The 72089-nt window shown below is 36.5% G+C and overlaps 2 pseudogenes across 2 annotated transcripts; both read right to left on the bottom strand.

The window, feature by feature from the left end:
- Positions 1-55140: 55140 nt before the first annotated feature.
- LOC308513693 (proteasome subunit alpha type-2-like) lies at positions 55141-55821 on the bottom strand (annotated as a pseudogene). The gene has a single exon. The product of its transcript is annotated as a proteasome subunit alpha type-2-like (transcript).
- A 10936-nt stretch (positions 55822-66757) lies between these two features.
- On the bottom strand, positions 66758-67056 carry LOC308535762 (non-histone chromosomal protein HMG-14-like; annotated as a pseudogene). The gene has a single exon. The product of its transcript is annotated as a non-histone chromosomal protein HMG-14-like (transcript).
- Between the last annotated feature and the right edge of the window lie 5033 nt (positions 67057-72089).

The raw sequence follows: 72089 nt of genomic DNA, 5'->3' as shown, positions 1-72089 counted from the left end.
GACTGATATGTTAGACAGAAACATTAGTTTACAACATATTAGTCAACTTTCATCTAGATAAAAATGGAGAATGACAAACCCTAAAAAGCTCTACAGACTTGCAGTAAAATTATCTATGAGCTACAGTATTTATAATTGTGGAAGGCAACATTTCTAACTTATGAAAAGGGATTTTGGGAAATGAGTTTATTTGTGTATTTCAAAGTAAAATGTATTATTAATTCTATTACATACGTAGATTAATTTGCTTGGAGGATAAATTTCCTCTCTTTGAATTACATTATCTTTTAATTTACCCTTAGGGGAAAACATTAAAAACAATTATACTTGTAAATATATATTAAAACTTATTCAGAACACATTAAGTGTAGAAGTTAAGTATCTTTATATTTACTTTAGTCACGAAAAAGTATTGCATTAAGAAGGAAATTTTCTTTTGACAAAATAAATCATGAATATGTTAATATTGAGTTTGTTTGAACTAGATTTTGTTTCTATTTTTAAATGCCTTTACTAGGAAATAATTTTTTTCACTGAAACACATTAATATTATATTTGCTTTTCATGATTAATTTGAAGATTAGTCATATACAACGTGTACCAAAAATGTATACATATGTTAATAGCTATCAGCTCAATTTTGAAAATGAAATGTATTTTAATAAACACTGCCTTTAACCTTATTAAAAGTATGTGTATACAGTTTTGGGGACACCCTGTATTTTATGATTTTTTTTTTATTTACCTTATGTTCACTGGTCCCTAGTTTTGGAGAGACCAGAAACAATTATTTACAAATTAACATGTGTGTCTGTTCTAAGTACTCTGGATGCTCCATGATGTAAGAAAGCTCTCATTTCTATTTTGCCTAATTGAGAATTCAGGATGGAAGAGTAGCAGGCATTGCTCAGAAATGTTACAGGGGAACTAACAATGCACATATGCCTGAGATAAAAGATTATGGTTACAGCATAAACAGTCAAGGGCCAAGGAAGTAAAGCTGAAGAAGATTATTTGGAAAATTAGGACATTCAAAAGTACCTATCTATACAGAAAAATTTAGAAACACATGTCATGCCCAAGGCAAAAACATGTTCAGAAAAAACTTCATAAAACCCTTAGCTACTATCTCAGCTTGACCCTTAAGTTCTTCACAAGACCAGATAAATTTTAGACTACCTCGAGACTGAGCCAATCTGCAAAAACAGGGAGAGGTATTTGTTTTTGTTATCGTTTTGTTTTTATTTTTGTTTTTAGTTCTAGCTGTCCAAGGAAATCTCATGTCAAAACATGAGCAAAAGAAAGAGAGACTTCAGTGACCACAGACAAGAAGAAAAATAATCTTTACAAAAATAGTTTGAAAAAAATCACTAACCCTTTTATATATGTACTAGAGGCCCCATGCATGAAAATCTGTGCAAGAGTAGGCCTTCCTTCCCCTGACTGCCAGCACTGGCTTCCCCTCCACACCCAGGACTCAGGTTGCCAGCACTGGCTTTCCTCCTGCACCTGGGACCTGGGCTTCCCTTCTCCGGCCACCAACAGGCACCCAGGACTGGGCTGGTTTCCCCCGGGCTGCCTGCAGGCATCCAGGACCCAGGCTGGCTTCCCTCCGGCCCCAGCTTCAGCAGGAAGGATGTCCAGAATGATGTCCAAAAGACGTCCAGTCTAATTAGCATATTACCCTTTTATTATTATAGACTAGTGGCCCGGTGCATGAAAATTTGTACACTCAGGGGAAGGGATCCTCAGCCCAGCCTGCACCCTCTTGCAGTCCAGGAGCCCCCAGTCTGTGGGAGGCAACTGGGCAGGCCAATCAAGGGATGCCCCCACTAGCACGTGGCTTGGCTGGCTTGGTGCCATCTGCTCCCTGGCCTCGCAACCTGCTGACTGGTCATTCCACCGTTCAGTTGATTTGCATATTATGCTTTTATTATATAAGATATCAACAGCAAAACTGGGAGAAAGAAACAATATTATCAGAATTACCAATATAATATTAAAGTGTGCATTTTTCAACAGCAACAAAAATCACAGCATAAAAAGAAAAAAGCATGGCTATTCAAAGGAAAAATATACATTGATATGAACCATCCTTGGGGAAGCCCAGACATTTAACTTATTTGACAAAGACTTTAAAATAACCTTCCTAAATATGTTCAGAGACTTAAAGAAAAATATGAAAAAGGGGACAAAAGAAATCAGCAAAATGATATATGAATAAAATTAAAATAATAATAATAAAATAGAAATTATAAAAAATAACCAAAGAAATTCTGGACCTAAAAAGTACAATAACTAAATTTAAAAATTCTCTAGGGAAGTTTATTGTAAGAGTTGAACAGGCAGAAAATATTAACAACTGTGCAGAAAGGATAAATGAAATGATCATGACTGAAGAGCATAAAGTAAAAAATAGTAAAAAACTGAAATAAAGGTAAAGGGACCTATGGAACACTATCAGATAGAACATGTAGGCATTGTGGGAGTCCTAGGAATAGATGTGGGGTGTGTCAAATGGAGAGAAAAAGAAAAGGAGAGAGAGAAAGGAACAGAGAGAAGATCTGAATCAATAATGGCCCAAAATATTAAATTTAATGATTTATATGAATCTACAAATCCAAGCAATATAATTTAATAAGATAAACTTAAAGGAACCCAAACCAATACACATTATAATTGCATTTTGAAACTAAAAAATGTTTTTATTTTTGTTTTCTTTTTCATTAAATTTATTGGGGTGACATTGGTTAATATGATCATACTAGAGGCCTGATGCACAGAATTGTGCACTGGTAGGGTCCCTCAGCCTGGCCTGCAGGGATCGGGCAGAAACCGGTTTTCTCACATCCCTGAGGGGTCCTGGATTGTGAGAGGGTGCAGGCCAGGCTGAGGGACCCCACCAGTGCATGACTGGGGCTGGGGAGGGACCGTGGGAGGGCTGCAGGGCATGTCCAGCCCATCTTGCTCAGTCCCGATAGGCCGGACCCCAGCAGCAAGCTAACCTACCAGTTGGAGCATCTGCCCCCTGGTGGTCAGTGCACATCATAGTGACTGGTCAAACTGTCAAATGAACAGTTGGACACTTAGCATATTAGGCTTTTATTATATAGGATAGATTTCAGGTGTTTGTTTCTATGTTACAAGATCTGTATGTTACACTGTGTGCCCACCACTCAAAATCAAATATTCTCCTGTGACCATATATTAGGACCCCTTTCTCCTCCACCTCCCTTCCCTCTGGTAACCACCACACTGCTGTTTATGCTGACACGTTTCAGTTTTATATCCCGCATATGAATGAAATCATTTTGAAATTAGCACGAAGACAGAGACTCATCACTTACAAGGAATGCACAATAAGATAAACAAAAGATTTCTCATTTGAAACTATGGAGGACAGAAAACAGTGGAATAACATTCAATAAATAGCAAAGAAAAACAAAACCTTTCAACCAGGTATTTGTAGCTGGAAAATGGTCCTTCAAAAATGAGTAAAATAGTAAGACATTCACAGATAAACATAAGTTGAGGGAAAGTCACTAGACTTTCCCAAAAGATATGCCAAATGAAGTTTTGCAGTTTAAAATTAAAAAAAACAATGAACAATAAATCAAAGTTATATAAAGAAATAACAACCTGGCAGCGGTTCTTAACCTGTGGGTCGCGAACAATGAAAACACATCCTGCATATCAGACATTTACATTATGATTCATAACAGTAGCAATATTACAGTTATGAAGTAGCAACAAAAATAATTTTATGGTTGGGGGTCACCACAACATTAGGAGCTGTATTAAAGGGTCGTGACATTAGGAAGGTTGAGAACCACTCCTACATGGGGAAATGTAAAAGCCTGCATGATTGTGTTTTTGGTTTGTAATTCCATGTTTTATTTCCTACCTGATTTAGACAGGTGCATGAAAATAATTGGAGATCTGTTTGGAGACACATAATGCACAAAGATGTAATTTATAAAACAATAACATAAAAAAGAACAGCATTGTATAAGTAGATCTTTTGTATGCTATTAAAGTCAGGTTCACTTCAATTCAAATTAGATTCTTATTAATTTAGATGTTAAAAATAATACACATGGTAAACTCAAATATCTAAAGAATATATAGAAAGGAAATCAGAAATCAAAGTGATTAAATGCAAAAAAAAACAAAACTAAATACAAATGAAGTCACCAATGGACAACAAAGTGTCAATGAAGCTAACATGCCAACCACAAATAGCAAATCAGCAGAAGTAAGTCCTTCCTCATAAGTACTATTTCATATTTAGAGATTCAACTCTCCAATTTAAAGGTAGATATTGTGGAATGCCTTAAAAACAACAACTATGGTCCAATGATATAATTTATATAAAATATTCACTTAATAAACAAAGATAAAAATAGGTTGAAAGTACCAGTATGGAAAAAGTTATTTCATGCAAATATAATAAAAAAAAGAACTGGGTTGGTATACTAATATCAGACAAAAATAGACTTTAAGTAAAAAGCTATTACAAGAGATCAAGAAGGGCATTCAATATTGATAAAAGTGTCAATTAATCAGAAATATATACCAGTTATAAACATATATGAACTTAGCAATGTGGGGAAGCATGGCACTGGTTGGAAAGTCTGTAAAGATTCTCTGAAAGGTCAGAGGTCTCTGGGAGGCCTTGCCAAAGGCGACAGCCCCTGCCTTGACTTTTCCAAACAAGTCTGAGCCCCCAGGTGTTTTAGTAGAATCTTTATGTTTAGACTTCAAAACATCCTTGAAAGACACTACAGATGCAGGTGTTTTCTCAAGGTTGCTTACCCTGCTGATAGTATCTAATAGTTAATTTGAGTTCAAGCTGTTGTTATAATAAAAGCCTAAGGAGGCAGGCGAACAGGGCTACTTGGTGGCCATAGCCAAGTAGTCCCTTAGTCTCTCTTTCACAGAAACGTGTCAGAGAAATCATTCATCCATTGTTCAGGGTCTGCCGGTCAGTCCCAGCATAACAGCACAGTCCCAAAATATGTAAAGTAAACATTGTAGAATATATATACAAAGCAAATATTGACAGAATTAAAGTGAGAAATAAACAGTTCTACAACAATTAAATGTTTGACCAAATATAGCAGGCTAATTTTTATTTTTATTTTTATTTATTTTTTTTAAATATATTTTATTGATTTTTTTTACAGAGAGGAAGGGAGAGAGATAGAGATTTAGAAACATCAATGAGAGAGAAACATCGATCAGCTGCCTCCTGCACATCTCCTACTGGGGATATGCCCGCAACCCAGGTACATGCCCTTGACCGGAATCGAACCTGGGACCTTTCAGTCCGCAGGCCGACACTCTATCCACTGAGCCAAACCAGTTTCGGCAGCAGGCTAATTTTTAAATGGATAATTTTGAAGGGCCTGAGAATGATGTTATAAATATCCAAATGGCCCTTGGAAGAAAGGCTTAAAATTCTTCATAGTACATTTTTATTTCCAAGTATATTTTTTCCGTACCTAAGTCACTTGTTTGCTGACTCATTTCACCTTCAGTTGTGGATGTCAAGGGAATGAAAACTAATTTAAATATCATCCTAAGCAAATTGTATTAGAATGACAATTCTGCTGTAGAATGCAATTTACATAATAAATTCTAAAATCAAGTATAAATGATTTATGGATTACCTAGTGTTTGCGATTATTTGCGCCAATTTTCTATTAGCACAGAGAAAGATAGTCTTATTTAGCATTTTTATAAATAATCATGAATAGGAAATGTCCATTGAATTTGTGGTGCATGCAGATTATAACAAGTTTCCCTGGATGGTGAAATGCCATGTCCATGGGGACAACCAGCTAAAGGTGCTCACAAATCTTGAGAGGCCACAAAGACAGAATTTTAGAAGATAAGTAATGAACTTTCCTGGTCTGGGACCATTTAAGACAGAGGTGAGTTAATGACATCCTTATTTAATATATTTGTATTCTTTCTGATTGTTGATTTTAAATTTACTTGTTATTCTCAGATTCCTATGTCACTTTTCTTTCCTAATTCTAAGCAATTTTATATCATATACTAGCGGCCCAGTGCACGAAATTCGTGCACGGTAGGGTCCTTAGCAGCTGCCAGCTGCCAGCTGCCAGGGCAGAGGCCTCCCTTCCCCCAGCTGCCTGTCCCCATCGCCCCCTGGTGGTCAGCACACGTCTAACTCCTGGTCAGTTGAACTCCTGTCCGTGGGGACAATTTACTTATTAGCTTTTTATTATATAGGATAAGATTTCTACAATTCATACTGAAAGAAAAGCTGAGATATTATAGTTCTAATTTGTATACCCAATTAGTTTGTTGTTTCCTATCTGTGAGCAGTTTTAAAATACTCATTCATTTGATTTAGTCTTTGTGAATATTGGATTTTCTGGGAGACAACTTGCAAAACAATACACAGAATTAATATTACTGATAGTAGAACATTAAACATAATAAATGATAAAGCTATTTTAACATAAATTAGGACCTAAGAATGTATGTATACAAATAGATATGTAACTTAAAGGCCTATGGTAACAGTAAAAATTTATAAAGCCTACTGTTAAAATATTAAAGGAACAGAAATGTGAAAAATTATAAATTTTCTGTTTAATAAGTGCTATCATAATCTCCAGAGTGGAAAAGCAGTACTTAGTGAAATAGACATGCATGATTCTACCATGCTTTCAATCTTCTGTTATCTTAAATCACAGAATGAATAGAAAAACAAACATTCCTTTTCATTTTAAAAGATTTTCTATATAAACTATTAGTAAACATACAAAACATCTCTTCAGGTGTGATAATCATATACATGATAATTCTTTAATGTGCATTGTGAAAAAATTAAACCATAGTGAATTCCATAGCGATATATTTTATATCACTTTAAGAGCTCCACATCATATGTAAAGGCTATCTGAAGGATACTTTATCAAACTGCAGTAAAATTTATTATGGAAAGCATGTCAACATTTTTGCTAATTAAATTTTTATTAAATACCCATATTTGCAATGCAACATTTTATTCCTTCAATAATTTATTCCATTTATTTAATACCAATAACATGAAAGTATCTTCAAAAAGATATAAATAGTAAGCTCTATTTATAAAGATGTATTGGTTTTAGAAAGTTATATTGATAACTCTTGTTTATTTTCACATTATTTCTAATAGGATGGTAGCTAGACAAACTAAATAAAAATACATAGATGACTGCCATTTGCAACAACATCAATGGATCTTGAGAATATCATGGTAAGTGAAATAAGTCAGACAAAAGTTAAGAACCATATGATTTCACTCATATGTGGGATGAAAACAAACAAAACCTCACAGAAATAGAAAACAGTACTGTGGTTACCAGAGGGAAGGGGATATGTAGGTAGTAAAGGGTAAAGGCGGTCAAATACATGGTGACAGAAGGTGATTTGACTTTGGGTGGTGGATATCAAGGGAATGAATATACCTATGCTATATGCCTATGATGTAGCATAAAATTTTACACTTGAAATCTACATAATCTTATTGACCAATGTCACCTCAATAAATTTCATTAAAATATATAGATGAAAATGGGACTACCAATAATTCACATTTTTCAGCTCTTCAGTTTCTTTACCTAATGTAGTATTTCCCTCATGTGAAAACCAGAAGTAGTGACTACAAGGAGCTAGCTATTTTTTCCCCATCTCAAGAGACCTCAGTGGTAAAATACTTTCTGGGAGCCCAGGAGTAAAATTAGGAAAGGTTATTAAATATCCTTTATTTTAATGACTACTTAATTTTAATGCGCATGGGTGTTTGAGTCAGACTAAACATAGTTTAAGTCTCTGTACTTTCATTATGAACTGTAATCTAGGCAATTTGCCTAAACTCACAAAGCTTCTGTTTATTCACCAAATTGTAAGAAGAAATGTATTCTCTTCATATGATCATTAGCAACAACCAATTCAATTATAAGTCTCAAACACTTAGCTCTGTGCATTCCACACACTAAATGCTAAATTAAAAAAAAAAAAGGACATGTTCCTAATTCTTATATTAACAGGGTATATGTTAATATGGAATGCAGAAGGAAAAACTGAAAATGATAGACTCATGAAAGAAAAGTCAGGCCAACTTAGGGACTACAATAAAACAAAGGCAGTTATATAATGCAATGCAATACACTGACTAACATGTTCATGTTTCCCTTACCCACCAGCCACTGGTAATGATGATTCTGTTCTCTGTGTCTATGAGTTTGGCTATTTTAGAGTTCATGTGTAAATGAGAACATACAGTATTTGTCTATCTTTGTCATATTTCATTTAGCATAATGCCCCCAAGATCCATCCATGTTGTTGCAAATGGAAGAATTTCCTTTCTTTATTATGTCTAAATAATTTTCCATTGTCCTCAGGCATTGCTCAGAACAATATTTTCAGCCACATGTCTCCCAGGGCAAGTGAAATAAAGAAAAAAATAAACAAATGGGAGTACCCCAAACTAAAAAGCAAAATAAACTATTAACAAAATGGAAGGGGAACCCACTATCTGGGAGAACATATTTGCCAATGATAGATCTAATAAGGGGTTAATTTCCAAACTATATAAAGAATTGTGTTGCTGAATGTCTTAAGTGGACTCCTGAGCCTTTCCAGAACTATATTTTGTTGGTAATTCACTGTGGGATTGTGTAATTAACCGTTTTCCAGAAATATTATATACTTATAAGAAAGTACAAAAATCAAAAGTATACATCTAAATCAATTCTACCAAAGTGCATATACCCAGGAAACCAGAAAAAAATGTCAATAAATGGAAAATAACAAGCTTCCAAAAGTTCTCTTACAGCTGCTTTTTCTTAGTACATTACTAGCCAGGAATAACATCTGTAATAGCTTCTAACACAACAGATTAATATTGCTTGCTTATTTATTTATTTATTTATTTATTTATTTATTTATTTATTTATCTATCTATCTAAAGTATTACAAAAAATAGTACATATTTCTCCAATTTCCCCCATTGACCTCCCTCCAGCATTCCCTAACCCCTGGAACATGCCCTCATCCCCCTAGTGTCTATGTCCATTGGTTATACTTATATACATGCATACAAGTCCTTTGGTTGATCTCTTACAACTCCAACCCTTCCTTGTCTTCCCTCTGAGGTTTGATGGTCTGTTCGATGCTTCTTTGTCTCTGTATCTATTTTTGTTCATCAGTTTATTATTTCTTTATATTCCACAAATGAGTGAGATCATGTGATATTTATCTTCCTTTGACTGGCTTATTTTGCTTAGCATAATGCTTTCCAGTTCCATCCATGCTGTTGCAAATGGTAAGAATTCCTTCTTTTTTATCGCAGGGTGGTAGTCCATTGTGTAGATGTACCACAGGTTTTTAATCTGCTCATCTGATGATGGACACTTAGGCTGTTTCCAAATCTTAGCTATGGTGAATTGTGCTGCTATGAACATAGGGGTGCATATATTCTTTCTGATTGGTGTTTCTGTTTTCTTGGGATATAGTCCTAGAAGTGGGATCACTGGGTCAAATGGAAGTTCCATTTTTAATTTTTTGAGGAATGCCATACTTTTGTCCATAGTGGCTGCACCAGTGTGCATTCCCACCAGCAGTGCATGTGGCTTCCTTTTTCTCTACATCCTTGTTGATAGCCATTCTGACAGGTGTGAGCTGGTACCTCATTGTTGTTTCAATTTGCATCTCTCAGATGATTAGTGACTTTGAGCATGTTTACATATGTCTCTTGGCCTTCTGTATGTCCTCTTTCAAAAAGTGTCTATTTAGGTCCTTTGCCCATTTTTTGATTGGATTATTTATCTCCCCTTTGTTAAGTTGTATAAGTTCCCTGTAAATGTTGGAGATTAAACCCTTATTGGAGATAACATTGGCAAATATGTTCTCCCATGCAGTGGGCTTTCTTGCTGTTTTGTTGATGGTTTCTTTTGCTGTGCAGAAGCTTTTCATTTTGATGTAGTCCTATTTGTTTATTTTCTCCTTCGTTTCCATTGTCCTAGGAGCTGTATCAGTAAATATATTGTTACAACAAATGTCTGCTATTTTGCTCCCTATGGCTTCTTCTAGGATTTTTTATGGTTTCCTGTTTTTCATTTAAGTCCTTTATCCATTTTGAGGTTTTTTTTTTGTGTGTATGGTGTAAGTTTGTGTTCTAGTTTCAGTTTTTTTTTGCATGTATCTGTTAAATTTTCCCAACACCATTTATTGAAGAGACTGTCTTGACTCCATTGTATGCTCTTGCCTCCTTTGTCAAATATTAATTAAGCATAATGGCTTGGGTCAATTTCTGGGTTCTCTGTTCTATATGTCTGTTCTTGTGCCAGTACCAGGCAGTTTTGAAACAGTGGCTTTGTAGTATAGCTTGATATTAGGTATTGTGATTCCTCCAACTTTGTTCTTATTTCTTAAGATTGTTGCAGTTATTCAGGGTCTTTTTTTATTCCAGATGAATTTTTGGAGAGTTTGTTCTAGGTTTTTGAAGTATGCCATTGTGCTTGTATAATTTAAATTTATTTTAATGAAATTACATATTTTATACTCTTTAGTGTCTTCCATCTTTCATTCAAAATTATGCTTTTGATGAATCTAAATCAATTACAACTCTGATTTTATCTTCTTATTCGTTTTTCACTTTCTGTCCACAGATTCTGGGCAGTTTTAGTGATTCCTAAATTTCCATATATAAAATTGAGTACACTCTTCATCCTGCCTAGAAAAAAATTCCCCAACTCCCCAACTCTCATATGGTTCTTTTAAACTTCTACTAACATATTCAACAGGATCAGATTTTTAATTGTCTCCCATATTTTCTTCTTCATTTTTACCTTGAATTATTTAGGTGGGACAAGCCATTATTTACATAATGTATTATGGCTCCACTACATAAAGTATTTATTGTCATGATTCCTTTCCCTAAAATATAATATCCTCTTGTTACTGGCAAATGCTTCATCAAGAAACATCTCATGACTACCTTAGAAGACTTTAACCTGTCTCATTAATCCAATTTTCTAAATGGTTTATTCATGCTGCTTTTCACTGGTTTTAAATCTCTGTGCCATCTCTTTTAAATTTAAAATGTTTTTTTGTTTGTTTTTTGTTTGTTTGCAAATTTCTGAGATGAATGTCAAATTATCTTGATTCCATTATATATCAACTTATCTATATATATAAAAGCCTAAGTGACCGTCTGATTGTCTGACCATTTGACTGGTAGCTATCATGTGCACTGACCACCAGGTTGCAGATGCTCAATGCACAGGCATGGAAACATGGAACAGACTGATGAATCTCAGAGGGAAGGGGGGAGGGGGAGGGCAGGAAGAGATTAACCAAAGATCTTATATGCATACTAGGCACGGATTTGTGCACTGGTGGGGTCCCTCCACCAGGCCTGTGGGGATCTGGAGGAAAAAGTGCAGTGCTTGTTACATGTGGCAAACTATGGTACTGCTTTTTACAGTCTCACATCAAAACACCAACAATTCCACAAGGCCTGGTTATGCCATATAAATTTTCATAATAGTCCAGAAATAATGAAACACCTGGATCTAAAGTCTTAATTTTAATAAAAACTTTAAGGACCAAAACCAAAACAGTTCAGAATTGCAGCACATACTGAGGAAATAAAATAGGAGAATGATAACAAGTTGTTACAAGAAATGTCAGGAGCTTAAACTTATTCAGTCAGAAAGATGTCATTGATTGATTGCATCAATGGTCCCAGTTCTCTTTCTTTAACTATTTATTTTTTCACCATGTGACTTCGCAGGCTACTTTTTGAGTCTGAGAAATGAGAATTTAGGTATTTGACTTGTTTTGGCCAATGTTATAAAAGACAATTTCATATAAATAGAGGCTTTTGCTTCTACTTTTGAAGCTGTGTTACTGCCAGATAACATGCCTGGACCCACTGCTAGAAGATGAGAAATAAGTAAAATCATCCTGTCACCCAATCTGACAGCAAACTGATTGCCTGGTAGATAGATGTAAGAGTGAGCCACGCTCAAAGTAAGGAGAACTGCACACCCAAACACAGGCAGAATTTTTATCCTACACCCTTTGAGGATAAAATAAATGCTTTTTGTTTTAAGCCACTGATATTTGAAGTGGTTGGTTATATAGCATAATCATGCTAATAGAAATCTGATACAGAAATCAGTATTTAAAGTGGAATGCTACATATTAAAAATAAAACATAACAAAATATATTATGTTGGTTAGCAGAAGCTTACAAAATGACCATGATGCTCTAAGGATCCAGGAAAACTCATGACCTATCCTATCTAATAAAGAGAGAATATGCTAATTGACCCTAACACCATAGCAAAGATGGCAGCACCCACAGCCAATAAGGAGGAAATATGCTAATTGACTGCCACAACCTCAAAGATGGCTGCTCCCACAGCCACAAGATGGTGGTGCCCAGTCCCCTTAGCCCCACCCGGGTGGCAGGTGTGAGGCAAGGCCTGCCTCTGGAGACCCACAACCCCCTAACCCCCCCAGCCACCCAGGGCTGCTCGAGGCTCAGGTAACCAGGGATGAGCAAGGCTTGCACTGCCGACAGTGGCAGCAGCAGAGGTGTGATGGGGGCGTTGCCTTCCCCAGATTGCCGGGTTGCCTCTTGCCCCTGAGGGTTCCTGGACTGTGAGAGGGGGCAGGCCGGGCTGAAGAACCGCCCCCCCCCTGCCACTCCAGTGCATGATTTTTCATGCACTGGGCCTCTATTTGTGGTATATTAAGAAATATATATTTGATCTTCATCCCATGATTCTGGCATAACAATGTCTAAAAGCCTTGGAATGTCCTAAGTGATAGGTATGAGAAGTACATCTTTTGTTATTTACAATAAGCCTCTTTTAAGCATGCCTGAATTTATGCTAATGTGATGGCACTTGTTGGGCCCCTAGAGAGCTTCAGGATGGAAGTTGGGTGCCTGAGGAATCAATCAGATGATCAGAGGATTGGAACTTGCAGCTTCACCTTCCAACCCAAGGAGAGGGAAGAGAGAGACTAGAAATTGAATTAATCACCAGATGACAATGATTTAACAGAACTTCCATAAAAACTCTGAATGGTGGGATTCAAAGAGCTTCGGGATGGTGAGCACATCTAGGTGCTGGGAGTGTGGCTCAGCTGCAGAGGACCAGGGAGCTCCACACCCCTTCCACATCTCTTTCCCGAGGAAGCTGGTGTCTGGAAGTTGTATCCTTTATAATAAGCCAGAAATATGAGCCAAGTGCTTTCTTGAGTTCTGTGAGCAGTTCTAGCAAATTATCAAACCGGAGATGGGGTTGTGGGGAACTTACAGCCAGTTGATCACAAGTATAGGTGGCCTGACTTGAGATTGTTGCTTGAAGTGAGGGGCAGTTTTGTCAGGTTGAACCCTTAACCTGTCGGGTCTGCACTAACTCCAGGAAGTTAGTAACAGAACTGAATTTACCGGTAGGAGACCCAGTCGGTGTCTGAAGTGTTGAATACTTGGTTGGTGTGAGAAAATAAAAATACACACACATTAGGTATCGGAAGTTCGGTGTTGTAAAAACACAAAGAGAGAAGCAGCTGTACTATGTAGTGATGGACTAGTTCATAAAATTACATTATAAACTTTTGGATTTGGGTAAAAAAGAACTCTCCAGGCTAACTATTGAAAGTGGCAGCTTATACCTTTTAACTGTATATTATAAGATAGTGTACCTTTTAACTGTATATTATAAGATAGTGCAAGAAAGAGATGTGGTCAAAAGAAAAATAAATGAACTACAGTTGCAAAAGGGGCTAGAAGTTCCTAGATTAGAAAAAAAAACATTGATTCTTTCCCTGGGGCAATGTAATACTCTCAAATAAGACATGGCCTCAGACTATAGATCTCACAGTCATGGACTTGTGAAACTCTTCGTCATGACCTTTTAAAAAGTCAGAGCAGTCATTCCCAGACACTTTCAGCTCTCTCAAAAGAATTTCTAGAAAGCTTTAGTTTATAGCACAAAGAAGCCTAGCTTCAAAATAGTAGAAAATAAGTCCAGAGAGGAAGACATAGCAGGAAAACAATTAGGAGTGTGGCTTTTGTTGATTATAATCAGTTGGTAGTAAAACTAACAAGAATTTTCAAGAAATAATAATGAAACAAGTTTCTATAGACTCTCTTAACCTCCAATTTTTCCCTAGGAAACAGGCTGAGAAAATTCTGCAATATTTTCTAATGCCTTTTAAAGCAGTGCCTAAGAAGTTTAATGAAAAAACAAATGAGGTCCAAGGAGGAAAAGATAAGTAAAATGGAGAAAAATGAATTGATGATCCACTCCCATGGAATAAAGTCAATTTCTAGTTAGAAGATACTTCTCAACCCCCAGTAGGCATCTCAGATAACATTAACCCAGCAGGGTTAAACATTGCTATGGATGCTATGGTGGCTTCATGGTTAGAGCATCAGCCCGTGCACCAAAGGTCTCAGGTTTGATTCCTGGTCAAGCTCATATACCTGGGTTGCAGGTTTGACTCCCCGCCCAGGAGGGAGCCCACGTGGTTGGCAACCGATCAATGTGTCTCTCTCACACTGATGTTTCTCTCTCTCCCCCTCCCTTCAACTTTCTCTAAAAATCAATGGAAAAAATATCCTTGGGTGAGGTTTAACAACAGAAATATATTGCATTGGCCAAGCTACTGCTCAGTACCTGCTATTACTCATCTCTATTTAGAATCAAAGTATTTATTGTAATTATTCTGCCTCTTTCTCACCATTACATACTTTTGGTTTGTGGGTGTTGTTTTTTAGTTTATAATTTCCCAGGATTAAGATGAGATTCATTTGGACTTAATGTTGGTAATGAAATCCTATACTTTGAACTTGATCTGATTAAATAGACCTTTGTTGGTCTTGGTAGTGAATGGGTGTTTGTTGTTTTTTTGTTTTGTCTTTAAAAGGGATGTGAATAATTGTGGCCAAAATTAATTGTGGTACATTAATTTTATTGGTGGGTATAATTGTTCATTTCTGTCCCTATGTCCTTCGATATGTTGTGTTACCTCACTAGAGTTGTGCAGTCTAATTCCTCCACTGCTTGATTATGAGTTTGGCTACTTGACTTGTTTAGGTAATGAGATCTCAGCACTAGTGCTCATACAATAGCTTTCACTTATGTTTTTCAACCTCAGATCCTGCCATGAGGGTGTGGTTAGAATATCCTGCCTGGAAGACCAAAGAAATATGGCCCAGTCATCCCTATAAGGTTTAGTTGAAAGCTAGCTTATTAATAAATATGTGACTAATCCAACCAGCTGCGTATAGCATAATTCAGTGAGCTATGGACTCATGAGCTAAATAAATTCCTTTTAAGTCATTGAGTACTGGATGATTTATTATACAACATCTTACAATAGATTACTGAGTTATAAGACCTATATCAGGATATGACATTCTGAGCAGAAATTTGAATGCTTGTAAGAGAACAACCAAAGAGGGCATTCTGGTAAAAGAAGACATTTTCATAAGAAGAGAATGTGATTATTCAGAGGAGGAGGAAAAAAGTTTGTATATCTGCAGGAGAGGGATTAAAGACAACAAGATAAATTAGGCAGGAACCACATCATGTGGGTTTTGTAAACAAGGATAATGTGCTTCTATTTTTCTTAGTATAGTGGACATTTTGGGAACATTTTAAGTAGTGTTTAACATAGTTTAAATTTAAAAAATAAGTTTCTTATCATCAATAATATTTTAATAACTCTGTATGATACCAGGTGGGTACTAGATTTACTGGGAGGATCATTTTGTAAATTATATAAATATCTAACCACTATGCTATACACCTGAAACTAATATAAAATAATGTTGAAGATCAACTGTAATAGAAAAATTTAAGAAAAGAAAACTATGTTTAAAAATATAAAGATGTTTTTGAGTTCCACATGCAGGAAAAATGATTAAAAAAGTTTCCTATGCTTCCCTATGTAGAATGGATTTCATGAGAGCAAGAACAGAAGTAGGAAAACTAGTTATGAATCCAGAACACAAATGATTATAACTTGTGAACTCTTAAAATTGTACACTTTGTAGCATGCTTTTGGGAAAGTAGGAGAAAAAATATCACAAAATAAAGCCTAATAATGTCTCTGGAATATATTAGCTATTGGATTATATTTACTTACATACTCTACCTAAGTAGAAATCATTAGTTGGAAGAATATTTATGATACTGTTTTGATTTTTTGAATTTTAACCAGATCCACAGCCTAAAGTATCACAGACATAATTTCCTGAGTCATTACACTTATCTATTTAATATTATTTATATATATATTTAATAGTATACTTGCTTACATATCTCATATCTATTTATTCTATCTCTTTGTGCCAGAGACACACTTGGATAGAGTCTACAACATTTCTATTTTTATGATTGAACATTGTGTATTTTATAATTTTCCCAATGAGTACATACAAACTAATTTGGACCCTACTTCATGCCTTAAATATAGTCAATAAATTCTAAATTATTGATTACATATGATTTTATTAAATTAGTCTAATGTAAATATTAAATTAGAATAAAAAGATAATGATGCTACTTAAATAACAAGAACATTTTCTTCATGGTATCTTTTGATGTAGTTATGATTCTGACAGCAATATTTAACTGGGGGCTGTTTAATCTTAAATGGTTGCTAAAATGTATGTACTTTGCACATACTAGATCATTCATTATATATGTAAATATTACTGATAATTAAAATTATCTTACTGGGCTCTACTTTAAAAGTTTATTTACTGACATACTTCCATGCAGGGGTGGGGAGACAAAGAGAGATAAATCAAAGAACTTATATACTTATATGCATAGTTCATGGACATGAACAATAGGATAGAGAAGACCTGGGAGTGGGGTGTGTAGGAACTGAGTAGATGGGGTAAAGGGAGGATGGGATACATCTGTAACACTCTCAACAATAAAATAAAAATTTAAAAACATTAATTCATTCATTCTTTCAGCGGGATGATCTTGTCGAAATATAAATTATATAAAATTTCTCTTTCAAGGATTTATTACATTTTGAAAAAATTTCAAACTACCCTTATTGACCAAAAGACTGCTTTCTCTTATTCCTACCTATCTCTCTTTTAAAATTATATATATATATATATATATATATATATATATATATATGTATAATCATTGATTTTAGAGAGGAAAGGAGAGGGAGAGAGACATGGAAACATCAATGATGAGAGAGAATCATTGATTAGCTGCCTCCTGCACACCTCCTCCAGGGGTTGGGCCTGCAATCCAGGCATATGCCCTGACTGGGAATTGAACCAGTGACCCTTTGGTTCCTGGGTCAACACTCAACTGCTGAACCACACCCGGCTGAGCCCTACCTATTTCTTTAATATTACTCCCACTCAGGCTAACTCACTATGAGCCATGATGCCATTTGCATGGTTTTCCTTCTACTCAAAACATTCTTACTTCTTACATTTTTTAAATATGACTTTAGGGAGAGAAGAAGGGAGAGAGAGAGAAACCTTGGTTGGCTGCCTCCTGCATTCATTCCACTGGGGATTGATCTGGAAACCTGGGCATGTGCCCTGACCGGGAATCAAACTTGCAACCTTTTGATGCGTGGAATGACACTCAACCAACTGAGTCACAACAGCCAGTTTACATTCAATATTATTTCGTATTAGTTTTAGGTGTAAGGCATAGTGGTTAAACATTAATATACTTTGGTTCTTTTTAATTGCCATCACCTTAGGGATTATCTTATGTGATACTTCATGTTCTCTGAGAAGCAAAGCCCAAGACAGGATTAGATAGATGTTCAAGGGATTTCTTGGGGAAAAACATTTGTGAGTGAATAAAAGAAAGGGAGGTGGAGCATTGAAGAGATCAGCCAGATTGCAAGGCAGGCTCACTCCTATGAGGAGTAGAGGAAGAATGATGGCAAGAGACAACTGCAATAGATATCCATTGCCTGCCTAAGTCCCACCTTCTTACTTGTACATCATACTGGACTTTTTAATCTCCAGAGCCCCTCTAAATTAAGAGTGGTCCTCCCCTAGTGCAGCTCCCTCAGTCATGTGGTGCCATTGTCATTTTTTGCTTGTCTGAAAAATATTTATTTTTACCTTTACAGTCGATTGTCATTTGGTCAGAGAATATGCTTTCTGTGAAAAGTGGATACACACTTTGTGGCCAAACTTCGAGGCATGCCTCTAAGGACTTCTAGGAGTAACTGAAGCATCCATGATTTTGTTCAACTGGACAATATGTGCAGTACTGTAATAGCCATCAGTATGGACAGGCAATATTGTAGGTATTGTCAAAGCAAAAATTTCATTGGACAAATTTCAACAGGTAAGGAAGACTTTATTAAAGGCTATTGCAATAGGAGAGAGAAACAAAAACTCAGACTGAATTCAACTCCAATGAAATAAGGGGCTGTAGAGATTTTAAAGGCTAGGATAGGATGAAGGACCATGGGCCATCTGGGTTTCCTAACTGGCCTTGCTCAAAGAAAAAGTAAACTTTCTATTATCTTCATGACAGGAGGTCATTTTTCAGTATAAAGCAAGAGCACCTCTGACTTTAGGCACCTGCCCTTCCTCAGAAAATGGGGGGTAAGGTTCTTCCTTGCTTATAATAGTTTAAATGGATGATTCCAAGTTCCTTGAGAAAAACTGTCTTGTGTTGTAAAATTATCAAGAAGCCTTTAAAAAAGGTTTACACCTTAAAGGGGCAGAGGAAGAACTTGAAATTATGTTTTCTAGAGTAAATACTCTAAGAAAAGGAAGGAAGAACCTCTGTGGTTAGGTCATCTAGATTCTGCAAAAGCCCATTTGAGAAGGCTAAGCAAGAATCAGGAAACAGCTTGTCTAAGCTTTAGTCAAGCTGAGGGAAACATTAAGGTCAATATACATTACTTGTATGTGTTCACAGCAAGCTATGAGATAGACATTATTTTCTTTCCAATCTCAGTGATTTTAAGAGATCTGATAAAATCCCGAGGGTTATTTATGGTAAACCCATGAATCGGGCTTAACGGCAAATTATTTTTTCCCCCAACAATAAACTTTTAATATAAAACATTTCTGTCTAAAATATCTTGCTTCTATTTTATATTTTACATGCCATCTAAAGCTAAAATTTAAAAATCAAGGGGAAAACGATATAAAAAGCTGCAGAAGTTCTAAGAGAGATTCAAAAGGTTAGGGATCAAAGGCCTCATGTTTTCAAATTGCACATTATCTATGCCAAATCATTATACTAATGAGATCCCACTGCAGAGTTCACATTTATAAAAAAGGGTTTTCATATTACAAATGTAGAGTCAAATTTTCCTAATGTGTTTCCTTTTCCCTTTGGAAACAGTCTTAACCCATTAAGGCCATAAGGGCACTATTTCCTAAAGCTGCCTCTCTTTAAATTCATGACACACACAAAAAAGTCTGTCAGAAAAGTTTACTGTAATATGAAATGCTCATACTTCAATACATTTTCCACTGTCACATTACATTACCATGGACAATGTGTTGCCCTTGTGCTCTGGATTGTGCCTTTTCCAGGTATATCATGCGGAGGTGACACTGGGCTTTGTAGGCCTTAAATGCTCCTCTCATGCTAATTCATATAAGACTAGTTCTGTTTTACAGAGATTATTAATGGCCTAACCTTTCTTTGAGTGCAGTGTTATGTGTAAAGGTAATATGTAAAGCAAACAAAACCTTAGTATCTCTGTTTGGAGAAGGATTTGGACTCAGAAACCCACATGTCTATGACAAGTGCCTTTCAGTAACCCTGGAGTACATTTGCAAGTATATGAAACTCCATGGAAATTAATCAGAAAATCAGCTCTCTGGTATAGTCTCCACATATTTAGATAATAGTAAACTAGAAGAAAAAAGATAACAACCCACATGTCTTGCATTTTACAATGAGTACAAAATAATGCTTTAACCAATTCAGTCTTGCTTCTGTGGGACTTCCAAGTTTACTACTTTTCATATAATTAGAAATCTATATAGAGGTAAAAGAAAATTTCAACTTTGAAACATTCAAGCACAAAAACTTGTGTGTTCTTTGACTCAAGAATTCAATTAAAAGATCATTTCATTTATTTGATTTTCGCATGCTTATATTTATTATACTATTAATTTTAAAAAGGAAACTTACTACATAAAATTAATAAAGCTAACACGTTTTGCCCTAATTTCTGGTGTGCCAATTCCCCAACTTTCCCCCCCCCCCCCAAATTAGCGTGACTTATCCTTTGGGACCTGATGACTGCAAGAATAAAGGCCCTTATTTGGAAATATAGAATATTATTCTATCAATAAAACTGGTCTCAAAAATAATTGTTCCACTTGTTATTTCTTCCATCAATTAAATTCCAAAATCGTTTAGGGAGATACTGAATCCTCTAACTGCTTCCCCTACATTTGCTGACTCATTAATTTACAAGATCATTGCACCACTCATTCATAATTTTCTCTGTCAAAAAATACGGTAAGCACTGAGATGAATGAGAGGAGCATATGGAGCATAGACATTGCCTTCTAATCTTTCTTTTTTTTAAAATATATTTTATTGATTTTTTACAGAGAGGAAGGGAGAGAGATAGAGAGTTAGAAACATCGATGAGAGAGAAACATCGATCAGCTGCCTCCTGCACATCTCCCACTGGGGATGTGCCCGCAACCCAGGTACATGCCCTTGACCGGAATCGAACCTGGGACCTTTCAGTCTGCAGGCCGACACTCTATCCACTGAGCCAAACCGGTTTCGGTGACATTGCCTTCTAAAATGAACTTTCTATCTATTTGGAGTCTCCTGTAGTTAGACCCTCTTGGGGTGGTCTTGTGGTTCCCTTCTATTTCACAGTTCTCATCTTTACCTGCACACTCCTCACTCAGTCTTTTGTGGGCATATAATATTATCCAAATTGTGATGATAGAAACTCCTTTAATTTTAATGAACAATTAAAATTAGCTGGGGAACGATTTTTGCTCCTCTGAGAATTTAAAAACATACTTCTTTTGCATCTAAACATTTTGAAATTTGTCTTAATAATCATGTCCAAAACAACATTCTTCCAGTAGTTATACAAAACCTCCTAAACTTAATTATTGCTAAAATAAAATACAGTAGGCATTTCATTTCAATGTTCTAAGAATTGTCCGATTAAGTCATGAGAGATATGCAAACTTGGCTAATGGGTCATTTTAATATGTTTAAGTTGTGATTTCCTAAGAATATGAAAAATTGAGGCTTCCTTCAAGCTTGAATTACTTTAGTGTTAGGTAGAAATGCATTTGCATATATTAGGAACAAAAGAGGAAATACAAGCAAGTGATAAGGACTTCTATATAGGCCATGTGCAATAGAATAGAAATCAAATCTCAAAGGAAAGGTGGGGGCGGGTGGGTGGGTGGGTGGGAAGAGATTAACCAAAGGTGGGGGCAGGTGTGGGCTAGAAGGGATCAATGGGGAGAAAAGGGGAATCTCTAATACTTTCAACAATAAAGAGTAAAAAACCAAATCCAATTAAAAATAAATAAAATGATCATCAACTTAAAAAAAAAGAAATATAAACTACCTGGTTTGAAGGGTTAAAAGATCAATACCTTAAAACTATTAATACGATTTGATATGTTTTACCTGTGTTATCAACAAAAAATGTATCCCTATAATAGCTAGATATTCTGTATGCAACTTAGAGTCAATTAATATTGAGTGCAAAATTAATTCTTGGGAAGATTTAGAAAGATGTTTTTCTTTCTCTATCTCTCTTCTCTAAGTAGGATCCAGAAATTTCAAATATGTATTTTTGAGAAACTAAAAATTGTAAATTAAAATTACATATTAAGGAATATGTACATTTTTGTATTCTAATATATATATATATTTAAGATAATTTTACTTAGAGAGTATGTAAGAATTGTGATTTCAAATTTAAATATAAACTCAGTAAGTTAACTTTATGATAATAGCTAAAAATCTAATTTCTAAAATACTAGGGAAACATAATAATTTATAATATATAAGTATTATTTATTGGGCTTATAAATATTATTCGACTATTCAGGAATGCTTTATGTCTATGTTAATTAAAATATAATTATAAGATAAATGTAATTTATTAAGTCTGGCTGGTATAGTTGAGTGTTGACCTCTGAATCAGAAGGTCATGGTCTGATTCCTGATCAGTGAGGGCACATGCCCAGGTTGTGGGCTCAATCCCCAGTGGGGGCATGCAGGAGACTGATTCATGTTTCTCTCTCATCACTGATGTTTCTTTCTCTCTCTCCCTCTCCTTTCCCCTCTGAAAAAAGAAAACAAAACCAAAACTGTAAAAGAAGTTAAAATATTCAAAGTTTAATTAAGTTTGTGAATGCAATTTATTGTGTTTAAAGTACTCTTAAATTAATCTTAATGCTTGCTTTACATATAAATAGAATGGTAGACATTGTATACTGGATTTAAAAGCTTAAGGAATAAGTAATTGTACTTGTAACTTTTAATTAATTGAATATTAATCTTTAAAATATTAATACATTTTTGAATAGCTCTCTTTCAATACACACACACACACACACACACACACACACACGAAAACATATATGTAAGAGAGTCAAGAAAAATTCATCTCTACCATAGTATATAAAATTGAATGTCAGACAAAGTCCCATGGAGAAAAATGAAGTTAAACGTAAATTAACCCAGGCTAAGATAACATGGGGAAAATTAAAAATAAAGTTTGTGGCACACAAAGATTGGTGGAGGATTGATTTAGAAGAAAAAGTACTTAGGGAAATATACCAAAATTATCTGTAAGTTTGGTATTATAAGATAAAATTCTGCCATCTAAAGCTAAAATTTAAAAATCAAGGGGAAAAAATGATATAATAATAGACTCTAAAAAGCAGCAGAAGTTCTAAGAGAGATTCAAAAGGCTAATGTGATAAAGTAAAAAATAAGTGGATGGCCGAAACCGGTTTGGCTCAGTGGATAGAGCGTCGGCCTGCGGACTGAAAGGTCCCAGGTTTGATTCCGGTCAAGGGCATGTACCTGGGTTGCGGGCACATCCCCAGTAGGGGATGTCCGGGAGGCAGTTGATCGATGTTTCTCTCTCATCGATGTTTCTAACTTTCTATCTCTCTCCCTTCCTCTCTGTGAAAAATCAATAAAAAATATATTAAAAAAAAAATAAGTGGATGAAGGTAAAATGAGCTTTGAAGAGTTAAAGAAAGAAACCATAAGTCAAAGAAACAGGACCAAACAACTAATTCAAAATGTATAAATTATAAACAGCATAGATGTAATAACAATTAAATCATTGAGATTGGGGGGTATTCTCAATGACAATGTACTGTGATATTGTACTATATATTCTTTTTATATTGTTTCCAATGATGTATATGAATCTATATTTTTTTATCAAAATAAAAATAAAAGTTTAATTAGGTATATATATTTTAGCAATAATCAAGACCTCCCAAACTTAATCATTGCTAAAATAGAATAAAAAGATTGTACAGTAGAGATTTCAATGTAAAATAATTATAGTCAATCCAGAATAAAGAGATTAAGGTGATTAAATAGATATGTTAATTAATATGCAAATAGACAAGGACATAAACATTCTAATAATTGATACTTCTAGAGAACATCACTAATGGAAAAGCAAAATTCCAATCTATAAAAGAATGTGTTTTGAGATATTTTAAATGAATTCAAACATTCATAGAAAAAAAATGCACATTCGCATAGAAAACACCTAACCTGGCTTAAAATACTGAATTTCAATTGAGTCTATAGATAAACAAGAATAAAAAAAATCACTTAAAATGGGAAAAATTCAGTCTGTATTCTGAAATCTTTATAGCAATTTTCTAACCCAGATAGAATATATTGAGAGAAAAATAATGTATCTTAACAAGGTTATTCTTAACCCAATAGATTTAAAACTATAAAGGCAACAGGGAAAAATCTCAATTTTACAAGGACTAAAGAAATATAATACACATAAGCTTATGTTGAAGAGGATGAACAGTTTAATGACAAAATCCAGGAAACCAATAAATGAAGAAATAATAGACAAGACAAGACATTTGGGTAATTTTAACCTGAAACAAAAACTAAGAAAAAAATTATAGGAAAAACCTTAGTGTAATATTTATTAAATGTTATAAATAAAAATATACATATTTACCAGGTATGGAGAAATGGAAAAATAACTGAGTATATTAATCTCCTTATTTGGGAGAGAGTTAATACACAATATTTTATTGCTATATCAACAACAAAGGTATGCCTATTTTATTTATATAGAGAACTACTATAAAAATAACCACAAAACTATAACTAAAAAACACACAGTTATAGTGGTTCTCCCTTATTTGTAGAGAGTACAATCCAAGACCCACAATTGATGCCTGAAATCAGGTAAAGAAACAAACCTTATATATAATATGCTATTTTCAATACATACATACCTATGGTAAAGTTTACTTTATAAATTAGGCACAGTAAGAGATTAATAACAACAACAATAAAACAGAACCATTATAATAATATATTGTAATATAAGTTTGTGAATCTCTCTCTTTCCAAGTTCCTTATTGTACTGTACATACAGTGTGGATATGCTAGACAAAAGAATAATTCATGTCTTGGGTGGGACAGAGCAAGATGGTGCGAGATTGAATTATGCTACTCAGAATGGTGTGGGATATAAAACTTATGAAATACTGCAGTTGACCATGGTCACCAAAATCACAGAAAGTAAAACCACACTGATAAGGTGGGACTATTGTAATAGCAGCTTTCAAAATTGGAAATGCCATTCATCAAGGAAGCTGCATCACTTACACTAACAGAAGAGGGCACTCTTGAACTAAGAATCTCATAAACTACCCCAAACTGCCAAGTCTAAAATCTAATGGTTTATGTCTATACCAAAAGTTAGCTAACGTCTTTTGTAAATGACTAGATAATAAGTATCTTCAGCTTTGTGGGACATACAATTTATGTCACATCTACTTACGTCTGCTGTTGTAGTGTGAAATTAGCCAGAGATAATACATAAATTATAGACACGACTTTGTTCCAATAGCTTTGTTAACCAAAACAAGTCTAATTTGACTCAATGGCTGCAGTTTGAGGACTCCTAATCTAACCCTATCCATTATAAAAAGAAAATAATCTAAACATTTTAGTAAATTGAAAACCTTCTCCCAAAGGACACTAACAAGAAGGCAAATAAACATAACACTCCAAGATGAAGCAAATATTGGTAGGGAACATGTGTACATAGAACAATTTACCTTCAACAAAAAACACTGAAACAATTGCTACTAAAACTTTCTAGCTCTCATAATTAATAATGGATGGTGATCCCAGGTTTGGACAAGTACAAGATGAGCCTAGAAAATCTTATTGTACCATAGAATAAGAATATATTGAAAAAGATGTGAAACATCCAACCAATAAATGAGACAGAGTTGTCGTTAAATTAAAATAAATACAATTAAAGATTACATATAACCCCCCCAGGATATAACAATTCATGAGTCATCATTGATATAAATGGATACACAAATAAAGATAGTAAAAGATTCTTTAATATAATCTTAAAATACATATAAAAAGAATGATGAAGTTTAAAAGTTGATTTAAAAGTAATCTTTGTAATAATTATTTCATAAAAAATGCTTCAATGCATGGTAAAATCAATGGATAAAATTTTATTGAGCGATATGACACTTACATTGTCTCAAATACCCACTGGCAAATTAGTTATGAATACAATGGGAGAAATTACTTACTCTACAGAGTAAGACCTGTCAGACACTACCTTAATCGTGATCAAAGTAAATATATAAAAAAAGAACAATTAAAAACCATGCACCATTTGTCAAGATGCAAAGAACACATATTCACTTTTTATTTTTGTTTTATTTTGTTTTTCCATAAAGAGTAGTCTGAAATCTAACACTAGGAAATATCAAATTCAAATTGATAAGTATTCCATAACATAACTGATGGCTTAAAATGACATCTCATTGTGGTTTTAACTTGCATTTTTCTATCTATTATTTATGAAATAGACCACATTATTTTTTATGCCTGTTTATGTTTCTTCTCCAAAACAATACCTGCTATTTCATTATTTTATTTTTTAAAATTGACTTTCACGCCTTGTCTATTAAATATTATTTTTGGACAAATACACTGAACACATTTGCCTCAAAAATTTTAAAGTATGTTATTTAATGCAATTTTATTTATTTACGTATTTACCAAGCATAACTTTCAAATCTTGCTTAAAATAGTTTACCCTACTCCAAATGATAAATATATTCTATCTTATTATTTCTTGATGTTTTAAATCTTTGCTTTTCATATCTATGCTTTTAGTTTTCTTTTTGAAATTATTTTTGCATGTGGCAGAAGAAAAAAATGCAATAGAAAATTAATTGTTCCAACACTAGATTATTTTGTATATTGTGGCAATTCATAGTCATCAATGGAATATGACATTTCTAATTCTTTCTTTCAAGCCCTTAGGTTTTAACTACATTTTACTGTCTTCCTGCATTACCTCTAGAATCATTTTTCAATAGAGAATTACATGGGATGGAGTTGGTATATTTTAGTACTCTTGATTTTAAAAAGAATGCTTCTGACATTCTAATATTAAATATGATAATGACACTATATTTGAATTAGGTATTCATTATTCAGTGTAGAGAAGTTTTCTGTTACCCTTGGTTTATTAAGAGCTTTTATGATTAATCAACAATGTGTTTTATTGAATGTACTTTCTTCCTCTAATGAAAAGATTAAATGGTATTTCAACTTAATCTTTTAATACAGTGTTATTCCATAGTAGATTTGCTAGTAGTAAACCAAACTTGTATGCACAGGTTAAAATCAATTATCATTATGTAGCATATTTATAAAAATTATAATCATTTTGGTAATATTGTCTTAAGAATATTTTCACCTATTTTTATGTGTTGGTTTGAACTATAATTTTTCTTTTTATACAGTTCTTGTGTAGTATTCTGTGGTATAGTCAGCAAATTCCAATGAAAAAACAGAAAGCTTGGAATACGACTCAAACATTGAGAAAAACTCTCTGGCAAACTCATTAAAAGTACATGGCAGCATCAGATGAATTTGAAATCTGCAGTACACTGAACACAACCATAGCAAAAATAACAGCAACTAAAATTCAAATTTAACTTGTTCCTCAAGATTAACTCAATTTCCTCACTAATTGACTTAGATGACAATGTCCATTTATAAGTATAAATATTTCTTTCCTAACTTTCTCCTGTTCAACCTGAGATGCATGATATACAATCAAAATTTATGAGACACTAAAAATGTAAGAAAACTCAATTAATTGTTAAGAAACAAAGCAGTCAATGGAACAAAAATTAGAGATTATTTAGATTTTAGAACCCTTCCTTGGACATGGACATTGAAATAATTGTGATTAATTTACTAAAACAGAGTGGGAAAGGTGGACTACTTAAGTGAAAAAGTAGACATTTCAACACAGTGTTAGAATTAAAAGAAAGAGATGAGTACAAATAATATAAAAGAATTATCAAACTCATCACTAGATGTAACACAGATGAGTAAACAATTTGTGAACACAAATTTAGGTCACTGGAAATTATACAAAATGTAAGGAAAAGAGTAAATAATAAGAAAAAAAAGCTGTGGGAACATCTCAAAATCTATGGTATATATATATATATATATATATATATATATATATATATAATCTTTACCCACCAAGACAGCTTTGAAAATTAAAAGCAAAATAAAACATTTAGATAAAAAGAAAACATAACAAAAATAAAAACAGCTGAGGAGATGTATTGCCAGCACATCTGTACTACAATAATGTGAAAGAATTTCTTCAGGTAGAAAAAAAAAATGAATCTTCACAAAGAAATTATGAGCCTTAGAAATGGTAAAGGTAAAGTAAATGATACTGAATACTTATATATATTGGAAGTGTATTGGACGTATACTGTTACAAAGTTCTCACCCTGTATGTGAATGGTATAATATGTCTTGTATATAAGGTACATAAATGCACAAACTATAAAGATTTACATTCTGATTGTGGTGGTTGTCATTTGACTGTATGCATTTGTGAAATCTCACAGAACTAAAGGCAATTTTTCTATATAAATTATACTTAAGATAAATAAATAGAAGAAGAATAATCCAGAGAGAGGGAAGGGAAGGGAAGGGAAGGGGAGGGGAGGGAAGGGGAGGGGAGGGGAGGGGAGGGGAGGGGAAGGAGACAGGCAGACCATGGTTTGTTGAATAAAAAAATGGAAGTTCTAATATATGCTGTTTGACATGTCAGTGATAATTTGTCAATGATCTAAGGACAGTGGGGCATAACAGCATTTTGAATATGGAGAGAAACTGTAGGTTGTAAGATAAGTCCTCATTTATCTAAAAAATTAGTCAATTGATAATTGACATGAAAGCAGTGAATAAAACATTTTTAAATGCAGTATAAATACAATTAGAGGTGTATATGTAATTAACAGAATAACTAAAAGTAGACAAATTTATAAGAAAAGATCCTCAATATTACTAATCATAAAAAACACACATCAAAACCACAATGAGGTTTCACCTCACACCTGATAGCATGGCTATTATAAAAAAGTCAATAGATAACAAGTGTTGGTGAGGATGTGGAGACAAGTGATCCCTTGGGAACTCTTGGTGGGATTGTAAAGTGGTACGGCCACTAAGAAAAATAGTATGGAGATTCCTCCAAAAATTTAAAATAGAATTACTATACAATCCAGCAATTCTACTTCTGGGTATATATCTTTAAAAGAAGAAAACACTAATTTGAAAAGATATAGACACCCCCATATTAATTGCAGCATTATTTACAATAGCCAAGATATAGAAGCAAATTAGGTGTCCATCAATAGATGAGTGACCCCTTTCCCCAGCTGCCGGTAAGGTGCTCGGTTCTTCCGAGGAAGCTAAGGCTGAGTTGGGGTGAGACCCTCGCTTCACCACTCCTGGCAGTGCTCACCCAGCACTCACCCTCACCATGGCCTGTCTTGGAGCTCGCCTGCATCTACTCGGCCCTTATCCTGCACGACGATGAAGTGACGGTGACGGAGGATAAGATCAATACCCTCATTAAAGCAGCTGGTGTATATGTTGAACCTTTCTGGCCAGGCTTGTTTGCAAAGGCTCTGGCCAATGTCAAGATTGGGAGTCTCATCTGCAATGTAGGGGCTGGTGGACCTGCCCCTGCAGCTAGTGCTGCACCAGCAGGAGGTCCTGCCCCCTCCCCCGCTTCTGCCCCAGCTGAGGAGAAGGACACATTTGTAATTCCTTAACTAATAAAGAATTTAAAGATTAAAAAAAAAAAGTGGAAACAAAGAAAGAACAATCTGAGGAGTCTGATGATGACATGGGCTTTGGTTTTTTTGTCTAAACTAGCTCTTTTGTGACACAGTCAATAAAAGCTGACCTCTGTTAAAAAAAAATAGATGAATGGACAAAGAAAATGTGTTATACACACACAATGGAATATTACTCATAAAAAAGTATGGAGTATTACCATTTGTGACAACATGGAAGTGTTAGAGTAGGCAGATAGAAAGCTATGAGAGGCTGGGAGAGGCTGGGAGAGGCAGCTGGGCTTGGAGGAAGTAAATGTGAGACGTGACAAAATGAAAATAGACAATGGAGGTGGCAGGCCTCTATGTGAGCAGGAAAGTTTCAGAGCCCTCCAAAATGTGGTCCAACTGGTGGCATAACACCTGGTGAAGGAGCCTTATAGGTTAAAGATACATTTTTTTTGAGACATTAGGGAGGGGCTGACTTTCTCCTTTCCTGGGGGCATTCAAGCCTAGGGGTATAAAACCTCAAAACTCCCAAATATGGGGGCACTCGGTTCCATTTCAGCCAGCTGAGCTGCCTGTTCAGGGCCTGAGTGTATTTCTTTCCTACAAATAAATCCTCTCTTGCTTTTGCTTCTATTTGCTGTCTCTTGCTTGAATTTATTCCTACAAGCAAACAAGAACTGGGGGCTCAGAGATCGGTCTCTGGCCAGAGGTTATCTCTAGCCAGAGACCGCTTTGACCACCACTGACCGATGGACCTAGAGGTCATTGTGATAAGTGAAATAAGTCAGACAGAGGAAGACAAATACCATCTGATTCCACTTATAAGTAGAATAAAAAAATAAATAAAACAAAGCAAACAAAACAGAAACAGACTCATAGATACAAAGAACAAATTGATTGTTGCCAGAGGGAAGTGAGGAAGGAAGGATAGGTGAAAAAAGTGAAGTACAAATCTCCGGTTATTAAAAAAAAAAAAAAGTAAGTCAGAGGGATGTAATAGGGAAAACAGTCAAACTATTATAATAACTTTATATGGTGAATGATGGTTACTAGACTTATTGTAGTGATCACATAGTAAGTACTATAAATGTTGAATCACAATGTTATACACCTGAAACTAGTATACTATTTAATGTCAAATATAATTTAATAAAAACATTTAGAAAGTTTTATCCACTTGGAAATAAATAGGGTAAAGCAGTTTAATAGAAAGAAGGACTCTAAGGCATGGTAAAATTGCTTTTCTTTTTAAGACTTTTTATTTTATTTGTAGTTTTCAAATAGCATGTATGTAATACTTGGAAAAAATTAGATAAATTGTTGTATTAGAAGAAATGTATGTATTGTGATCCCTGGCTCAAAAAATAAATACAAGGATTGGCAAAAGTAGGTTTATAGGTGTTTGTATGGAAAATAATGCAATAATCCTATATAATAAAAGCCTAACATGCTAACTGTCCACTTGTCCATTCAACCAATCGAAGCATAATATGCTAATGATATGCTAAGGCCGCTCAACTGCTCACTATGATGTGCACTGACCACCAGGGGGTAGATACTTTGACTGGTAGATTAGCTTGCTACTGGGGTCTGGCCAATTGGGACTGAACAAGACTGGCCAGACACACCCTAGAACCCTCTCCAGCTGGCCAACCTCCCTTGTCCCTCCCCAGCCCTGGTCATTCACCAGTAGGGTCACTTGGCCTGGCCTGCACCCTGTTGCAATCCGGGACCTTTTGGGGGATGTCAGAGAGCCAGTTTCAGTCCGATCCTGCAGGCCAGGCCAAGGGACCCCACTGGTGCAGGAATTCATGCACTGGGCCTCTAGTTAATAAATAATAATACAAGAATAAACTCTTTTTCATGTACTTTCAACTATAAACCTACTTTTGCCAAGCTCTCCTGCATGTTGCTCCACTTGCCTTCTCACTTGTGTTGTGTCTAGTGAGAAATCTGCTGTAATTCTGACTTATATTCTTTTGACATTGCATGGCATTTTTATTCTCAGGCTGCTTTAAAATGTCTACTTATCACTGGGCTTGAGAAATTTGAATATGATGCTATTTGTGATGGATAGTTAATGTTTCTTGTGCTTTTATTTTGTTGAGCTATTGAGAGCTGTGGCTTAATAGTTTTAATCAAGTTGGAGATTTGTGAATATTAATTTTTAAAATATTGTTGCTCTTCTTAGACAACTCCTACTATACAGATATTAGGCCACTTAAAATTTGCTATCATTTACTGATACTGTCTTCATTTAACTTTTCTACTCTCTTTGTTTCATTATGAATCATTTTCATTGCTATGTTTTTAGATTTATTATTCTTTTCTTTTCTAATATCTAGTCTTCTGTTAATTCATTTCAGTTTATTTTCCATCTCCACTGCTGAGATTTTAAGCTCTTGGCACTAAATTTGGGTTTTTCTAATAATGTTCACATAGTTATATAACTATTTGAATATATAGGATACAGGTATAATGCCTTTTTTTCCTTTGTTTGATCATTCTAATACCTGTGTCAGTTCTGGATCAGTTTTGATTGATTATTCTCCTTATTAAGAATTGTATTTTTCTGGTTCTTAGCATGCATGATAATATTTGCTTGTAAGTAAGACTTTGTATAATTTACTTTGCTGGGTGCTGGGTATTTTTGTATTCCTATAAATAGTTTTGAACTTTGTCCTGGAGGACAGTTAAACTACCTCACTTCATTTGATTCTCGCAGGTTATGCATTAAGTATTTATTAGTTGGGAACATTATAGCATTTAGTCTAGGTCCAAACGGATCTCACTACTAGGACAAGACCCTCCTGCGTAATCTACCCAGTTCCCCATGAATTAGAAACATGCCTCCCTGGTGGGAATTAGTTATGATTTCCAGCCCTGCATGAACACTAAAGATTGTTGTTTCTTTTGCCAGTTTTGGATATTTTTCTTGACCCACATGTACTAGTCAGTACTGTGATTAATATTCTAGGGGGCCTCTTTGCATATTTCTGGACATTTTGTTGTTCAGCTCTCTCAGTCTGCCATGGTTTACCTAATCTCTTAACATTATCTCTACAGATCAGGGAATTTCTGGGGACTCCATCTTGGTTAGAAAATTGCCTCGAGGCAGTAAGGCGGGACAATTGAATGCTTACCTTCTTGCAGTTAGGAAATTGGTTTTTTTCCCCTTTTTATTGAATTTATTGGGGTTACACTGATTAACAAAATTATACAGGTTTCAGGTGAGCAATTCTACAATACATCAACTGTACACTGTGTTGTGTGTTCACCACCCAAGTCAAATCTCTATTCATCACCATTTATCCACCCTAAACCTCTCCCATTTTACTCAACAACCTCACCTTGTTATTATGTTCATGAATTTTCTGTCTCTCTCCTTTTTTTATTTTCTTATTCCCTCCACTTTGCCCCCAACCAGGCACCACCATTACAATATCTTGATGAGGATATTGAATAGTTTTCTCATTTGTTTAACATTTCTTAAGATTGTTGTCCTTCATTTTTTACTATCCTGTTTCAGAAAACTATCGTTTCATATATTTTTTCCAGTCTGGGGGAGTGATTTCACTAGGAAAAGTAATGTGATCTCTGTTATTCTATCTTGAAAGGTGTGAGGAAGCTATTTTTATGGATATTTTAAGGAAGAGCATTCAGGCAGAAAAACTAGCTTTCGAAGGGATAGCAAGGAAGCCAGTGAGGTTGGAGTAGAGTGAACAAACAGCCTATATTATATTTTTTGAATTACTTCTGGGACAGTGTAATGTTTAGACTTAACTCAAGTTCTAAAGCAATCTCATGTAGGGAACTTTCAATAGTAATTTGTAACAATGTGTTATGGCACAAGGAAACAGAAACAGCACTCTATTCCTACAATTATGTCTTGGGAAACAAAAAATTTGAGTGTTAATAAAAAGTACTGAAATTTATTGTTTCTTGGAGCATGAATAATACCTTATTCTTCTAGCAAATATTTCATTCTTATTTTTATGCAAGTGTCTTAACTGGAAATCCTTATTAATATATTAAAAGGTCAATATAGCTCAATTCATTTAAGTGTTAAAAAGCCTTTGCATTTGCATAAATAGCTATTAAAATGAAAGTGACAGTGTATAGATACCATATTCAGAAGCTGAACTATATCCAATATACACCCAAGGGTCTAATTCATAAATACATCACCATTAATCATTTTCATGAAATGTGTGATAACAGTGAATGATGTGTCTAGCTTTGCCAATATTTCTATTCTCATTTATATAAATTTGATTTTTAACTTTAAAAATGAAAACAATGATTATAACTAATTTTAAGCTGAAGAAAATTTAAATGTTCCCTTTTTGGCTAATAATTTGTTTTAAGAAATTTTAATGGCATAGTTACTCTTAATAAGATCTATATCAACTATGAAGAAACCCAAAGTGAAAAAGCCCAATACAAAAATCAAAAAAAGTCCTTAGCCCCAATTCTTCCACCTTACGCTTTACCTTTGATAGCAATTGTTGTTTCTGAAAAATTGTAAAATTAATTTTCATGTCTTTTCTTATGGACTATTTATCATTAAACATGTTACAATGTGGTAAAAATATCTGCAATTTTTTGTTTGTCTTGAAAACAGGACAGTCTTAAAGGGAAAAAGTCTGATTTCACATAATAAAATTAATTAAAAGTATATATTAAAATTGTGAATATCAAATGCAGATATATTAACAAAGTTTGCAATTAAAGGTGAATATATTATGATATGTGACTATAATACTGTATAATATATTAATTATAGAATGAATTTAAAGTAATTATATTTCAAAATAAATACAAGCTAGATTTAGATGACAATAGCATGTTAAGTTAACCCATTACTTAAAAATAAAACATTTATTTTGTAGATCACATAAATATTCTTTGAACATTAAGTCGATGACTTAGATAAATTTGTATGTAGCACCTATTACATGTCATATACTAGGCTATTTGTTAAAGAAAAACAGTTAACCAAAAATATAGCTGATGTTTAGAGAGTCTAAATATACCAAGGAGGCAGGCAAAAAATGTATATCTTTAAAAAAAATGTGATAACTACTCTGGTAGGAGAAAAGTTTATAGAAATGTATCTAAAGTACATATATTAACATAAGGAAATATAAGCTCTTGGTAGGTATATAGAAGCTGAGGACAGAATAATATGTAAAACTAGCAAGGAGATTCAACATATACAAATGGATAGAAGGACAGATTACATGGCATATTTGGAGATGTAAAAGAAATTTTGAGTAGTGGTTGGAGATGGTGAAGGTTAGAGTTACACAAAGTCTTAGACATGAAGGTCATTGTACAGCAAATACTGAATTTTCCCCAAGGAAAGCCTTGAGAAAAAATTACATAATTAATTTCACTCAAGTGGTTTTGCAAAGCGTGATGTGAAAGAGAGAACAAAGGAAGTCAGGAAGACCAGACAGTTTGTAACAACATTTATTTTAACATGACATTGCTAAGAACTGTAATGATGGCAAGAAATGATAAGAGAAAAATAGATTGGAGAGAATGTTGAGTATGTAAATGTGGTGACTAAAAAATGGAAAATGAGTGGTACAGGAAGAAGAAAACCACAGGGAAGTCTGACTCTCAACCCAGAATTGCACAAATTGTGTCTATAGCTGAGTTAAGAAAATCCAGAGGAAGTATTTCATTCATTTTAAATTATTGTAACTTCATTATAAATAATACTAAAAGTGCTCAATTGGTTACATCCAATGAAAGAATGTATAGATAAATAAGTATAAAGAAATAATTATTTTGTGTTATCATAAACTTCATTTTTTTATTTTTAAAAGAATTAAAAAAATAATTTATGAACACCTTTTCAACACTAAAGTTTCCCTTATGCTGATTTCAGGATTTGATTCCAAGATTCCTAGTGTACACAATGATTATCATCTACAATGACATAACAAGCAAGAAATTTCCAGTTGACTAACAGTCCTATGCATGTCTTTACATAAATGGATTGCTAGGTTCTTTGTGTTTATGTCACTTCTAGAGGCCCAATGCATGAATTCGTACACCAGTGGGGTCCCTTGGCCTGGCCTGTGGGATCGAGCTGAAACCGGCTCTTTGACATTCCCTGAGGGGTCCTAGATTGTGAGAGGGCGCAGGCCAGGTTGAGGGACTGGGGTGGGATGTAGGAGGTTGGCCAGCCAGAGAGGGACCATGGGAGGGCTCCAGGGCATGTTTAGCCCCTCTCACTCAGTCCAGATCTGCCAGACCCCAGCAGAAGCTAACTTACCAGTCAGAGCATCTGCCCCCTGGTGGTCAGTGCACGTCATAGCAACTGCTCGACTATCTGCCCCCTGGTGGTCAGTGCACATCATAGCGAGCAGTTGAGTGGCCTTAGCATATCATTAACATATTATGTTTTGATTGGTTGAATGGCTGAATAGACTACTGGACACAGCATATTAGGATTTTATTATATAGGACTAGTGGCCCGGTGCATGAAATTCGTGCACATCAAAAGGAACTTAATTAGAGGAAATATTTTAATATTGCTATTTGCCCTTTCTCTATAATAGAAGTGTCAGAGATGAAATAAAATTAGTAAAATGTATATGAAAATCTCCCTCTTGTCAGAGTCTGGGGCATGCCAGAGGACCCAGAGTCAAGTCCTCGCCCATCTGTTTATGCCTCAAAATTACGCGAGACCCAGACCTGGCCGGCCCCACCACCATCAAGCCCCACAGGGCGGGGGTGGGGGGTCAGCCTCAGTTCCCTTGTCGAGCTCCACTGGGCTGGGGGTGTGGCCTCAGGTCCCCCGGACCCGGAGCAAGGGCACGAGGGTGCGATGACCATTAGCTCTTTATTATATAGGACTGTTTTTTAAAAGGCCCTTTAAGGATAGAAATTAAAGAAAATAAACCTATGTATTAAGAAATTAAGTTTGAAGTAGTAAACCTCATTCACTAAAGTAATTTAGGAAAGATGTAGATGGCATCCACTTATTAGCACATCTGTGGGCTCCAGGATAACAGTGAATTCCAGCTGAGAGAGTAGCAAGGCAGACTCCTTTACGGAAGAGAAAACTGTAAGTGAGAGTGGGGAAGGACATGTAATGAGAATAGAGCCGCAGTTGTCTAATAATTATTCACCTTACTAACTATAGATAAGAAGTTTTCTTAATAGTCCCTGGGAAACTAGAGGATGAAACAAAGCTGTAGAAAGATAAGATGCCTCAATAGGTCCATGACTCAGAAAAGAGGTACATTTTGAGAACAGACCAAGGACAGGACACACTTTGACTTGGTTGCTGCACCTGGACCCTGACCCCCTCCAGGAGTTTTCTCAGGAACACTCACCATTCTCCAGTCCCAGGAATGGGCTGAGCTGTTTGGAACATCGTAGAAGATTAGCCACCTTGCTATCAGACTTTAAGCTCCTGAAGGCCAGATGGTAGACTCTACCCTCCCCTTTGTATGTTATATTTGTAGCTCACAGCTGCATGTAGCCATCTTCTCCATCGTGTGTAAATAACCAACTAACTGTCAAGGGCGGTCAGAGCAGATTTTTGTGGGTGACCAACCGCTCTCCCACACTGCCAGCATTATTGGAATAAACACTCACATATGATTCAACCCTGTCTCTGCTTAATTGGCTCAAGTGGTGACAGGGAACCCGGATCCTTTGGTTGTCCTGTTACATAAGGACAATAGAGGAATCTGAAGCCTCTAGTAACTACAGCTTTAGCAAAGATTAAGACAGTCTGACTCATCCAGCTGGTGTGGCTCAGTGATTGTGCATCAACCCATGAACCAAGAGGTCACTCATTCAATTCCGGGTCAGGGCACATGCCCGGGCTGCAGACTTAATCTCCAGTAGGGGGTATGCAGGAGGCAGCCAATTGATGAAGTTTCTCTCTCATTGATGTTTCTATTTCTCTATTCTTCTCCCTTCCCCTCTCTCTAAAAGCCATAAAAACATATTAAAAAACAAAACAGTCTGACTCTTAGGTCAATATACCTCTCTAAAGGTTTATTTACCTCAATTCCCATTACCTCATACACCATGCCCAACTTTTAACAAAAATATAAAGCATGCTAGAAGGTTTATTTGTTTACAATCTATAGAAACTGAACAAGCCTAAGAAGCCAGAACTCAGATATGACACAGATTTTGAAATTAGAAGATTGGAAATTTAAAATAACTGATGAGTATATTAAGAGCTCTAGTGAACAGAGTAGACAACATTTAAGAAAAGATGAGTAATGAAAGCAGAGATGGAAATAGAAAGAAAAAAAAACACAAGAAGTAAAAACACTGTGTCGTAAATGAATAAAACCTTTGCTGAGATCTTCAAGAGACTTGATATAGCCGAGGAAAGAAATGATGGGTGTAAAGATATAAGAAAGAAATAGAGATTTTTCTGACAAAATAACAGAGGGAATACATTGTCAGCAGACTTGTCCTGCAAGAAATGTTAAGGTTAGTTCTTTAGTAAGAAGGGAAGTGATAGAGGTCAGTAACTCATATCTACGTAAAGAAGGGAAGAGCATAGGAGAAAGAACAAAAATTCATTGTGGTACAAAGTAAGAATTCATCATCTTTCATTTCAGGGTCCAAGGCCACACAGCATGTGGCAAGCTGACTGCGTAATGCATTTCAGAGTTTGCTAATCATGTAGACAGTGCTATGAAAAACTCAGCTTGAAGTTGTGCAATGCAACAGCCTCATTTTTACTCCAAATATAAGCAGGAAACCATGAATGATTATTAAATGCTTCAAAGGCCTTCCACTTACATAATTAAATAGAAGAAAACAACAATGTCTGACTATGAAATATAAACTTCTTGGAAAACTATGTGTTTTCCCTTGTATTTGTTTCTTGGATTCTAACAGATAATTTCAGAAATAGAAGGTCATTCTTCAACATTAATATGTGCTATGTTTATATTCTCCCTATGATAAAATGGAATACTAAGGGTGGGGTTTCGAATATAACAAATTGCTTTCTAGTATACTCTGCCCTATAAAACCTACCTCTATTGGCAGTTTTGTTTGGTAGGTTGCCATTTAAGGCTCCAATATCCAATTGTCAACTAACATGAATTTAAGAGAAATTTTAATTCCCTTGATTACAATTGATTATGAAAGCTAGCAGGGAAAATATCACCTTGTTTTTTTGTTAAAATTTAGTATGTTTTCCAATGTAAATAGGCCATACTTATATGTAAATGAGTGAGAAGTTACTTTTTTGCCACAATATTAGAGATTTTAAAATCAAGTGGTTCATATGTAGCAAATATATTGTGTAGCTCATGTCACACAGTTTACTTGAATGAAGATCATTCTTTGGCTCATTGTTTTCACTTATTAGCTTAAATAAGTTTTCAATGTTCCTATTGTGGACCTTGTGTTATCCCTATAGAGTTCTGTTCTCTTTTTTTTCAGCAAGTGAATAAATGTATGGTTAATTTCATGTGTAAATTCCAGTACTGCTAATGGAATGAGTAGCAGAGCATTTGTTGGCCATATCTTCTAGCAATGATTAGTGAAACGTTTCATTTGTTCTTCAGATTTCAACACACAGAGCTGAAATGTACTACTTTTCTACTTTAAATGCACAGTTAAATAAATTAGTGTAGCTTATAACAATATCTTTTACCCTCACTAGTGTTGTTTCAAAATTTTTTGAAAAAAAAAACAAAAAACAGTGAATACATGGTATAAAATTTTTGAAGGTTTTTTTTATATGCAAGTCAAAAGAAATAAAAATTATAAAACAATGTTTAAACATTATTCTTACATATTAATCTAGATATGTTTTCTAGTACAAATTTGATTACATCTAAAGCATTATATATCCTTTTACTTAGTTGTGCTCAATGGAGAGCTATGCCTGGAAGTATGATTATTTAAGATATGCTGCACTAAGCCTGTCTTAACACAGAAGATAGGCTTAGTGCAACATGTTGATGACTGTGTATATCCCACCAGCAAGAGTTTTGGCAACCCACAGTCTTACTGCTATAGGTTCATTATTCCCTGCAAGTGCCCCCATTTGGCTCATACTAAAATGAAAGTCTGAAGGAAATATGAGCCTTGGTCCACAGAACCTGCAGGAGACAATACATGCAATGCTAACAGAGGCAACTGAAGAGAGAATCCCATTCAGCTGGAAACTTTGTATCATATGGGACTACTTCATATCTGAAACCGCAGTGGCACTTTGACTCTTAAATTTACAAAACCTCATGTCTGTGTTAAAGTTGGCCTGAAGGTCACAAAGGTGTTTTTATACACAGCAGGTCTTCATAACACTCAGCGGAGATGGATAGGAAATAAGCGGCAGAGAAAGGCGGGGTAGGAATGGCAGAGATGGGAGCGAAGCCCTATTCTTGCAGGAATCTTCCTGCAACGGGCCTTTAGTCTATATATATAAAATGAAGGAATATGCAAATTTGCCCTCAGGGTAAGGACAGCCGGAGCATAAGACCAGCTGGAGAAGGTGGGCGTGGCTGTGTGCAGCAGGAGGTCAGGGGTGGTGAGTCTGTGTCAAATAAAATAAAATGCGTTCACATGCCCTAAAGCACAGGCATCTGATCAGATAACTCAATGCAGGTTACTGTGTAATCGCAATGATTACACAATATTGATTACACAATAAACTTATTGTCACCGAAAAAAAATAACATCTTCACTTAAAGACGCCCCAGTAAGGCTGCGGAGGCTTTCATCTGTCCCCTTCTACACCGAAGACGACAGGATTCAAGGAGGAAGGGCTCCAGTTTCATTTTCTCAGCACCCAGCTAGGAGGCCTCCCTGGGGCGGCTCTCCCCGCCTAGTCCTGCCCAGGATGGGCGATCTGCTCTGACCCGGGAGCCCCGAAGGGAGGCGGAGCGAAGTGCTTTCCTCCGGAGCCCCCTGGGAACCTGGAAATCCGCCTCCCGGGCGACTGTGCAGCAGCCAGGCCTGGTGAACAGGGGAAGGGCGACCTCCCCATACAGATGTGTACATCTGTACGCCGGCGGCGGAGGCCATGCAGCTGCCATAGTTGAAGTCCTCAATGGAGGAGCAGGGTAGCAGAGATTAGAGTTGGCCATGTCGGCAATGGAACCCCAGCTCCCCCCAGAATGACTAGAGCACAGGGACCTCAATGGTCCTGGATCACTTCCTAAGCAGCAGTCATCCCCAACAGGGGATCAACCCCTAAGTAGGTGCCCTGGCAGAATGGAACCCAGACCTTTGCTGTGGCACAGGAGCTCCGGCCCACAGCAGGGGCTGGGGCAGCCAGAGGGGTTTTGTTGAGGGGCCCTGACAGGCAGCGCGCAGCACAGTGGGTTAGAACCTCCTCCGGATACTGCAAGGTTGTGGGTTGGATCCTGGTCAGGGCACAGACAAGAAGCAGCCAAAGAGAGCATAATAAGGGGAACAACACACTGGTGCTTCTCTCGCTCCCTTCCTCTCTCTAAAATAACCAATCAATAAAAATTAAAATAAAAAATAAACCCTCTGGCTTGCAGAGTTGCTAAAATAGAAAGCAAAGTCCCATCCTTTCCCGTTCGTTCAACAAATACTTCATATGCTCCTTCAATAATCACACTGGGGATGGGTGTGTGTGTGTGTGTGTGTGTGTGTGTGTGTGTGTGTTTGTTTTGGTTAATCTTCACCTGAGGACATTTTTGCATTGATTTTGCTTTCTTTACAGAGAGTGGAAGGGAGGGAGAAAGACAGAAACTAATGTGAGAGACATCAATTGGTTGCCTCTTGCTGAATCCCCGACCAGGGCCCGGGATTGAGCCGGCAACCCAGGTATGTGCCCTTGATCAGAATCCAACCCGGTACCCTTCAGTCTGCCTGCAGAAGCACTATCCACTGAACCAAACCAGCATTTTTTTTCTTTTTAAGTCCTCCTCTAAGGATATGTATTTTTATTGATTCTAGAGAGAGAGGAAGGGAGACAGAAAGAGAAAGAGAAACATCGATCAGTTGCCCAAGCAATCCGACAGGGATGGAACCCACAACCTGTGTATGTGCCCTCACCTGGAATCGAACCCATGACCCTTTTGTGCGTGGGAGGACACTCTAACTACTGATCCACACTGACCAGGGCCTGGAATTACATTTAAATTTTTTTTTCAGATCTGCCTTGGCCAGGTGGCTCAATTGGTTGGAGTCTCAACCTGTACACCAAAGGATTTCCTGTTGGATTCTAGGTTAGGGCACATACTAGGTTTAGGTTAGATCCTGGTGAGTCAGCAGGTGCAGAGGCAGCCTACTGGTATTTCTCTGTCACATGGATGTTTCTGTCTCTAAAAATCAATTTTAAAGACATCTTCAAGTGAGAATTAAAAAAATATATATTAAAAAATTTTCAGCTCTAAAATTTTATTTGGTTCTTTCTTAAATTTTATTTTTTATTTACAGTTCACATTCAATATCCTGTCTTATATAATAAAACCCTAATATGCAAATCAACCAAACAGTGGAATGACTGTTCGCTATGAACTGACCACCAGGGGGCAGACGCTCAACATAGGAGCTGCCCCCTGATGGTGAGTGTGCTCCCACAGGGGAAGCGCTGCTCAGCCAGAAGCCAGGCTAGTGGCTGGTGAGTGCAGCGGCAGTGGCGGGAGCCTTCGTGGCAGCATTAAGGAGCAGCAAGCAGGCAGGCGGTAAGGAGCAAAGGCTCCCAGACTGCAAGGGGCACAGGCTGGGCTGAGGCCTCCCCACCTCCCCACCCCCAGTGCATGAATTTTGTGCACTGGGCCTCTAGTCTACACTAATAAAAGACAAACATGCAAATTGACCATACCTTTGCTACACCTTAAGACATGCCCACCAGCCAATCAGAGCAACTATATGCAAAATAACCCAACCAAGATGGCTGCCGGCAGCCATGGAGGTGGAGCAAGTAGGAGGCTTGGTTGCCCCAATGATGGAGGAAGCCAAGCTTCCCAGCTGCTGCAGCCGGCTCTGAGCTCCACTCAAAGCAACAAGGTTTCAATTATAGATAGAAAATAAACCCCAGATACCTGCGTTCAGCCGGCCGTGGCCACGGAGCTGGAGCAAGCAGCAGTGGGTTGCCCCTGGCGATGGAGGAAGCCAAGCTTTCCTCCCACCCACCCTGGCTGGCTCTGAGCTCCTCTCAAGGCTATAAAGTTTCAATTATAGAAGGTAAATAAATCCCAGAATTAAAAAAGAAAAAAGAAGGAGAGGCTGGAAGCTTCCGTTGCTGGGGGGGGGCGTGGCCAGCCTGAAAATGGCCCTCAACTCCTCACCCAGACTGGCCAGGCATCCCAGTGGGGACCCCTCCACCCTGAAGGGGGTGTGACCAGCCTGCAAACACCCATCAGCTCCTCACCCAGGCTGGCCAGGCACCCCAGCATGACCCCCACCCTGATCTGGGACACCCTTCAGGGCAAACCAGCTGGCCCCCACCTGTGCACCTGGCCTATATCCTATATAATAAAAGGGTAATATGCAAATTGACCCTAACAGCAGAACGACTGGGAATGACTGGTCACTATGACACACACTCACCACCAGGGGGCAGACGCTTAATGCAGGAGCTGCCTGCTGGTGGTCTGTGCACTCTCACAGGGGGAGCTCTTCTCAGCCACAAGCCAGGCTGATGGCTGCCAGTACAGCGGTGGTGGTGGGAGCCTCTCCCGCCTCCTCAGCAGCGCTAAGGATGTCCAACTGCAGCTTAGGCCTGTTCCCTGCTGGCAAGTAGATATCCCCCGAGGGCTGCCGGGCTGCCAGAGGGATGTCTGACTGCCAGCTTGGGCCCAGTTCCCCAGGGAGGGGGCCTAAGCCAGCAGGTGGACATCCTCTGAGGGGTCTCAGACTGCAAGAGGGCATAGGCCGGGCTGAGGGCCTCCCCCCCCGCCCGAGTGCACAAATTTTTGTGCACCAGGCCTCTAGTTATTATATAATCTAGGATTAAAATTCTTCAGCAGAATGCAACAAAAATTTAAGTTAAAGAAAACCCATCATTATTATGTTATGGCATTGCTCTTCTTTTTCTTCTAGGACAGAGGGAAAATTCAACATGGCCACATATTTCTACCTTGGTTGATATCTTTCAGGTGATTGAGAGCCAACTTTTGTCAGCTTTACACACAAGGTCATTTGTTTCTATAGATAAGGTTATATAACACATGCTCCTTGTATCAGTGATTCTCCAGGAAAAGTACCCCTATTTCACATATTGTTTATGAACTGAGAAATAATCATATATATGATTTAGACTATGACTTCTCTGCTGATTTGAAAGCAACATACTGTGTTAGAAGGTGAGTTTTATCCATCAGTGACAGGTTATCTGTGACCCAGACTCCCAAGCCATCTCATATGTGCCATCTCAGGATAAGATGAAATTTCAACATCAGAGCCAGGTCTGGCCAATCTATATTTTGAAGTCTCTTAAAAAAACACACAAAACTTCCTAATATATTTCTGAAACACACACACATATATACATTTATTTAGGTAAAATGATGTATGGATTGATGATAAGCACATTATTTCCCATTATTCCATTCTCTTCATGAACATACTATTCAAAAGGTAAAATAAGATGAATTATTTGTAGTGTCCTCCATATTTGACCTTTCTTTTCCAGTTATTATTAACTTTCTGTTTAGTTTCATTTTATTTGCCTTATATTTAGTTTTATTTTATTTGAATCCGTTTTCTCTACCTTCTGATTCTCTCTTTTGATTCTGTTACTTTTGAATGTTATATTTGATTACTCTTACAATGATTTTAATTTTCTTTTGTACACTTTTTAACAAGCCCTAGTAGATTTATTAAAAATGTTTTAATTTGGTAATAATAGTAAATTTTCACTGAGTATTTGCATCATTGATTCAAGTCCTGTTTTATAGTAGCTCTCATTAACTTTTTAAAATAAATTATCAGTTTGTTCATAATTTTCATTTGTTCTCTTAAGTTTTATTAATTGTCATCAGTTACTTCCTCTTCTTTCCTTTTGCTTCCTTTTATTATTTGTAAGATTTTTATTACAATTTAATTTTTGATATTATCATTATTATTATTGTTATTTACCTTTGAATTAGGCTTTTTATGGATCAGGTATTTCTTATAGTAGTGAGGTACAGCTTTGCTTCAGACCAGTGATATGGAATTTTTGGACTGGAATCCAGAATCTTTGCTGGAATCGAAGAATGAATCCACAAACAGAAAGTGGTATAGCAATGGTGGAGATTTATTGAAGAACAAGTACAGACTCCCACATGGGGAGAGAGGAAGAGCCCCACAGAATGGACTCCCAAGTAGGGAAGGGGAAACGGGTTCCTTTTCCCTATGGCTTATAAAGGCTGCAGATCCTGGTGCCTTGATATCCCCTCTGATTGGTCACTATTCCCTTAGACTGGCTACTATAGTAACTCCTGGCTTATTGTTTTCCTATTCCCTTTGGGCTTTCTTCTCCTTCTGGATGAAGGGCTTCCTTCCCTTTATTTTGTAAATATAGGCTTTTTGCTGTTCCCAGCCCCTCATTCTATGGAAATGTACCTGTTGTAGCTTTCCAGCTCCCCCATTCTATGGAAATATACTTTCTGCTGCTCTGCAGCCCTGTGCTTCCTCCATGGTCCCCCTAATTTCCAAAGTTTCTAATATTTCCTAAACCTGTTATATTTTACCCCCCAAATTCCTGTTTCACCAGCACACATTCTTTTTCCTTCACAGTGGATTTCCTTTTGTCACACATATGTATATCATTCTGTCTTTTTTCTTACATTTTTCTTAGATGTATGATATCAGTGGATTCTAGAATATTCATGTTGCATTTTTCCTTTCTAATCTCTCTTATAAAAAACTCCAATGGTAACATTTTGATTATTTATTCTGCCATGAAATCCTTAACTTTGTAAACTTGTCATCATCTATAAATTACACAGAAACTTTCTATTTATAATAATAAAAAGCATTAATTTCTAGTGATGCCATTGAGTAATTTTCCAAATTGAGTTTAGGCCACAAATTTAAATAATGTTTTCTATGTCATATGTAAAGAATAGGTATTACATTTTAACAAATGACTATTCAAACTTTCTCCTGATGATTTTATTAATTTCTTTTATTATTAATATTTTGGATTATATGTAGTATTTTATTTTATCTTACATAAAACTGGTTACTATTTGGTATGACACTTTATTACATTTCTTGGTTATATTCATTCTTGTATTAGGGTCACAAGTTCATTTGTCATATAATTCAGAGGTGCTAAGGAAAAATAATTTATTTTATCTATAATTGTTTTGTTTTGTTTTGACCTAAGTTTCCATCTATTTTCCCAGGCATAGAATAATGTGGAAAATGCATATATTTTTATTTATGCATTTATTATTTATGTTAAAGTAAAAACACCTCAGTCATTTGTTTGCTTAAGTAATTACTCAATTTTGTGGAGAAATGTCCATAAAGCTGTGCCCTCTCTGAAGTACCATTTTTTGTGAAGATAGATTAAAAAATTCTTTGTGGGCCTGAATTCACTCTTGGTCCACAAGTTCAGATTTGGAAAAAAGAGCTGGATGGAGAATGGAGAAGATCAAAGACAAGCTAGATTTATTAGGCATCTTTGTGTCTATCCATCATCATGTTCATAGACTTTCAAAGAGTAATTGGTGCGCCCTCATTTCCTCCTCTAAAATATCACAGAAATTCTGCTTTTGGCCAATACCAGGCAAGAATCATATAAAGAAAAGATTCTGGGAGATATACTTGCCACCTTAATTACGTTAACAAAAAGCAATTCAGCAAACAGCCTCTTGGTAAATTTGTTAATGCATGCACACCTTTTAAACCATATTTAACTTCTAAATAAAGAATAAGAGAATCATATTTCTGCTTTACATTATATGAATACCCTGCCTACAATCAAGAATGTGAATTTTGTCTTTGAAAGAGGGCTCATAAAGTCACATAGGCCACTTGTTTCTCATATTTCCATGTCAGCTCACATCAGGGCTCCAACAGGATTAACTAGTGTGTCTTTCACTTGGCTTCTAGCTTCCCCTTCTGAACCTTCACTTCCTTATCTCCCTCATGTATGTCAGGCTTAATTCCTGTAATAAACCCCTTATCCTATATAATAAAGAGCTAATATGCAAATGGTCATCATGCCCTCACGCCCTCACACCTTAATGGCTCAGACACTCAACACAGAGAGAGGAATGCAGATCAGCCAGGCACAAATGAGCTCACAAGAGAGGAATGAGGACTATCCAGGCTGTGGTCCGGGAGAGGGACAAGCCACCTGCCCTGTGGTCCAGGATGCCAGGGGCTGTGCCTGTGCCTGTGGCCAGGGAGAGGGACAAGCTGCCCACCCCATGGTCCTGGGAGCCTGTGGCTGTGGCCTGGGTGAAGCCACCCACCTATGGCCCCCTGCGGCTGCGGCTGGCCTGGGCAAAGCTGGCCCAGGTCCTGGGTACCTGCGGCCAGCAGAGGGAGGGAAGCCCATGTCCCAGGTGCCTGAAACTGGCTGGAGGAGGAAATCCTGGGTCCTGGCTGCGTGGTGAAGCATTGGCGATGAAGGACGATCAGGCCAGCAGGGGAGCTTTAGGGGCAATCAGGCAGGCAGGCAGTTAGGGATGATTAGGTAGGCAGAGGTGGTTAGGGGCTATCAGACAGGCAGGCAGAGGGGTCAGGGGCTACCAGACAGGCAGGCAGAGGGGTCAGGGGTGATCAGGCCAGCAGGGGAGCAGTTAGGGGTGATCAGGCCAGTAGGGGAGCTTTAGGGGCAATCAGACAGGCAGGCAGAGGGGTCAGGGGCGATCAGGCAGGCAGGCAGGTGAGCAGTTAGGAGCCAGTGGTCCCAGATTGCAAGAGGTAGTCAGACATTCCCTGAGGGATCCCTGATTGGAGATGTTTCAGGCCCGGCTGAGGGACCCATCTTATGCACAAATTTCATAAACTGGGCCTCTAGTTCTATAATATTTAGTGTCTCTCTTTCCCTGAATGAACTCTGAAAAATAATTAAGGCCTAATTTATTTATACTCTATACTCATTATGTTTTTAAGTTAAGTGCTCACAGTGATAGCAAAATACATGATTAAATAATATTTAAAATTATTTCTAAACATCCTATCCAGTAAACACATTTCAAAGAAAGAAATTTGGCATTGATATTTAAAAAGATTCAAATAATTATTATTTTTACTTTGTTAATCAGCTTAACAATGTTAATCAGCTTAACAATAACCTACAACCATCGGACCAACTTATTATTTTTACTTTGTATAAATAAAAGATATACTTCATGAGTCATGTTTTCAATAAGCAAAAAATAGGTGATAAAATTGAAAATTTTATACATGAAAAAGTCCAAGTATTTCTTTTTTACAATTTTTTAATCTATATAAATTACATTACTTAATCCCATAATAGGATGGCATTGAGAATAAAAAGCATGAATTCTAAATTTGTACAGACACCGTAAAGTCTCCATTCTGGTGCTCAAGTTGGAACTTCTGCTTTTCTGCAAAATCCTCTACCCTTCACTCCTCTCTCTGTTTGATCTAAACTTTTTTTTTTAAATTTCTATTTTGTTACTCATCTGTTGGCTTGTTCAGCATGCTTATCAGTAACCAGCATTTAGTGTATTTCAAATAACTTGCCCGAATAACTTTTATTTTCAATATACTGGGGTGGGCAAATATAGTTTTACAGTTATAGTATGGAAAAAGACATATAGCTCATGATTATTACAATAATTTTATTAACTTAAAAGAATGTAACTCACAATTGTAAACCTAATTTTGCCAATCCCTGTGTGCATTGATAGTTGGATTTCTTTTATAAGTTTTAGGTCTTGAAAAACTATGCATTCAAAATTTAGTACAGCCACTAGAAGAGAGAAAGGAATTCAATAATTGTCTAAAAAAGTTTTACAAATGTATTATAATGTATACAGATTTGAATACACAATATCTCAATTAGTGTACCAATAGTTTTTTTATGTGCTTTTAGTTAGTTGTCTATTGAGAATCTACATGTACCATACTGCATAAATTTGCCTTTTATTTTATTTTTTGTCCTTTATGAATCAATCTATAACTAATCAACAAATTAGACATTGGAAATTCCTACCACAGCTTATTCAGATATCATTCTAAAATTGGATATTGTAGAAAGGACAGAGATGGATTATGTAATTAGTTCATGCTGTTTAGTTTTTACAGAATTCTAGCAAAAAATACTACAAACTAAAATAACCTATAAATAATCAGTTTTCTCTTCCATTTAGAATGCACTCAAATAAAATATATATTTTTAGCATTATTCTTCTTAGAAAAAGTCAATATGTTTAATCAGTATTCTCTATTTATACAAAAGTGATTTCTTATACATTTTTATTTTTTTATTTATGAATGACAGATATTTTTGATAGCCTACATTTATTTATTTTTTATCATGTTGTTTCAAGAGTTGGGAATATGGGGAGCTATTTTGGTCCTTGTCTGTTTTGTACCAAGGCTCTGTAAACATGAACCTGTACATGTGCACTGTTTTCCCTTCACTTTCAATATCCTGCTAACTTGCTAAACTGTACTCATATTTCAAACATCAACTCAAAGACAACTTTACAAGAAATTATACTTACATCCAGGTTATATAAGTTCTAATGTCATTCGTTCTCATTAAATCCTATATCTTTCTTGCATACAAATTTAAGTGTATTTTATTTTATTTTTTAAATTAATACATCTTTATTGTTCAGATTATTACAGATGTTCCTCGTTTTTCCCCCCATAGCTCCCCTCCACCTGGTTCCCACCCACCCCATGCCCTTACCCCCTGCCACTGTCCTCATCCATAGGTGTAAGATTTTTGTCCAATCTCTTCCCGCACCCTCCACACCCCCTTCCCCCGAAGAATTGTCAGTTCACTCCCTTTCTACACCCCTGCTTCTATTATATTCATTAATTTATTCTGATTTAATTTTTAGGTTCACTTGTTGATAGGTATTTATTTGTTGTCACTTTATTGTTCATAGATTTTATCTTTACCTTTTTCTTCTTCTTCTTCTTAAAGAATATCCTTCAGCATTTCATATAATACTGGTTTGGTGGTGATGAACTCCTTTAGCTTTTTCTTATCTGTGAAGCTCTTTATCTGACCTTCAATTCTGAATGATAGCTTTTCTGGGTAGAGTAATCTTGGTTGTAGGTTCTTGCTATTCATCACTTTGGATATTTCTTGCCACTCCCTTCTGGCCTGCATGGTTTCTGTTGAGAAATCAGCTGACAGTCATATGGGTACTCTCTTGTAGGTAACTAACTGTTTTTTCTCTTGATGCTTTTAAGATTTTCTCTTTGTTTTTGCTCTTGGCATTTTAATTATGATGTGTCTTGGTGTGGTCCTCTTTGGATTCCTCTTGTTTGGGGTTCTCTTCACTTCCTGGACTTGTAAGTCTATTTCTTTCATCAGGTAGGGGAAGTTTTCTGTCATGATTTCTTCTAATAGGCTTTCAGTATCTTGCTCTCTCTCTTCTTCTGGCACCCCGATAATTCGGATGTTGGTACATTTGAAGTTGTCCCAGAGGCTCCTTACACTATCTTCATATTTTTGGATTCTTTTTTCGTTTTGCTTTTCCGGATGGGTGTTTTTTGTTTCTTCATATTTCAAATCTTTGACTTGATTCTTGGGATCCTCTCATCTGCTGTTGGATCTCTGTATATTATTCTTTATTTCAGTCAGTGTATGTTTAATTTCTGACTGGTCCTTTTCCATTTTTTTGGCATTCTCATTAAATCCTTGAAGGTCTCACTAACTTCCTCGGAGGTTTGTAGAAGATTCTTGAGTAATCTTATAACTGCGGTTCTGAACTCTATGTCCTCCATTAGTTTGCTTTCCTCCATTTCTTTCATTTGTGACATGTTTCTTTGTCTTCGCATTTTTGGCTGACTGTGAGGACCCACTGTGTCTATAAGAAGAAGTGCTGTGCTGGAGACACCCTTATGGGACAGGACTTGCTTCAGTGGGGCTTTGGTGCTCACTGAGTCTGCCTCTTGAGTGTGTCCCTTATGGATGTGAGGAGTTGAAATCTGGTATCTGACCAGGTGTACCCTGCTCCTGGATCTCTAAGTCAACCACTGTGTGAGTCCACCCAGTAGGAGCTACAGCGATATCAGCAGGTTTCTCCTCTTTGTTCGGGATTTGGAAGTTTTGGAGTTCTCTGACCCAGCTGCAGTTAAATTAGGCTGCAAAAGCCGAGGTGGTTCCTTTGTGCCATTGAGCACAGCTTGGGAAGGGATGTAATTTGAGTGGGGCAGGTCTCAGAGAATCACCAGGGTGGAGCAAACAGCAATGGCTGTTGTCAGCGTCTCCGTGACTCCGCGTCTCTGCTACTCCGCATCTCTGCAGACCCGCCCCCCCACAGCAACAATGATCCCTGCAAGCAGCTCTGTGAGAAAGCCACCCTCACTTTCCAAACCGCTGCAAGACAGTCCAGTTTCTCCCTGTAGGAGCCTGGGACCCCAGAATCTTGCCTTAAACGAGCTCAGTGCATTCGAGAGCTTGTATCTCCTTCCAATTGAAAAAAACTACGCATCCAGGTGCAGCCCGCCTCGCACGTGCCTTTGTACCTCTGTACTTGGCGCCTCTGCACCTTCTACCTGGTCTCAATGTGCTTCTTTCCTTCTAGTTGTAGAACTTCCACTCGGTCAGCTTTCCCGTGGTTCTGGATGATAGCTGTTTTGTCTTATGGTTGTAGTTTCGATGTTGTTGTGGGGTGCAGCACACACAGGTTTATACCTTATGCCGCCATCTTGGTTCTCCCTTAAATGTATTTTTTAATATGACTTTGGGTGGTGAGTACAGAATGCAATGTACAGATCATGTATCACAGAATTGAACACTTGAAACCTATATCACTTTATTAACCAATGTCACCCCAATAAATTTAATAATAAAACAATTATATGGATATTTGTCTGTTTCTCTAGTTAGATTGTGAACACTAGGAAGGCAAGAAGTTTTTGTGTTTTGCTCATTATTTTGCTCTACCTGTGCCTGGTATAAGCATGCTTTAATATTTGTTGCCCTAGCCAGTTTGGCTCAGCAGATAGAGTGTCGGCCTGCGGACTGAAGGGTCCCATGTTCGATTCTGGTCAAGGGCACCTGACTGGGTTTCTGGCTCTAGCCCCAGTAGGGGGCATGCAGGAGGCAGCAGATCAATGATTCTCTCTCATCATCGATGTTTCTATCTTTCTCTCCCCCTCCCTTCCTCTCTGAAATCAATAAAAATGTATATTTAACAAAATATTTGTTGGCTAATTAGTTAATCAATTAACTATTAGATGAATAAAATATATCTAGAGATGGTAGTGCCAAAATATATATTGTGTTTTTGGCATTTCTTGATTATATATTTTTATAGTATACTATCTCCAGGATTCTTATTTATTTTTTATTGATTTGTATGAAACAAACTATTGCTTTTCCAATGAAACTCAGCATTTATAAATAGTTATTTAAGTATTGCTATTGCTTATTGTAAAATAAGGGAGAAAAAACTATTTACTTGTTTTATACTCTTAATTATATTTAGGTTATCTATAATAGCCTAAATTTGAACATTTAGAAAATACTTCACTTGAAAAACAGGTCTTTAGTAGTAAACCAATATTATTTTTAGAAATTAACTTCTGAATTTATTTATATTTTAAAAACACCTTTTATAAAAGTAAGAAAACTTTTTTATGAGTCTGATAGTATTAACATTTAGCTTCGAATGGTAACTGATGATATTATCATATTCAAGGGCTTCATGTGGTGAAAAACCATTTAATCAGAGTGTTGATGGTTCAGGAAAAGCAGATCATTGATTCTGTATGATTTTTAGGGACTAATTTTTACTTAGTTGGTTTACATCTTATTATGTTTGACACACATTATACCTATGTCAAGTCTGTACTTGAATTTTTTTTATTATTTGTTCAATCATTCTCAAGAAAATAGATACAATAAAGTTCTTCTTAATATACTTGAAGATAAGAAATAATATATATATTCCTAAGCACATTTTACTTTGATTCTTTTCATAGGTATATGTATGTGTACTTATATATATAACAGTATATTGAAAAGACATAATTCATAGTAGCTGCAATTTCATTTTTCTCCTCTCTTTCCTGCCTTTTCTCTCTCTTTGTCACCAATGTCTTTCTTAAACTTATTTAGTAGTATATTTTTCCTCTGCCTCTAAATGTAAAGTTAGGAATGGTCATGTCTGTTCAGCTCAGTCTTGACTCTTAGAGGGTCCCATAGTTACCTTGAATCTTTTTTAAAATTTTTTGAAAGTCAGAAATCAAAATGTTTGAGGAACATATATGCATAACCCATAGACACAGAGAACATTGCGGTGGTGGCCAGAGTAAAGGGGTGGGGACTGGGTGGAGTGGACAAAGAGGGGTAAAAGAGGACATCTGTGATAGTGTCAACAATAAAGAAAAAGAAAGAAAGAAAGAAAGAAAGAAAGAAAGAAAGAAAGAAAGAAAGAAAGAAAGAAAGGAAGAAAGAAAGAAGGGAAGAAAGAAAGAAGGAAAGAAAGGAAGAAAGAAGGGAAGAAAGAAAGAAGGAAAGAAAGAAAAGAACTCAGAACCTTTGGCCAGAGCCATTAATTTTAATGACTCCAAATTGGGCATTTTCCTGGCTTCTTCAGAGGTTTGCTGCTAAGCTTCTTTTAATGTCTCTCTCAACAAAAGTAATGATCATTTTTGTCCACCAATCATTTCCAATTCGCCATCCGTTAACTTTTGTTTCTCTCTCAGTCTTCCTGCCCACTGGCAAAATTTTTCATGACAAGAATTTATGTTTCTAGGGCTGCTCTCTCTCTAATGACCTCCCTACCCGTACTTCCATGGGAAGCATTCATCCCCTCTACCATGCACACTCCAGGGGTGTAAGGTCATTCCAATGTAGGCTTTACTAGTATTGTGCTTCCAAGGGCCTCTTTATCTTTTTGAGTTCTGAGTCAGGCATCATCATGTCATTTTCCCACTGATAGAAAACTCATCTAACACTTCTCACCTAGCTCCATAGAATTATCCATCACTCAGATGACATGAAGCTAATCAGGTGTTCCTCTTTTACTAGATAGGGAGGGGCAGAGGCAATTGAGGTTCATAGTACAAGAATAAATTTCTACAAAGAACTCTCCACCCAAAGTCTGTTTAAACCATTTTATATTATTAAAGTGGATGAGAGGGTTATAGATTTATGAGCCTATTATTAGTGACATTCTTTGAACATCTACATTTTTAGCTGAGCAATTGAGTTTGAAATTTTATGTATATTTTTATTTGGTAACTAAGCATAAATAAAAGTTAATATTTTTAATTACAACAGGCATATACAATTATTTTGATTATGATTTATTTTCTTTGACTTGTCTAGTCTTCCTCAAAAGAGGAAATCAGCATTTCTTTATAACCTAAATATATTGGTTGGACATTTATGAATATTCATGCAATAGTCATGTTTAATATTTTAGTATATCTAATAAAAATAGCATAGAAATTACTGTAGTTTTACATTTTAAATCTTATACATAAATGTAGAAATTTACTAAATTTTATTTTGAACCTCTCTTTTTTAAAATTTTTTAAAAATTTTCATTGAGAGTGTTTGCTATTTCATTTCTAATCTCATAATTTTCATCTCATGCATAAGTAAATAAAACAAATTCTTTATATTCTTAAGATCTCATTGACGAAGGTAATATTTATTATGGGTTTTCAATGAATGTAATCAGATAGTTTGAAGAATTTAATCCACTTCAATTGGAAATAGTTCAGAAAGCACTGAAATGTGAGAAAACCATCTTATTCTCACTGTGCTGATTTTCACAGAACAAATCTTTAGCATATTACAGAATCTCCAGCACAGAAATCCAATCTCATAATTTACCAGACATGTTTATTCTGAAGACCACAATATTTATAGTTTGTTCATGAGATATCTCTTTAAAATTAGACATATCTGTTTTCTTGCTTTTCTTTTCCTTTGAAAGTCCCACAGGAATCATAAACAAATAATGTTTAAAAAACAGTCATGGTCGTGCTCTTTAATATAGGCTGCACTTTTATTTCTTCATTTTTCATATAGCCAAAGGAGAAACCAGTGTGACCCTTATAGATATTTCTCTTATACATGATTTTATTTTTAATATAGTATTTCTTGATAATTGCAATTACATGGTATTATTTTTAAAATTTTTTTTCCAATTCCAGTTGACATTCCATATTATTTTATTATTTTATTTTTAAAATATATTTTATTGATTTTTTACAGAGAGGAAGGGAGAGAGATAGTTAGAAACATCGATGAGAGAGAAACATCGATCAGCTGCCTGTAGGGGATGTGCCTGCAACCAAGGTATATGCCCTTGACTGGAATCGAACCTGGGACCCTTCAGTCCACAGGCCGATGCTCTATCCACTGAGCCAAACCGGCTAGGGCACATGGCATTATTTTATCTCTTAATTTTTTGGGGAGTATTTAGCAGTTTACTATTATTTATGGCATTTTATAAACATTGGTCCATTAAATCATGTAGAAATAAATATGCAACATTTTGCAAACAAAACATACTGTAAATATGTTTAAGGATAGAGATTAACTGAAATTCCGGATTTTTCAGTCATTGCCTTTATTATACTATGGCAGTCAAGTAATCCTTAACTTCAGTTGGAGTAAGCCTCCTAAATCCAGCTTCTTTGCGGATTCCAACTTCTGTTATAGTCTTCATTCGTGCTTCAGAGCTTTCCTTTAGGGTTTATATGACTGTATTAATAGCATCTTCAAGTCTAGATCTTCGTTTGAGCTCTTCTCAAGGAATGTTTTCCCATTCACATAGGTCCGTCCTATTGCTGTGGTTTCCCAGGCAAAGTAAGCTCCAGATGGATCTGACTGAAAAAAAAAATAGTGGCTCCTCATTCCAACCACAAGTTAGTAAAGAAACCCCAGATGGACAAACACCACCTGACTGGGTATATTCTTGCTTCACAGAAGCAACTCTATACCAGCTGAGCTGTGGGAATGGGTTGTCGGTAAACAAGATAATATTGCTGAGCTAGCTTTCCAGCTCTGTGCACAAGCACTCTGTAGCCTGGGTCCATGCCACTCTACACCAAGCCTATATGTTTATGTGCACATCACTCATCATACAAAATGGATTTCTGTTCCTTCTCAGTTGCTGATGCCACCTCATTTTCAGCTTTAATTCGCACTGAAGGGCTTCCTCCAGCTACGCAGCCGAAGCATACACAATCTGGACAAATTTACCAGACAGGCTGAATGTAGTCAAAGAAGAGCCATAAACTCGTTCTGACATTTTACCAGAGAGCCAAAGCACGTTCACACACCTGCACACTGCAGGCGCCTTTATCTCTTCATTCTTGTTTCCCTATCCAGACTTGCCATACTTGACTGCACTTACCTTATTGCAGAGCGCCTGTATGAAATGTAAATCCAAACATATCAGTTATTTTAAAACCACTCAAAATAACCTAAAGAGATTTTCTTCCTCAGGTATATCCCCCTAAAACCCATTATTTTTATTGCAATTAAATTGATATTTGTATTCTGCCAATCTGATACTATAAATCTCTTATGTACAATAAAGCATTTTGTTTTGAATGCAGTTCTCCTTGGCTATTGAAATATGAGTGACATTTCCCTTGTAATACCACCACTTAATGATAGCAATGCAAGTTGGGAAAGCTGTTTAATAAATATGTGTTAGATAAATTGAACTAAACTACTTGATATAAAAAATAACTATTGGTGACCTTTATTATTTTATTTATTAAGGCTATCATTATTTTTAAGTAGATTGAAAATTATGTTTTATGTCACTGTTAGTGATTAAAACCACAGTTCTTTCTCATGGCTTGCAAGTCACATAGCTTTTTTGCATAAAGTAAATTGAAATACTTCTCCTGCATACATTTACCCCTAAGTCTCAGTAACCACCTTTTAAATGATCATTTCCAAGTTTGTTTAGGCCAGATGGAAAATTCCAGATATATTCAGCCATCTCTACATAGATATTCTTCATACTTATCTAACAGGCACATCATAGTCTGATTGCTCCAAGCTGATCCCATCATCTTCCCACAAATTTTTTTCCTACTGAGTTTTTAAATTCATGACAAAGAATGCTATCCTCTCTATTGCCCAAACCAGAACTCTAAGCATCGTCTTAAGTAGATTACCAAAACAACTGTCTAACTGAATTTTCTTTCCCTAAAACTCATTATTTGCACTGTAATTAAATTGACTTTTGTATTCTGAAAATCTGATAATTTCCTTGCTTACAATAAAACAGTCATTGGTCATTAGACACATACTGACAGTCCAATTGCTATATTGTTTTATGGAACCAGACTAACTTACAATCAAGTTCTAGATCCTGTACTTGTGTGATTTTGGAAAAAAAATTACTTACCATCTAGTTCTAGTATCACAGTTTGCTCATATCTGAAATGGAATAATAATACAAAAACAATTAAAATGTAAAGTACTTAGCACAGCAGATCATCCAAATAAATACTAGGGAAAAAGTGGTCTATATAATAGTGGCATGTGTTATAGTATTATTTTTAAGTGGATCAGGTTAGTATCATTTCTTTGTTATCATCAGATATATCAGCTATCTCCCTTAAATGAGCTTCGAAAAAGAATAAATTCCTTTATATACAGTGTTATTTTCTATAGACATACTGAAAGGCACAGCTCAAAAATATTATTGGGAAGATGAAATGAGATAGTGCATGTAAAATTCCTATACAGGCAGTGAGGTAGCCTCCTGCTGTATCACGAATGTGAACAAGCATGTCAAACTCAAAGGCTAACACGGGCCAAATCAGCAAGGTTTAAGTGTATGTGGGCCGCAAAACAACAAAAGTTTAATTTTCATAGAAACGTAGGTTTATTTCGATAGAGGTATGCTGAAAACAAAGGGCTGAAATAAATGAGTAGTAGTTAACATAAAATAATAGAACATTTTAATAAAAATTAATATTTATCTTGAACATTAACTTACCAGACACTGAATAACTGCACAAATTAATAAGTGTAACGCAAATAAAACTATTTTTCTTGTTCCCTGAAAGCAAAATATTTCCTGTTGCGCACACCAAACAAGTCAGTCCAAGACTAATGACGTGGCAATCGGCTGCTAAAATATTCGCTGTTAGTATTAGTGGAGAGAAATGGTACGCCTGCGTGTAAGGCGAGTAAGGGAAATGAATGCAACACGATGATAGTAATCAGTCATTAGTGAACATTGTAGTTAGTTATTAATAATTATGTATAACAGGATATTGTAAAAGTTAAGTTACACATTTTTTAAAAAATATATTTTATGGGTTTTTTTTTTTTTTTTTTTTTAGAGAGGAAGGGAGAGGGATAGAGAGTTAGAAACATTGATGAGAGAGAAGTATTGATCAGCTGCCTCTTGCACACCCCCTCTTGGGTATGTGCCCGCAACCAAGGTACATGCCCTTGACCGGAATCGAACCCGGGACCCTTGAGCCTTATAGAGTGGATGCTCTATCCATTGAGCCAAACCGGTTATGGCACAACATTTTTATTAAAATGCTTCTTACATACTGTTATATTGGCTGGGCCGCAAAATTATTCTGTGTGGGTCACATGCAGTTGACGGGCCACAAGATTGACATGCTTGAATATGAACTTTAAAGCCAGAACTTGGTTTTAATTGTTGCCAGGCCTGTGAATCTGTGCTATTAGCTAATCTTTCGAATCAAGATATACTCACCAGTAAAATGAGAATAAAATATTTTCTAATTAATCAGATAATATATGTAATATGTCAGTTACCAGGGCCAATGCTACTGTAATGTATATACTTTCATGTAGAAAAAAATACACAAACGATACCCAGAAATAAGTCAGAAAAATATCTGTATTGCTATTCACCAATGCAAAATAAGTGTCTTCTATATCCAGTGAAGCAAATCAAAGCTATGTCCTTAAGGGATAATGTTTTTGTAAGATGAAATGTACATACTTTGGATATGAAGGAAAATTATGGTTTGTTTAAAATTTAGAATAAATTAAAACTAGCCTAATAAAAATTGTTTAAAGGAGAAGCATGTGTCAATATTATTTTAATATTACATTTTATTCTGGCTTTATGAACTTTGGTTTACTGGGATGAAAGCCTTCATTTCAATAATAAGTAATTGAGCATGATCTTCTTCCCTTGGTTCTACATATTAAGTGCACAATAACGAGAGCATTTCCCTCATCACATAAAGAGCACTGTAAATTAGCTTTTCAAAGTTCAATGTCTTGGGAAGTACTTCTCACCAAATAAAATATAATAAAATAAACTTGGCTATAACCTATCCCTCTCAGGCTTTTTTTCTTTCTTAAGGAGAAAAGCAAGGGGAGAACTTTAGTGCTTCGTTTAAAACTGAAATTGTGTGCTAAATTGATTTCTAGGCACTAAGTCAAAATTCTTTTACATATAAATTATATGGGAAACATAAGAGCTTTCTTGAAAACCATGCCATTATTCTAAGCATTTTTATAAAGGAAAGCTTGTGATTCATACAGGAAAGTTAACTCTCCTTGACAATTTAATTGTCTTGATTGTCCAATGTGTCTAAAATTCCTCAAGTGTATATTTGAATTATGAATGATTTAAGTTCTTCAACAACTCAAGATTTATATATAATCATTAATAGCATAATATTTATAGGCAATTAAATAATTTAACACACTATGATGATGGAATCACAAATCAAGACTTTTTTGTTTTTTTTCAATCCTCACCCAAAGATATGTTTTACTGATTTTTTAGAGAGAAGAGGAGGGAGAGAGTGAGAATGAGAGAGAGAAATATTAATGTATGACAGAAACATCATTCCACTGCCTCCTGTACGCACCCCCACCAAGGATCAAACCCAGAACCTAGGCATGTGTCCTGACCGGAAATTGAACCAGTCACCTTTTTGTGTATGAAATGATTCTGGCCCTGGTCAGTGTGGTTCAGTTGATTAGAGAATCTTCAGCATGCATACTTACTTGCACAAATCTGTATTATGTTTGTGCATTGGTCAGGCTCAGTTAATTCTATGTTTGCATATTGGGTAGTTCTTCAATTTGGGAAGTCCCAAATCATTTAGCTATAACCTTAATACTAGCTTAGATATGAAGAGGGTAAAGGGGGGAATACATGATGATAGAAGAGACTTGTAAATGCACAATATAATATACAGATGACATATTTTAGAATTATATACATGAAGCCCATATAATGTTACTAACCAATGTCACCCCCAATAAATTCAATTAAAAATAAATAAATGAAAAAGAAAGGCTCTTGAAAAGAAATGCTCCAAATAATTGAATTTTGAATCAATGTACAGAAATATGTTTTAGGAATTAAGATATTTTGGGGATATAGAGGTGTGGGCTCTAGAGCATTAGGTGACAACATCCAGCGATTCCCAACATCCCACACACTTCCTTAGCTATTTAACATGAACAGACAGAAGCTATAAATTGAGAGGAGAATAAAGATGGAAGTTGAAAGAATAAAATGGGATAAGAATAAAATGGGATGTATTTAAAAGAATTTTTGTCTGAATATGTGGCTAAATTTGTTAGGAAAGCATTTTGTAAATTTTATGTGTGCTTACAAATAATCTGGAGATCTCTTTAGAATGTAGATTCTGACTCAGTAGGTCTGGAAACAGCTTGAGCTACATTTCTAACAGGCTTTGAAATAATATCAATATAACTGGTCCCTAGGCCACGCTTTTTGAGAGTAACTCTGATGATGATAATAGACCATCCCTATGGCAACATTACTTTTTTGGCTTTTTGGGTCAATGGGAAGTTATTAGTGGAAACATCATGACTATAGACAGTGCCCTGCCCCATTATTGAAAATAATACCCTTTAGCCTTTTCTATCCTTCTCTGCTATATTTTTCTTAATAAATCATATTTTCTCTGTAATACGCATACATTTTGGGGTTTGTTATTTGGTCCTCAAAGTAGAATGTAAGCTCCATAAAACAGGGCATTTTGTTGTCCTTATATTTTATTGCTGTACCACCAGTGTCTAGAGTGCTTGACAAATAATACATGTTCAATAGATACTTCTGAGTAGTTGAACAAAGGATTGAATGAATAGAAATTGCATTTAGAAACTATCTCCATTTCATGTTACTATCTCTGAGCTTCTAATAATTTATTGCCTGTTCATTTTTTTCCTTTCTAAGAAACTTTATGATGTTAGCATATGAGATATTTCTTTATGGTTCATTTAATCTCAATCTAAAATTGGACTTGGTAAGTTATTTCAACATTTAGAAATAGATTTTTAGAGTAGATAATTATTTTTAAGGTGTATGTTTATTTAATTATTTATTTACTTACCACCTTACCTTCATCTCGTCCATATTCCACTCAGTAACTTCTATTGTTTACATAGAGAATAACTCTAATTGTGTTACTAGTGCTGTATTTATATCTTTCTGCAGCTCTTTTTGGACTTGGATCAATAGAAATCTGACACAGTCATATGAAGCTGAATTTGATCTTTTCCTCAATTATTTCACTGCTGGGCAGGCTGAATTTAGTACCCAGCATTTTAAAATGTTTTCATTGGAAATTCTACAGTGGATGAAGCTCCATGGCACTTCTGACCCTGACTCCCACAGAGCCCCAAGTTTTCACATGTACTCAGCTGCCCTTAGTCTCAATAGTACTTTAATTCAGGAAAATCAGATAAATGGAGTTAAGGTGGAAGGAAAAACAATACTTAGGTCTCTTGTTCCCAGAGATTATTTCTCCATGAATGTTCTTGTCAGATAACTTCATGATTAAATAGCTTCTCTTCAGTATTAAATTAAATGGAAACTTGGACTGATTGACATGTTCTGATTTATCCTTTGTTTTCATACATTCATGATCCATGGCTCTCATTTTTTTTTTCAGTCATGGCATCAGTACGAAAGTCAATACTTTCTTTCCAAAGTATGAATATATCTCAATAACAAAAATAATTTTTAGATATTTTGCATTATCTTGTCTAACATGTTTATCTTGCCTTTCATTTCCATTTATAACATACATGCTAATAATAATTGCTTTCAAAGGCAATAGGATATACCATGATACATTTGTTATTATAATTAGTACTAATGTTTATATTGCATGAAGTCTTTGGCCATAAACCTCATTGTCCTTTTTTAGGATTTCTATCAATTGCTTTATATCAAACACTATTATCTTGCATTATACTATGATTATTATTCTGTGTGAATAGTCTGGTAAGAAAGGTAAAGAAGAGTGCAGAAGTGGCCAATAACCAGTTAAGTGAGCTTGAAAGCAAAGCTTTAAGATAACTTTACCCTTAGCCCTGGCCAGTATTGCTCAATTGGTTGGGCATCAATCTGTGCTAAAGGGTTGCCGGTTTGATTCCTGGTCAGGGCACATGCTTGGGTTGCAGGCTTGGTTTTTGGTCGGAGGTGTGCAGGGGCAGCTGATAGATGTTTCATTCTCTGATCACTGTTTTGCTTTCACATCTCCTTTTCCCACTCCCTCCCTTCTCTCTGTGAAAATCAAGTAAAATAATTTTAAATGACTATAGCCTTAATCAACCACTGGATTGAAATTTGTGATGTATCTTGAGTTGGAACCATACAGCAAAGCTACTCCTGGATTCTGGATTGTGGATTCCTTTGTGCTTTAAGCTGTTAAATTTTGGGATAATTTGGTATTAGCATTAGATAACTAATACACTATAATGCAAAATTTTGAAAATCTGCAAAGTAATTATATGCATTGTATAGTCATACATAAATACTCAGTAATTGTAAAAATTCATGTAAGTTATAGATACTATATTGAGGGTAAAGATCACTCCAATGATATACGAAAATTAATATTTTTAGTGGGTTGAGAGAATACTAAAAAATAGAAGACATGGTAGGCACTAAAAGATTTTTTTCCTTCTTATTCATTACTTTACTAGAGGCCTGGTGCACAAAATTTGTGCATGGGAGGGGGGGTCCCTCAGCCCAGCCTGCACCCCCTCCAATCTGGGACCCCTCGGAGGATGTCCAACTGCCAGTTTTGGGCGTAAACTGGCAGTCAGACATCCTTCTCACAATCCGGGACCATGGTTCCTAACCGCTCACCTGCCTGCCTGCCTGCCTGATCACTCTTAACCCCTCTGCCTGCCTGCCTGATTGCCCCTAACTGCCCTCCCCTGCTGGCCTGATTACCCCTAACTGCCTCTGCCTCGGCCCCCTGCCACTGTGGCTTTGTCTGGAAGGAAGGCAGGATGACTGGAAGATGTCCGGTTGACTCAGTCTAATTAGCATATTACCCTTTTATTAGTATAGATTATAGGATTAGAAAAAATCTTAGAAAATTTTCTACCACTACCTTAAAAATATAATTGCATGATTTTTTCCTGATATCTTTTTCATAATGCTTATATATCAAATCTCAAAATATAGCAAAATCGTTATAGATGTAGTAAAGTTAGTTTTATTTAAGCCACATTTTAGAGACATAAAGACAATTTACAATGTCTTTTTTATTCAGAGCTGGCATCCCACAATGGTACCTCATTTAAGGTGGAGGGATTGAAATAGTGTGATCTTCTTTCAACTTACCATTTTTAGTTTTCTGCAGATGGATTTTGAAAGTATTTGACTGTCATTCACACTGACAACAAAATTGCTGTGTGAGATCATGCATATTTTTCGCTCACTTCTTATTATTTTTGTTATAATCATTATTGTTATTAGTTTAGTTATTTGTGAGTCATGGTAATACTAACTCCCTTTTTTTCTTCTGAAAATCGTAGGCTTTGAAAAATAAATTTTCCAATAACCTTTTCAAATGGATAGTAACTATACAGGATGATTTCCACTTTATCATTAATATAAGGAATTATAATACAGGGAGATAAAATGCATCATAAAATGATGCTTCAGAAATAATAGTAACCTACTAAATTAAAAAAAATCACTAAGTAAAGACATAGTTTGTATTAATATTTTCAATAATTGCACATGGCATTTTTTTACTCTTTTTTCTTTCCATATTTTGAAAAAAAATACACAAAGCTTATTGGTATATACTATTTCCTTAATAAGCGACAAGAGGATTATCTTGGAAAACCTGGCTAGAATGGTGTACAATCTTGTTTTCTGAAAATAAAATCAATTGTTTTTAGTGTTTTGTCTAATCTAAATACATAATGGTATCTTCTGCATTCAGTAGTGTTTGAAGATGAAGTGGGAAGTAACTAAACAAATAATTCACATTATTAGGCAGGCACCGTCAGTCAAACAAACAAGAACACACTCACACATTTTGCAATAAAATAATTGTTCAAATGATCCAATACAACTAAGTGGTAGTTGATATTTCTATGAGAATAAGCAAAAACCTTCCTTTCTAGGGCATGAAGGGAAACTGTTCTTTGAATTTTAGAGGGAAACAAAACAAAACAAAACAAAGCATTATACTGATTCTTATTGGCTTGACTAAGAGGGTTTTTCTCCAAGTGAGGCTGTTAAAGGAGAAGTAAGGGCAAATCTTACATCAGTGTTTACTTTCAAGGTAACATTGAGCCGACTTGGCATAATAGCTCAGACATAATCTTTCTGATCTCTCCCTTTATTGCCTCACTACAAGTTTTATAGCCATCTCATACAGAATATTTAATTCTCAAGGGATGCAATGCACCATATGACATATCCTTTAGATACTATAGGTCCTTGTATATATAATATCAATTTTTTTCTTTCACTTAGTCACTTTTCAAAGCTGCAATCTTGAATTTTATATACCCATCATTAACTCAGCCAAAATGAATTACTTTATAGGTGGTGTTTCCATATTACTTTTTAAAATTATTAACATTTGCTATAACAGTGGGTTTCTTTTTTACTTTTTTTTTTTTTTTTTTAAAAAAAACAACAACAATATTTGGCTATGAGAACCTAGAGGGCAGGAATCTTTTGTCATTTATCTTTTTAACCTTAGCACCTGAAGGAAGGGATGCAGGAATATGTACTCAGTGTTGACAACCTGTTGAGCCATCAGGAAGGAAAGAAGACATGAGCTCAACACTGTACGAAATACACAGTAGTAAAGTTTCTAGAGTAGTAAAAAAGTCTTAGATTTTTAGAGGTTTAATTAGTGAAATTTCATTTCAGGGTGTGAACTCAGTCAACAAGAATAGCTAAAAACTCAATTCATTGGAAAAAAAATCTGATGACTTATCCAATTAAATGCCAAGCCACTTACTGATTAAATTTGGTAGGACTAATTAAATTCTCCCCCAATGAAATGGAAATTGATGCAAATATCTGTGATTGAGACACATTGATCACAATGCACATGTATGCAAGGGAGAATTTCCTCAAATTGCTTTAGGTTGCATTGGAGAATGTGGTAACAGAAATAAGGTAAATTTAGAAACATAAAAATTATAAGAAGAAAGCTTTTTTATTAAAAACAAATATATTGAATAATAAATATTATACTTGCTGTATTTGGTGGTGTCTGACTTCCAAAATGCAACCATTAGAAAAATAATACTTAGGGTACCATTGTTGATGTCTGTGTTATTTAAAAATTAAACAATGGGTTTTACTACATAGGAATACTCATTCTGTAGGAAACAATAAAGCAATAGTTGATTATTTGAGGAATAATTCAGAGTTATTCATAACTTTCTTATCTTGTTCTTTGACTATTCTGTTTCCTGATGATAGGTCTTCCTTTGAAGTTTTGTCTGTGTGTGTGTGTGTGTGTGTGTTCTTTTTTAAAAACATATGTTTATTGATTTCAGAGAGTAAGAGAAAGGGAGAGAGTTAGAATCATCAATGATGAGAGATAGTCATTGATTGGCTGCCTTCTGCATGCCCCTTACTGTGGAATTGAGCCCGGAATCTGGGCAGGTGCCTTTAACTGGAATCAAACCTGGGAGTCTTTAGTCCGCAGGTTGACGCTCTATCCTCTGAGCCAAACCAGCTAGGACTGTATTTTCTTTCTTCAATATAAAATTGAACCTTGAGATGAGTTAAGTGTTCCATTTTTTCCTCATTAATGTTCTCAACTGTTTTTGCCTTCTTCCTTTAATGAAATAACCCAAATCACTACTAACAAATTAATTCATCTCCCAACTAAGAGCCACAGGCAACAGAATACATGAAGCACCATTGCTCCCCTTTCTGTAATTTTCTACCATTTTGTTTGACATACCTATACCCTCATTCTTAAAAAAAAATTAGCATATGGCTCACTGTCTTTCTTTTCACTAATACTCCTGACTTCATTCTTAGTCATTTCCACATTGACATAAACTGATCTTGACCTTTTCATTATTGATTACTGAGACATCTAAACCCCTTCAACACCCAACTTTATAACCCAATGCATCCTAAGATTTTTTCATGTGCCTCAAACAATTCTTTCTTTGAGATTTTATTGGTTTTGAGGATCAGTACACAGCCATTTCAATTTGTACACAATTCTTAACATACGTGCCAGAAGTATAAAGTCATGTAGTTGTGTTTCTTTTCTAAACAGTTATTCCAGTGACTTTCCAGCTTAAAATTTAGAGGCTAACTTTCCTGAATAGAGTATCAAGTACCAATATCTTCAACTGTTGATATGTTGTTACATCAAAGTCCCACCAATTCACAATTTAATATCATATATAATCAAATTTTCAATCTTTCACAGCACACTGACAAAGTTACTGGGGAAACTGGACTATCACACCAAAGATGTTACAGATGCACACAATTCTGACTGGGAGAGCCAAGAGCAAGGAGTGGTTTTCTTTAGGAAACAATTCTACCAAAAAGTGGATAGAAGCAATTTAAAATGTTAAAGACATAGCAAACACATGACTGACTCCAAATCGGCATTTAGTATGCTTTGTATTATAGGATATAAAAACTACCCCCATCTGTGGAATGTTAAGCTGATACCCAACACAATCAAAGTCTCCCATATTCAATATCCCACTATTTTCTGGTTGTACCAAAAAATAAACAACCAGCAAATGATTTCACCTCTGTAAAAGAAAAGCATTTACACTTAACAAAATGGGATGAGATGGAATTCCCTCCTTCTTAAAAATGTTTCTAGAGCTACTAAAAAACTCACATTTACAAAATAGTTGATAAAAATATTCCTCTGGATTCTACAAGAAGGGAGACAGGGACCACTGATAAGACATGGTATATGATGTTAATCAGACTTGGCTTCTTTTTCTCCTGCTTCATCTTGACTCTACTCGTTTTTAGTTTCTCTGTTTTCTGCTGGTAGATTTTTAGGTTCCTGGTCAGCCACTTTGGCCTGCTTTCCCTTTGCTCCCCTTTCCCCTTTCATTCACACTTTTTTGTCTGCAGATTTATCCTTTCCTGCTGCCTTTTTGGGCTTCATTTCCACTTTTGCAGGAGCAGGTTTGGTTGACAACCTGGCCGATCTGCTCTCTTGGGTTCCTCCTTGGCCGCCCCCTCTGCAGAGCTGACCTTCCTCTTGGGCATCATGGCAGAGGGCCCGTGGTGCTGGGTGCCTGAGGGCCACTGCACGCCTAGTGGCTTGGTGAACCTGGGATACCTGGCTGCTGCCACGTCTCCCACCGCCCACGCTGCTTGACCCGCGATCGCATCTTAACTTTTGAGCCCACTTTCTTTAGTATGACATTTGAACACTGATTTGATCGCACCAAGAACACCAATCCATTAAAACTATTTTTATACCATCCAACATCATCTCATGTTCTTACTTTTCTTCTTATCAAATACTAGAGGCCCAGTGCATGAAATTCATGCACTGGGTGGAGGGTGTCCCTCAGCCCAGCCTGTACCCTCTCTAATCTGGAACCCCTGAGGGATGTCTGACTGCCCATTTAGGATCGGGCCCAATCCAAAACTCTCACAATCCAAAACTACAGGCTCCCAACCACTCGCCTGCCTGCCTACTTGATTGCCCCTAACTGCTTCTGCCTGCTAGACTGATCACCCCCTAACCACTCTCCTGCCAGCCTGACCGACACCTAACTGCTTCCCTGCCAGACTGGTTGATGCCTAACTGTTCCCCTGCTGGTCCGATTGCCCCCAACTGCCCTCCCCTGCAGGCCTGGTCCCCTCAATTACCCTTCCTTGTTGGCCATCTTGTGGTTGCCATCTTGTGTGTTGGAGTGATTGTCAATTTTCATACTGGCCATGGCTAATTAGCATATCTGGGCTAATTAGCGTATCCCTCTCATTATATAGGATAAGTCTCAAGAATCATCATTATAATGATTCTCTCCTTTAGATATCATTAGCACATTAATATATATACTAGTGGCCCAGTGCATGAAATTCGTGTGTGTGTGGGGGTGATCCCTCAGCCTGACCTGCACCCTCTCCAATCTGGGATCCCTCTTGCAATCTGGAACTGCTGGCTCCTAACCACTCACCTGCCTTCCTGATTGTCCCTAACCACTCTGCCTGCTAGCCTGCTCACCTCCAACTGCCCTCCCGCCCAGCCCCACTGGCCTGATCACCCACAATGCCCCCCCCCACCACCGGCCTGATCACCAACAACTGCCCTCCCCTCTTGGCCCCTAACCACCTCTACCTCGGCCCTGCCTCCATTGCTTTGTCCAGAAGGTCTCCTGGAAGATCTCCCAGTCTAATTAGCATATTACCCTTTTATTAGTATAGATAGAGACTTGGTGCACTGGGGGAGGGGCAGCTGGTTTTCCCTGAAGGGTGTCCCAGATTAGGGTGGGGGTTCCCTTGGTGGGCTGAGTGGCCTGGGCGAGGGGCTGGGGCAGTTTGCAGGCCAGTCATGCCCCCATAGGGTGAAGGTCCCCGCTGGGGTTCTGGCCAGCCTGGGTGAGGGGCTAAGGGCCGTTTTCAGGCTGGTCATGTCCCCCAGCGGGGACCCTCACCTAGATGGTGGCGTGGCCAGCCTGGGTGAGGGCTGAGGGCTGTTTGCAGGCCCCTCCCTCAGCAGCTGGCCCTGGCAACCCAAGCCTCCTGTGTCCACAGGCCTCTCCTTCAGCCCCCAGCCAGGGCAGGAGGGAAGCTTGGGTTGCTCCAAGCCTCCCTGCACTCTGGCCTGCTCCGTGGCTGCCACCCACAAGGCTCCTCCTTGGCGCCAGCCCAGGCAGGCAGGAAGCGTGGCTTCCTTTGTCGCCTGAGCGACCCAAGCCTCCTGCCTGCTCTGGCTTGAGGCAGGGGGTCCCGCAGGGGTGAGGCCGACGGAGTCCTAAGGAAGCATGCCGGACTCCGGAGATCAGGTTCAAGACGCTGATCTGAACTTTATTGTTTAAGTACAGGGACATATATAACATTCCAGACCAATCAGAAGTTTACACCATCCTTAGGGCAACCAATGGTAGGAAAGTTAGGGTACTATGTAGGGGCTCTAGGGGGCTTACTCAGGCGGGCGCTGCCACTTCCCGGTGTGCCGAGGAAGCTTGTATAGGCGGGGTGTGCTCACGCCATTGCATCCGCCACTGCACTGAGATAAATCTCCTGAGCTCTTCCCACACTGGCTAGCTCCATGTCTGCCACCATCTTTGTCCTGCTAATTTGCATACTCACTCCTGATTGGCTGGTGGGCATGGCTTGTGGGCATTGTGAAGGGATGGTTAATTTGCATGTTTCTCTTTTATTAGTGTAGATATTTTTTGCATTAGAATAAACCTAAAAATGTCCCTTTTAAGCTCAAATTTTTAGACAGAATTCTAAAATAAACCTGAATGTCCCTCACACTGCCTATAAGTAGGATTAGGGCCCTGGATATTATGAGATATAATTCCCATAATTATTAAGTTATATGACAAAATGGATTTTGCAGATGTAATTATGATCCCCAATCAGGTGACTATGAAGTTAATGAAAATAAAAGAATATTCTGGATAGGTTTGGTTTAATCAAGTAAACCACTCAAAGAGAAAAGAAGTAGTGTCAGATTCTCTTTTATTTAGAATATATGGGTGTTAATTGTGTGTTGTTTTCAACTTCTGAATATCAGCCAAAATTCCAAGAGAAAAGAGAGAATACTAATTAATATTCTATTAAAGACCTTTCACCTTGAAATAAGCTTATTTTGGTTCTCACATCTCTCCCTAAGTATCAGATTTCTGGAAAAAATATGTTAAAATGGGCTTATGCTTGTGTTTTATACTTCCTCACCCTCACTCTCTCTCTTTGTTTTCAGGTCACAGCCTTTCTCTTTCTCTTTCTCTCTCACTGGAAGCTCCTTTTAAAACATCTTTGCATAATATCTACTTTTTCTAGACCTCTAATTTTGTGGTAACATTGGTTCATATCTATGCCTTTCTCTATTTGCGCACATTTCTGGCATTTCTTAAAGTCAATATGTATATATTTCATCTACTTATGCCTCTAAAATTCCTGTATCCAACTTTGATTCCTTGGATTCCAGAGTCATATATTCGACTGACGACTAAATAAATCCACTTAAATATCTAATAGGCATATCAAAATATATACATTCCCAAAATATGTATACACAATTTGAATAATTATAAAGGTAGTGTTTGTACTTCAAACTGCATTTTTAAACTTCCACTACCATTTTAGGATAAATTTCCTTTGATCAAAGTTTAGTCTAGCTGCAGTGAACATTCATAAATTATAACAAACTCTATAGATTGGTGTGTTGTCAAGAACAACATATGTAAAATTTTATATTGCTCTAATTGTCCCTTTTCTGAATTACATATATGTATTATATTTTTAAGGGTGCATAATAAGAAAAAATTTGCATATTAAGTGTTCAATAAAAATAAAACATCATATATTCACAACACAGGAAAATTACTTCAACTTAAAAAAAATTCAGTACTAATGACATTGGCAAAATATTGCCTTGTTCACTACGGTATTTTGTGCATAACAAATACCTCAGTTGTCACCTTTTCTGTAATTGCAATGACTCAAAATGAACCTATTTATAAGAATTCTTCAGTGAAGCACTACAAATTTTATTTCTTAATATTTTTTCTGGAAGTGTTCACAAATATCATCTGAATTAAGTGCTTACTCTTGAGTGGAAGTGTTATGTAAAAGAGAAGTTGGAGATGTCATTTTGATACATAATTTATGAATTAAATATATAATACTGTGAACTAATTTGTAATTAAAATTTAGTTTGATTGTGACCAATAATTAGTTTGATATTATAACAAATCATGGTAATTATATTTATGAAGTTCTTGTTTTATCATTTTATTCAAAACTGTTAATTCTGAAATCAATTTCAAGGCTGTTTAGAAAATATGTAAATAATATTTTTATTATAATTATGACCTCAAATGATAGATGACAATACACAGTGATATATCTATATATGTTATCAAGAATCATCACTAATTATATATAACTAGAGGCCCAGTGCATGAAATTTGTGCACAGGTAGGGTCCCTAGACCTGGCCAGTGATCGGGGCTGATCTATGGGGCAGATGGTAGGGTGATCGGGGGACTCCCACTGGCACTTGCCTTGACTGGCCTGGCACTGCCCACTTGCCAGCCCTACTCCCCACTGCCACCGCCGCTGCCGGTTGGGGCCTGTGGGCTGGGGGTAGCTCCTGTGTTGAGTGTCTGTCCCCTAGTGGCCAGTGTGTGTCATAGTGACCTGTCGTTTCACCATTTGGTCTATTTGCATATTAGGCTTTTATTATATAGGATTATTATAAATACACTAGAGGCCTGATGCAAGAAATTCATGCAAGGGTAGGCCTTCACAGCCCCAGCTGCCTTACAGCCCCACCCTGCCCCCAGCCCTCACCTGCCTTGGCCTAGCACTGCCTGTGTCCCCTGCCATACCCCCCCCCCCCAGTTCCCTGGTTCCGCAGAGCCCCCTGATTGATCATCTGCAGAGGGTGGCCTAGGCCTCACTCTTTGGGGAAATTGCGGAGACCCCCGCCCATCTATTGCCCCTGGTCGGGTGGTCTGGGCCTCCCCTCTCTGGGGTGATCAATCACAGAGCCCCCCCGCTACATCAATCACCCCACAGAGGGTGGCTTGGGTCTCCCTCTTTGGGGCCATCATGAAGCTCCACTGGCCGGTGGCCTGGGCCTTCCTCTGCGGGGCAATTGTGGGGCGATGGTGGACCCCCTGAGTATCACATTGCACCCGCCTTGGTTGGCATGTCATAGCGTGGTCGTCCAGAAAATTGTCCTGATGGTTGTTCTGCTGTTCGGTTGTTTGGTCGATTTGCATATTATGCTTTTATTGTTATAGTCTAGAGGCCTGTGCATGGGTTTTGTGCACTGGTGGGGGGGCATGGCCTGCGGGGATCAGCCCACTGTGTGAGTGCCACTCATCCCAGTCAGCCGAGTGGCTGCAGAGGGAGCAGCTGCTCATCCCAATCAGCCACGCAGCGCTCCCACTGTGGGAGCGCACTGACCACCAGGGGGCAGCTCCTGCATTGAGCGTCTGCCCCCTGGTGCTCAGTGAGCATCATAGTGATGGGTCAACCAGTCATTCCACTCTTCTGTCCCTGGGCTTTTATAATATAGGATTATTCTGTATATTGTTATATGAAAATATA

This window comes from Myotis nattereri (genome assembly GCF_964212035.1).
Source record: "Myotis nattereri genome assembly, chromosome: 2".
Classification (NCBI taxonomy): domain Eukaryota; kingdom Metazoa; phylum Chordata; class Mammalia; order Chiroptera; family Vespertilionidae; genus Myotis; species Myotis nattereri.
Note: the sequence above shows the minus strand (reverse complement) of the source record. Positions and strands in the feature narration are given on the sequence as shown.